The sequence below is a fragment of the Telopea speciosissima genome, chromosome 8 (genome assembly GCF_018873765.1).
Source record: "Telopea speciosissima isolate NSW1024214 ecotype Mountain lineage chromosome 8, Tspe_v1, whole genome shotgun sequence".
Classification (NCBI taxonomy): domain Eukaryota; kingdom Viridiplantae; phylum Streptophyta; class Magnoliopsida; order Proteales; family Proteaceae; genus Telopea; species Telopea speciosissima.
In genome coordinates, this window is record NC_057923.1 from 2,494,730 (window position 1) to 2,566,202 (window position 71,473).

At 39.0% G+C, this 71,473-nt stretch overlaps 5 protein-coding genes across 5 annotated transcripts; 3 read left to right on the plus strand and 2 right to left on the minus strand.

The window, feature by feature from the left end:
* The first annotated feature begins 6,120 nt into the window (after nucleotides 1–6,120).
* On the plus strand, nucleotides 6,121–12,875 carry LOC122672645. Its single transcript, XM_043870107.1, has 2 exons — nucleotides 6,121–7,130; nucleotides 12,156–12,875. Exons 1-2 carry the CDS (start codon nucleotides 6,585–6,587, stop codon nucleotides 12,870–12,872), a joined length of 1,263 nt encoding a protein of 420 aa, XP_043726042.1. The 5' UTR covers nucleotides 6,121–6,584; the 3' UTR covers nucleotides 12,873–12,875.
* A 434-nt stretch (nucleotides 12,876–13,309) lies between these two features.
* LOC122672647 (mitochondrial phosphate carrier protein 3, mitochondrial-like) lies at nucleotides 13,310–33,381 on the plus strand. Its single transcript, XM_043870108.1, has 8 exons — nucleotides 13,310–13,320; nucleotides 17,344–17,350; nucleotides 22,669–22,980; nucleotides 23,648–24,009; nucleotides 24,150–24,193; nucleotides 31,817–32,031; nucleotides 32,131–32,255; nucleotides 33,044–33,381. The coding sequence occupies exons 3-8, from the start codon at nucleotides 22,672–22,674 to the stop codon at nucleotides 33,108–33,110; spliced, it is 1,122 nt and encodes a 373-aa protein (XP_043726043.1). The 5' UTR covers nucleotides 13,310–13,320; nucleotides 17,344–17,350; nucleotides 22,669–22,671; the 3' UTR covers nucleotides 33,111–33,381.
* On the minus strand, nucleotides 13,988–15,758 carry LOC122672648 (acyl carrier protein 1, chloroplastic-like). Its single transcript, XM_043870109.1, has 4 exons — nucleotides 15,630–15,758; nucleotides 14,627–14,725; nucleotides 14,412–14,534; nucleotides 13,988–14,325 (listed from the first exon to the last, which is right to left on the minus strand). The coding sequence occupies exons 1-4, from the start codon at nucleotides 15,696–15,698 to the stop codon at nucleotides 14,200–14,202; spliced, it is 417 nt and encodes a 138-aa protein (XP_043726044.1). The 5' UTR covers nucleotides 15,699–15,758; the 3' UTR covers nucleotides 13,988–14,199.
* Nucleotides 33,210–47,747, minus strand: LOC122672644 (multifunctional CCA protein-like). Its single transcript, XM_043870106.1, has 15 exons — nucleotides 47,527–47,747; nucleotides 47,333–47,429; nucleotides 47,088–47,204; nucleotides 46,585–46,682; nucleotides 43,930–44,013; nucleotides 43,635–43,768; nucleotides 43,444–43,516; nucleotides 43,306–43,351; nucleotides 42,707–42,816; nucleotides 42,503–42,610; nucleotides 42,342–42,401; nucleotides 40,594–40,655; nucleotides 37,053–37,368; nucleotides 36,056–36,217; nucleotides 33,210–33,309 (listed from the first exon to the last, which is right to left on the minus strand). The coding sequence occupies exons 1-15, from the start codon at nucleotides 47,602–47,604 to the stop codon at nucleotides 33,268–33,270; spliced, it is 1,587 nt and encodes a 528-aa protein (XP_043726041.1). The 5' UTR covers nucleotides 47,605–47,747; the 3' UTR covers nucleotides 33,210–33,267.
* A 20,944-nt stretch (nucleotides 47,748–68,691) lies between these two features.
* LOC122671117 (transcription factor bHLH137-like) lies at nucleotides 68,692–69,642 on the plus strand. The gene is made up of 5 exons (XM_043868213.1): nucleotides 68,692–68,859; nucleotides 68,973–69,140; nucleotides 69,285–69,350; nucleotides 69,451–69,519; nucleotides 69,631–69,642. Exons 1-5 carry the CDS (start codon nucleotides 68,692–68,694, stop codon nucleotides 69,640–69,642), a joined length of 483 nt encoding a protein of 160 aa, XP_043724148.1.
* The last annotated feature ends 1,831 nt before the right edge of the window (nucleotides 69,643–71,473 follow it).

Genomic DNA, 71,473 nt, shown 5'->3' on the forward strand with positions numbered 1-71,473 from the left:
ATGAGCTTTGATGCTCAAATTCTTTGGAGAATACCGTTAATAGAACTCTGAAACTCTGGACCTTCAAAGAATTTGCAATTCTCATCTCAATTTTTCTTCCTCTTCAACATATCGAAATTTTGTTTTCCTAACAATCTAGAGAAAGTGGTAAAAATCGTACATCTGAATCAGATTTGGAGCCAATTTAAGTAGATTGATTCTGATTTAGTCCGTTCATGGTTTGTTTTTTTTTTTTTTAACTGGAGGTTACACACTCTGATTTTTTCTTCTCCATACCGAAATTTCTAACAAACTTTTGTGTGAACTAATTAATTTAGTCATTCAAATATATCAGAAAATTCATATTATTAACATCACAAGACTCTTGAATGTTTTTTTTTTTTTTTTGGGTGAATAAAGACTCTTGAATGTTACCATGCTCCTCCATGGAAGTTCTTGCGATGCAACCAAAACTTTCGTGCTCCTCTATCATCTCCTCTATTTTTTTTTTCTTTTTTTTTTCTTTTTTCCAATTGTCTTCCGGAAACATTTTCAGAACAGGTTTACCAAATGGGTTAAAAACGGTTTCTCAGCACAGAAAATGAAAAAACTCTTCCGCTGTTTCTCAACACATAACCAGAACAAAAACACCTGTAAGATTATCAAGCGGGCACTTAATTTAGTGGTTTAATAAAATATTCACTTATCACAATGGCATTAGCGACTCAATATTGAAGCTCCAATTCACACTTCATTATCTCATCAATGTCATTAGCCAAACTAAAATGATAAGTGTATTTGTTTGCACCCATGCAATTGAGATGGATAAAGGATAGAAGTAAATGGAGAAAAACTATATGATGACTTGGGAGAAGAAGATGACGGACTGGATGTTGTAGTTGAGGCAATGAAGGGCTGCATGATACCACTTATATTTTTCTATTTTTATGGGGTTTTTTTTTCTCTTCAAGGGAACAAAAGAAGAATACAAATCCGTTTGTTTACATTGGTTCTTTTTTTTTTGTTCGTGGGAATGAAATGGAACCAACAAAATGGCTAAGAAATAGAAAAAAACAAAATAAGCTTCAATTTGAAATTTCTCTATCTCAAAAATAAAAGGAAGAAATAAAGTGGTGGGGGGGGGGGGTAGTTGCTCTTTTATGAGCACATGGTTAGTTTGATGGGCAAAGTAGTAATTTCACGTTCAAAATAAAACACCACCTCCAATGCAACTTCAATTGCCACCACCACAATCGCCACGAAATAGGATCCTCTGTAGTACCGGCGCAGCGGCAGTGCACATCCGACGGCACAGTAGAGGCCAGGTGGCACACATGGCACACATGGCCTCTGCTGTGCAACCTAATGTGCACCACCGCCTCGCCGATACTGCAGAGGATTTTAATTCAATCGCCACCACCACAATCACCACGGACTAGGATCCTCTGGAGTATCGACAGGGCGGCGGTGCACATCCAACGGCACAGCAGAGGCCAAGTGGCACACATGGCACACATGGCCTCTTTTGTGCCGCCTAATGTGCACCACCGCTCCACCGGTATTGCAGAGAATTTTAATTCAATTGCCACCACCTCCATCAAAATTTTTGATCTTCAATAGCATTTTAAAAAATTTATAGAAGTTCTAGAAACTGAAATGATTGTGCATCACAAATGCGTTTCTGTTTCTTTTATACTAAAAAATAGAAATTCCTATGGATTACCAAACAAGTGCTTTCTGTCTAGAAATCTGGTTTAGTAACAATACAAAAAAATCATTTATGGAATAGAAACATGACCCAAAAAGAGAAATGTTATTATGCAGGCCTAAGTTCTAAAACTACTTGAATTATATAACAATGCTTATTTTGTTAATGGGTGCAGCTTGTTGTCACCAAAGTGGTGAATTAAGAAGTTGTAACCTTCTTTTAAGCGTCTCATCTCTTATTCCCATAAGTTATTTAATGTAATATTTAATGCATGAGTAAAAAATGATTTTAAAAAAATTGAAAGTTATTTAATGTAGTATTTAATGCATTATTTATGTGAAATGATATGATTTACTCAACATTCACATTAAAAGAAACAAAAAGGCAAAATTTTCCGTGCAAGGTTGTGTATGGTGCACGACTTTGCTTTCAACTGTTGGATGGAGATGAAGAACCGTATATTGTACACGATCATGTTCATCCAACGGTTGAAAGCACGACCGTGCACATGCGTATGAAAACTCTCCCAAAAAAAAATGTTAGCTAAAAAGACCAAAAATAATGTTACAACTTCACCATTTTGATTAGAGTAAATTACTCCCTCCTCCCCTCGATTATGCTCTAATGACAACCCCTCCCCTGGGTATTGAGTAATAACTCTCCCCTCCCCTGCATTAACAAGATTCTATCAGCCGTACCCAGTCCATTAAAATTGGCTGTTAAGTTATGGGAAAAGACTATATTACCCTTTCACAGTTTGTCTTAAAACATTATAACTTCTCTCTCCTTGCTCCATCGTCTCCAACCTTCAGACCAGAGAGAGTGAAGATGAGGAGCTGAAACAGCCCCTGTTCCTTCTTCTTGAATATCCCATGCCCTTCCTCCTTCCTCCTCCAAATCTTAAATATCATAAACCCACCAACCCCAATTAAGATCACAACCGAAGCAACCAACAGAGCTAGACCCCACCTTCCCCAAATCGTTTCCCAAAAACCTGCAAACCCAAAACGAAATACTTCCAAAATTAAATAAAAAAAGAAGAGATAAAGTGAACAAATTCTAATGGAATCAGCTACCTCTTAGAGAACTTGTGTCGTGAGGCTATTTCCATGTTCTTTGATGGATTCAAAGAAGAGTCATCCCACTCAACTTCAAGCATTTGAGCACCATAAACCGCTTCAAACGAATCAAACCCCATTGTTGAAATCGTCCATAATAGCTGAAAACCCAAGAAGGTTTTCATCAGATAGAGGCAAAGTGTCCAGAATGTAAAGGAAAATCTCTTGTAAGGGAAGCAGAGACATTAACCAAAAAATGAAACCACATTCATAAACACAAAGTACTGACCCAGTCTGGTTGTTGAAAACATGAAGAAGAGCACCCAAACCAGGCAGTCCACTAGACAGATGGGTTCTGAGACAATCTCAATTAGACTCAAAATCCCATCTATCCGATTGCACAACAGCAACTCAGGTCCCAGCGGAGATGAAGGAACCAGAGGGAGAAATGACAAAAAAATTTGCAATTTTTTGAGATTCAAAAGGAGGGAATCATGGCTTTAACCTCTATCAACATAGGAATCCCAAGTCAAAACATGCAAGAGGTTACTGAATCCAAATTCCTCTTCACCGAATTGGGTTTGAAACCCTAAGAAAGAAAGAAATTACCAAAAAATAGGAGGAATGAGCAGTGATTGTGGTTCTGAGAAGGGTTCAATGAGGATATGGGAGAAATCCTGAATCGCAAATCCCAAAGCCTTTGAGTTTTGAATCTCTTATGCTCTCACTGTTTCGTTCTCTTTCTTCTTCAAACGAAGAAGAAACCTACTGTCTGAAAACCCTTTTTGTTTTTTGGGCAAAGTCTGAAAACCTTTCTTGCTTTTGAAAACCAGAGAAACCGATCTCAAACCCCTTTGTATCCATCTTTCTTTCTCTCCCTCCCTCTCTCTGTGTTTTTTGGAAGAAAACTGAATGAAGAAGACAATGGAAGAAGAATCGAGAAACGGGGAAGAAGATGATGGTGCTGTGAGCCTGTCCTCTCGCTCAGGGGTATTATTGTAATATCACAAATATAAGGGTAGTTTGGAGTTTAAATAAATATATTTAGGATGATGTCATCACTTAACAGTCATTTTTAACGGAATGGGTACGATTGATAGAATCTTGTTAATGCAGGGGAGGGGAGAGTTATTACTCAATACCCAGGGGAGGGGTTTGTCATTAGAGCATAATTGAGGGGAGGGAGGAGTAATTTACTCTTTTGATTACAAAAAGATTTTTCAGTACAATATAAACTTTTGTTACTAATTCTTACCTACATAATTTCTTAAAGGGAAAATTTCCTGGATCTACTTAACAACAAAAAGATTTACAAAACTGGAATATATAAATTATGTTTTACAATTATAAATTACGACATTGAAAAGATTTACCTAACCCCATCAAATTAAAAAAACTAAAATCAACAACCTAAAATACCCCCGCAACCCACTTCTTCTTCTCCTTATGAATTTTTTATTCAACCACTTCACACTCCCTGCCTTCCATCTCTTTCATTTTTTATTTTAATCAGAGCTGCTTTTGAGTTAAGCATTGTGCTTCTCTCTCCCCCTCTCCTCTTCATGCTCGATCGCTCCCTGGGTTAAATCTGCCGGAATGATGTACTCGGCTTTCTTGAGTTGGCTTGGCTTGGGAGATGAAAGCTTCAAGTCGAGTTCTTCGGTGGCATGGAAGGTCTTGCGTGACGTTGGTTTGGAGTTGAACTGTGGGAAGAGAGATTGGTTTAGATGAGGGATGCTTTCGTGGTATTGGAGTTGGGACAACTTTGCTGTCAACAGTGGGTTTGAGGTCTTCCAAAGCTTTTCTACTCTAAACTAATTCTTCTTCTAATTTACGTATGGCCAAATATTTCAAAGACCCCAGAAATAAAAAGATGGGGCGGTGAACAAGAACGGTAAATCCGAATTGTAACTTCTCAAAGCAGTATTAAATAAGGCTGAGATTTCACCAACATAATCGCCTGGCTCTTGTTGATTTCACCAATATTTTAATAGAATTGAAAATTGTGCAATGTGTTGGTTGCAGGAAAAACTCAGAAACAGAGTATGGAAAATGGTTCTTCTGTATTTTTCAGATTTAAAAAACTAGAAATCGATTCTAAAATTTCAAAGAGATTAGTCTTTTAGTATCAAATTTGGAAAAAAACGTAACTAGTATGAAGAAGATAAACAATTCAAGCAAACTGAAACTTGACCAAAAAATAGAGGTTTCGACCAGCTTAAAAAGCAAGGGAGAACTAAGAGAAGAAGAAGAAGAGAATCAAAGAAAAGTAATAAGAGGAGATCTGACTTGAGATAGAGTACGAATAAAACTGAAACAAATTAGACTCAAAACATTGTTCGATAACTCTAGTAGTATAAGAATGCGGAAATGTTCCTTAGTCATCGAAAGAAAAAAAGAAGAAATTGTTAAGGATGATAGAATCCATCAGAAGTAGGAAGAGAGAGAGGGAGTGAGACTTAGTAAATTACAAAGATGTTGGGGGTATTTTAAGAAATTCACTCAATTTTTTCTAATGGGTTGGAGTTTTTGTAAATCTTTTCTACCTTAAAACTGATTGGTGTAAAATACATTTAAAGTATGTTAGACGGGTAAATCTTTTTTCTATCATGTAGATCTAAGCAATTGTCCCTTTCTTAAATAACATTTAATGCAATTGTTTTTTATGGTCAAGATCAGGGAAGCACTTCTCCTAAGTTTTTGTTTCCAATTGAGAGTGTGAAAATTAAAGTAAAACCTGAACCTTTGATCTTGATTTTTGCTTGTAATTTGTTTCCCCCCCACCCCCCCTCTTACATAGGAAAAAGATGGACATGTGATCATGGTATACGCGTCCATTTACAAATTTTGCTCTCTTCACATGTAATGATTTGAGTATATTGTTTTTAAGATGAAACAACAAACGAACTTTAAAGTCAAATTGAATTGAAAAAGTTTAGTTGGTGATTTTGAAAAGTAAAATTTATCTATTTCGATTTGATTTTAGATTGAAAATAATATATTTGAACTAATTCGAACCGAATAAAATGTTTTTCTTTTTTGGGGTAGAACAGAATAAAATGTAACCTGTATAAATTAAATCGAATCAAACCATATTAAATTATAAAATCATATATCCTTGTTGGGTTATGTGAAATTTCATACGATGAGTTTCTTTATTGAGTTGTATAAAAAGAATTTTTTTTTTGGGTAGAATTGTATAAAAAGAATTAAAAGATACTAAATTTGACATTGTGGATCTTCATGAGATTGTAATTTCTATACCGATTGACGTTTCTCCCTATACCTTCTGTTATTTACTGTCCTTTTTTGGTTGAACAAATTTTTATGTTCGCATTATAAAATAGATTTTTTGACGCTTGGAGAGTTCTTTCAAGGTCAAACGTAATACTCAAAAACTGTAATGGCCCCCACGACCTCTCACACCCAGCTGTGAAAAATCAAAACACATCCACATTGAATGAATGAAAGTTATCGGATTCCTGCCAGATCTGCTTCGTTAAACCCTAGATCTGATTACCGTTTGCGGCAGGAAGACTGAAAATTCCTTACCGTTAATCTCTGCTTCAGCTTTATCATTTTTATTTGAAATCTTCCACATAGTGTGGTAGAAGGATTTCTTATCACACACTCTAAAACTTCTAGCTTGAAAATGAAGAATTTTTTGTTGTTCGTGAAATTCTGATCAGATGTATTTGTAAGGAAATGTAGAACATATGGTCAAGCTACTTTTATGAGAAAATGAACTACACATCTGAACTCTCCCAAGTCTTAGAAATTGTAGAATCATATTTTTTTTGAAGGGTTCGTCTGCTTCTTTTGTACTATAATCCAGCTTGATGGGTTCTTCACAGTCCATTCAGGAAGAGGAAGAAGAAGAAGAAGAAGAAGAGGAGGAGGAGGAAGAAGGCGATAATGGCGAAACGAAACGAAGAGAAGTGGGGAATCCATGGATGAAGAAGGTACTAGAGCAAGAGCCGGAGATGCTACCATGCCACGCATCAGCGTCTCCTCTGTCCCCTCAGTTGTCTACTGTCGGCACGCCTCATCTTGGGCCGTCGATCAAGGTATGGGATCCGTGCAATGTTCTTGCTCCACCACAGCCGCTGCCACCGCGGCCGACGTTCTCTAGGAGCTTCTCCTCGGACGCCTTTGACGATGATCGGACGATTACGGAGGTTTTCCTGATCAGTCATGGTGAGTGCGGTGTGAATCTGAGGCCGGATTTGATTGCTGGGCGGTGGCCTGAGGCATCTCTGACACCCAACGGCAAACGTCAGGCAAGAGCACTGGCCGTCTTCCTGAAATCTTATGGGCTTCGGTTCAATGCTGTATATTCTTCGCCTCTGGATCGGGCCAGGACAACCGCAGTTTCTGTTTGTCAGGTACTCCAATTTCTTCCTTATCTCCATATTGTAGTTGATTCCGGCCTGTGGCCTTTCTTTTGCTTTTTGCCAACTAATTAGTGAATTTAAGTTATTTGAAATGTGAGCTCAGGATATAGTCTCTTGCTCGCTTGAATTGCACCATGGAATATTTCTTAAAATATAAATCCATAGGTTTCCTAAGTTTGCAACAAAACAAGGTGAATTAAGATTTAGAGAAGGCAGAAGCAATTTCATTCCAGTGGTTAACTAAATAGTCAAGGGTGCAATTGATCCCATAACCAAAATCCATGGACTAGAAACCAAGCTAATTTGGAGTTGGGTTTTAACTAGAAGCAAGTTTATTGCTTACTTTATATGGTGGTTTTGAGTTTACCTAGAGTAATAGACCTTTAAGATAGAATTAAGGAAGTCAAAATTTAAAGGTAATTGCATAGTAAACTTTCAGATTACTGTCAGACACTACTCTTAGGAAGCAAAATAATTTCTTCTTTGGGTAGGAAGGAAGCAGCAGTCTTGAGATCTAGAGTGTATTCATCGACTGTCTCAGTAACATGTATAAAAACTTTCACTAAATCTAGCAAGTGAAGGGAAGGCTTATTACTGGTTGCTGGATTCTACAAAAGTAGAAACTTCTTTAACATAAGATTAGATAGTGATGCTGGAGGCATTTACACCCTACTGAACCAAGTAATTAGAAACTTAGAGACTTATGATTCCTCCATGGTCAGTCCAGTTAAACACATGCAAAGTTCTCCAGAAAACCAATTTAGAAACCTGAGAACAACCAATTAATCCAGCCACACCGAATGGAAGACATTATTGTTCATGTGCACCCTAGAGAAACTTCCTTTAAATGTGCTAATCATAATGAGACCTCTTTGGGACTCTGTTTGAGGCATCATTAGCATGAATGGCACATTGATTCCAGATCTTTTTATGGAAGCTCAATACTTTGCATGTTCTTTGCAGACATTTGGTCTTTGGGCAGTAAAATGACCCGTTTGGACTTGTGTCCAATCCTCTTTTGATATTCTTTATAATTGTTATAGAAACCATTTAATTAAGACTATGAAAGAGTGCTGCAGTAGCAAATTCCATTGCTGCCGTAATACATAGATTTTAATCTCCATATCTATTAAGTGTGCTGGCATTCCTTTACTCTGTGGTAATGCTAGTTGCTAGTACAAGAAATCTCTCTAACATACAATCTTTATCTTAAAATGCAGTTGATGCTTGTTTGAGACTGCTTGTCACCAATATGAAGTCCTTCATATTCATAGCAAGTTGAGCTGCTTAGGACCACAACTTTGCATACCTTCAATAGTAGAAACCAATTATACATTAACTTATGATACATGTTTAATGGGTAGAAAAAGTCATCTCTCTGCACCTTAAAGTTGTTTGTCTTTTCCCAGTTCCAAATTTATGAGTTGTCACCGCCACTAGGTAGCCTAATATTTTATTCATATAAACGACAGCAGTGTAGCAAATGAGACTTTGCTTCCATGAAAGTTTTCTGGGGTGCACATTTAGATTTTGGATGTGTACTATCCATCGTTTTGAAGCTCAATGGGTGTAATTGGTACGGATCAGTCTAATTTCAGGTGGGCTTGGAGGCCAAATTGCTTTGTAATAAATTGGTAAAATCTGAAAACTCGACATAGACTCAACTTACTAAACCTACTACTAGAGCACTGCCCTCTTTTCTAGTTTGGAATAAACTCCAAAGCTTGGGGAGGAAAAAAAAAATGAACAAAGACAAACCACAAATTGTTCTTTGCAGAGAAAATGAGTATACCTATTATTTCACTACCAGAAGTGCCATTCTGTCAATTGTTATATTAGACTAATTCTTTTTTATCTTGAAATCATATAAAGCTAAGGTGGATGTGATGGTAGTCAATCATCCTTCCTTATTTAGGGTTGGACAGGGGGTTAGTATCATTTAAGGGAAGTGGAGACAACATCTATACTTAAGTGGAAGGTTACAAATGTTTGAGGGGTCCCTGTCTGGCTGTCTCTCTCCCTCTCTCCCCCCTCCTCTTTCTCATTTGCTCTCTGAGTATTTGGTACTGCATTTTATACCTCTCAGCATCTATATCTTAGTTACACTCATATTGTATCTCTTCATCATTGCTGCTGTTTTTACTGTGTTAGGTAATGAACTAATCTTTCACCCAATTGTTCTAACATCAATTCTAAAATCCTTAATGATACCAAACTTATCCCCCCCCCCCCCCAAAAAAAAAAAGAAGAAGCCAAACATCTACTTGAAATGCCTTCTTTCTCCAAGATCTACCAGCCAATAAAAAACTGTGAAGATCTTTATTCTTATCTTTAAACTTTCCTATCAATTACTTTAGTAATAAAGTAGTTATAGTTATTGATCTCCATAGCATAAATCCAAATCGATTTTCCAATGCTCTTATTTGTGCTCAGTCAGTCTCTCAGAAAATGTAGCAGTTCATAAGCTTCATATTTCAATAGTCAGTGCAGCTATGAATACCTCCCTTATCCCGTGGATAAGCAGCAATGATTTATTGATTTTTCTTCCAATCACTCTGCATTTATTAAGTTCTTTTGGTCTTGCCAAACAACTATGTTAACCAAGATAAACCGCCATCTCTCATTTACTTGTGTATACGATTCTGGTTTTAAATCTTTCCCTATCTTCATCTTTCTCTTAGCTACTTTAACTTTATACGATTTAGTTTGATGGAATCACCCATAGTTGTCAAAGCGCTAGGTGGCCCAAGTCGTTGGAGAAGGGGGGGGGGTTTCAAAAACTAAGGTGACACCAATAAGGGACCCATCCAAAAAAGGCCGGGCACCTGGATGCCTAGGCTACACTTTAACAACTATGGAAGCACCAATGCATCGCTGTTTCTTCATCACGATTGCCTCCTCCTAATCCAATTCCTTCCCTTCCATGTATTAATACAATCATTTCAGACTTCAAAATATTATGTGGTTAGGGTTTTTTTTTTTCAGATAACCTTGTATTGTTGTTAAGTTTACCTCCTTATGAGGGGGGTAAAAATCCAACTGCGTCCTATCTGATCATACTTTCTAGGGTTATGAAGATCTATTCGTTAATTTTGAAATTGTCCTTATATTGGTTGATTTTTTTTATTTTTTTTATTTTTGAGGGAGAGATGAAATGTCATGAAGCAGCCAAATCCCAAGTATAATTGTAGAAAAAATGAAAATATGTTAGCGTCAACACATTAAAATTTTCATTTATACCACTCAAACTGGCAAACCTTGTTTTCTGATTATAAATTTTCAGAATCCAAAGAACAGAAATTACTTGGTTGGATGAGTATATTCATAGCTTTTAATGCAATAATTACAATTCAATTGCATTAGCCTATATTGAGACAATTCAAAATGGAAGTTAAATTGGTAAATGTTCACTTGACCAGGTTGATCAAACGGCACTACTGCATGAAACCAATTTGCTTCTCTTTAAGGGGCGGGGGGAGAGGGGAAGGATTCAGTTGGAAGTACAAAACTCCAGTACCAACTTAGAGTTCCATAGCACGAAGTATGATAAATCATGGTCAATGCAACTACTCAATTCACCTATCATGGTCAATGCAACTTACTCAATTAACCTAAATCAGGTAGCTGCTATCCGTCACCACCTACACATACCGAGGCAGTGATAGGTTTCTTTGTTTGAATTTGCCTCTGCTAGACACCACCAACCCTCACCGTGATCCAATATTCTGAGTCATCCAGCATTGCCATTCAAGCCAGTCGAAGAATGTGAACCATTACTAATTCTCCGCGGCTTCAGATTTAGGAAATCATTTGTATTGTTTCACTGGTTAATGTAAGGCTGGATCACGAAGAACCTAGCCCCAGGCAGGATCTCAGCCAATTAATCACCAATCGATTGTGACCTCAGCAGCAGCAGCAGCAGATTACCTTGATCGATTATAGGTTGAAGCAGATCACCAAACACACAAATTTATTGGAAAATAAAAGAAGATAAAAGGTAGAAAAAGATGGATAGATAGAAGAAGGGTGATAGGGATGGGCCTCTCACCCACGGCCTCTCACCGTACCTGTCTCTCACAGCCATTGCACAAAGCAACATCCCATTTTTTTTTCCGATCTAAATCGTTGGCTGATCAGTACAGCCTCTCTAGCCTTTATTTATAACTAAAGCATGGTTACAAAATAGTAACTTCCCTTTTGACTATTGGGAAGGATTACAAAATAGAAACCAAACGAAAATAGAAACTAAATCTAACCAAAGGAAACAAAGGACTGAAATAGAAACTTCTAAATAAAAGCTAAGCCTACTCTCTAAGTCTAAAATTAGAAACTATATCTAGCTAGTACATGGAAATAGAAGGTCAGCTAAAATCGAAAGTAAATATTGTCCTCCACGCAAGTCCATATTCTGGACTGGGCTGCCTTATGAGATACTCCATCGAACCAACAAAAACCTGCCACATCATCAGACCAGGCTGCCTCCACAGCAGTTGAATCCTACAACTACACTAGGCTGGTTTTGTGGCCTTGTTCCTGCGGCTACACATGGACCTGTGATTTACATCACTGGTTGTGGGCCATGCTTCTATTGCTGCTGCTCCTGCTAGCTGCCCAAGTGTTCTGTTTGGTTTCTGTGTGGAAGGGGGGAGGGTGGAGAGGGGTGGTGGTACTCAAAAAGGAATGAGTGAGGTGGAATTGCCTTTTGAGTGTCCTCTTTTCTTCTCCAACTAAATTTCTGAACAAAATGGTTGTTAGTGTGACTATGAAGTTTAATTTTGACTTTTTCCATGCTAAGCTTTTGCATAGTTTTTTGCAGTAGCCCTCTTCCATAACTTAGTATAAAACAGGTCTTTTTTTTGGTGGTGATGGGGGGGGGGGGGGGAGCAGGGGGCAGAGAAAATATTACATCTCGTGTAAAATTTCATTATTCTATTAGTATGATCCTAGAGAAAATATTACTTCTCATATAAAATTCCACTATTGTATTTACTTCTCAGAGAAAATATTACTCTACAGGAACTGAATTTTGCGGAAGAACAAATACAATCCTCTGATGCACTAGTTGATATGAGTCAGGGCCAGTGGGAGGGATATGTCCGATCAGAAGTATACACCCCCGAAATGCTAAGTCTAATAGATAGATTACAGCCTGATTTCTCTGCACCATCTGGAGAATCACTTAGGGAAGTGGAGTTCAGGATGATCCAGTTCCTTAATAGCATGGTCTTAAGACTGCACGAAAGGCTGAGGACAGGAGATTTCTTGTCACTCCATCAGAATGAAAGCAAGGGGTTTTCCGTTCACAACTCATTGGGCCAGGTGAACTCAGTTCAAGACTGGGATGGGCCAGTGCTGCCACCACCACACTGGGACTTACTTCACAGGCACAAGCAAGGCCTTACAAGGAAAAAGTCTGGTAAGAGCAGGCTACAGTTTGTGACCAAAACTGGAGATCATGAAGCTGAGGATGATCTTTCTCCCCATGAAGCGACCAATCAAGACCAGCATCATGAAATTACAGTCAGAAGCTCCTCCTCTTCCTCCAATTGTATTGGTGTTTTCACTCATGCCGTGCCAATAAAGTGTCTCATTTCAGGCCTTCTTGGATGTAGCCCAGCAATGTCTGAGAGGATCTGTATAGATGATTCTTCAATGACGGTATTACAACATTCGATAAAGACAGGTTGGCAGATAAAGAGACTAAATGATACTGCACATCTCAGGCTTCTGTAAGCTGGAACAATGGGAAGGCTTGCAGATGGATGCATTAGGTTTATTGGGGGCAGAGGCCATCTGCTTTCCAAGTGAGAGCCAGGTCAGGTGTCACTGAATCTCCGAATTTGCCTTTAGACCGATTGGTCTTATGTTCAGAATTTGAGTATTTAATCACCAATGAAGCTTTATTTAATGCTCAATTGGTCAATGGTGGACATGAATGGATGATATCAGCACCACCAGATTCTTCTGCTCTATGTATTTTTACCGACTCCAAAGCAGCTGCAGGTGTCGGAGCTTTTACTTTTGGAGTGATTCTTTTGATTTGTACCACTTATACTTATTTTTAGAGTTGAAATTCCGATCTATTTTTCAATTTGAACAAATAAATTGTTAGAGAAATCAATAACCAGGACCTGAGAGTCTGCTTGTTATTCTTTTTATTAGCACGGTTCTTTCCCTTCCTGTTTATTCAGCATGAATGAACACTAGGATTTCTATTGTACCAAAGTTTTATTTATTAGAATAGAATTCCACAACTAATTTTTGTAACTTATTTCCTCCATCATGCCTCAAATTTCTTGAATCGAAATTGGGCCCTTGGAAGCATTCTTTTAGGTTTTAATGTTCTCACATAATAAGGTGATTGCAATGATCAATTAAATGTCAATGATTTCATGCTTTCATATGGTAGCTGAGAGAAGATGGCTAAGAAGTTTTGAAGTACCAATGCTATGGTTAGCTCACTTTTTTATATCAATTATCCATTCCACTGTGTGATGCACCCAAATCACCAGCGAAAATCCAATCACAGGTAAGAAGATGATCAATAAAGAGCAGAGTTCAACCAATAAGGTTTGATTCAGCATGTTTTATGTGCCATACATATTCTTTCAACGCAGAATTAACCGGTGGAGATAAGGCTGAGTACAGTTGAATTGAGAATAACTGCTGGGGTTTGGGAGCAAGAGAGCATGGGTTTCTCTGCTTTCTCCTGATAAGATCAGATCTGCACAGTATCTTTGTGACAGTATTTACTTAGATGATCATGAAAATAAGGAATTTTAAAATCTAATTTCATCTTTTACTACAGAAAATAGTTCGGGCATGACTGACTTAGAGGCGGGAAGAAATTCATAGAAGCTTTGTTCAAGGCATTAATAAGTCACTAGCAATCAGACTCGATTCACAGAAGGATCACACAAATTGTTCTTCATAAATATGAATGCTGACCTGATTACCAGGCAGTAACAAATGAAGGAAACAACAATTATGCACCACGCAATCTTGTTCCTCTAATGATAAAAAAAAACTTCTCTCTCTCTCTCTCTCTCTCTCTCTAAGCTTAGGCTTTCTTCTGGACCAATTTCTCTATCAAGTCAGCTGCTTCTTGGACCGTTGTGATGTTCTGAGAATTCTCTTCTTCCACACTTATCCCAAACTCTTCCTCCAGACCCATCACTATCTCAACCTGCAAGTCACACAGAAGAATAACGAATCAGAAGTATCGCACTGTGATGACGCATTAAGGATAATTTTAGTAGATAATGGGGATACCGTGTCCAGAGAATCAGCACCTAGTGCCGAGAACTTGGACTCAGGAGTGACCTCAGAGCCTTCAGGCAATGCCAATTGTTTTTTCACAATATCACATACCTTCTTTATTGTCTCGGGTTTAGCCTGTAAAAAAAGCATTTGAACAAATCATACTACTTCCACACAAAAGAAACAGAGTAAGAAGACCTATGGATAGAGGGTAGAGATGAAAGTACCGAGCAGCAGACACGGAAGCGCGTGGACCTTCTGGAAGGGAAGCCATTGCTGGCCCAACCAACTGAAAGAACTTTTACAGTAGAGTTCCTCCTAGTCACCTGCAAGGCGTTAGTGCGTTCTAAGCATCCAGCTTTATTCTATATGTATGTAAACCACATGCTCTGTATCCTGTATGGTTCTTCACTATTTCGTGTTCTAATTCTCAAGTCAAGAGTTACCTTTAACTATCATCCAGATTTTCATGCAAATCAACTATTTCTTGTTCTAATTCTCTAGTTAGTGTTAGCGCGTTCTAAGCATCCAGCTTTATTCTATATGTAGGTAAACCACATGCTCTGTATTCTGTATGGTTCTTAACTATTTCTTGTTCTAATTCTCAAGTTAAGAGTTACCTTTAACTGTCATCCAGATTTCCATGCACATCAATTATTTCTTGTTCTAATTCTCAAGTTAGAGTTACCTTTAACTATCATCCAGATTTCCATGCAAATCACAGAAATAAAACTTCAGGAAAGAACCACTAGTATCCCATACTTCCTCACTGATTATATAGAAAGCAGGAGAAGGGAATGGGAAAACTCTATACGCATATAATTCACAGAAACAAGCAAACTATGTTCGAACTTCCAAAAATTCCACAGAAATTTTATTGTTTTACTTCCATTTTTTCTTAAGCAACATCTCAACTCCACATCAGGAACTTGAACACAACGAAAATAGCGAAAGAAAAGTATATTCAGAGACATAACAGATCATCAAATGTACGAAGCAAAATTGCTGCATTCTCTCCCACCAAATTTAACGAGCTCCATGCACCGGCTTAGATCAAAATTACCCCAGATCTAACTAAGGCCAGTACAAATACACAATTACAGCAACCAGTAAACCATGCTCTAAACTCTACGTCATGAACCAGAAAATTTCAACCCTAAATCAACTGAAAACTCCACAACTAAAGACTGTGAAACCTTCACAAATAAAGAACATAGTAACCTATCTCACCCGATCACTCGTAATCGACTGCTTCAGCGAAGAACCGAACCGGACCGAGGCAGTAGAGATAGTAGCCATTGAAAGCGCGATAAGACCAACGGTATACAGAGGTGTGATTGGTAGAAAGGTGATGAGAAAGAGAAGAGCAGCGGCAAGGAGGGTGAGCGGTTAGCCGTAAAAACGCTATTTATAGGGAAATCTTGAGCCAACAGATAAGAAGATAGAGAGATATCCATACATATATATGAAGGTTTTCAAAATCTTTGAGAGAGGGCCACCTGCTTCTGCCCTCCGCCAATCCGGCTGTGGTGGTCCATCAATAAAAAAGCTTCTGCGGACTAACCAGCCATTAGATCTTTTTTATTCACTTAAATTGATAAAAGTTCTACCAAAAACAAAAATTTGATAAAAGTTATTTAAACATGTGGGGAAACAAATGGTGACTCTATGTATACTACCAATTAATCAAGAGATTCACTAATAACCCACTAATCAAAAGGGGTAAAATAGATTTATGTTTATAAAATAATGGAAAGGGTTTGCTGCCAGGCTGTACGGGGGACCATGGGATCACTCGCACATGCATCTAAGGGGAGGTGTTGCCTGTTGGGTGGTCATTGTACGCTGTGGGTTCTTTTGTAGCGCGACAGGGAGTGTAGTGCACATCCAACAGCCTGCAGTACTTGGACACACAGCCCAACATCCCCCTACGTTGGGTTGCGACGTTGCGTGCCTGAGCACTGCGAGCCGTCAGATGGTGTGCTACAAACCCTATCATGCTATAGAGGACCCAAATCCATCATTTTACTGCCCCATGTGAGAGGACGCAAGGGACATTGTCGGGCACCATTCTTTTTTTCCATAAAATTGAAGGGTTCAATTGTCCTAGTCAAATGGTTTGTAACCTCTGGGCCAGATCAATAAGAGATGTATTTTTCTTAATAATTTTAAGAGTCTTAAAAGACTTAATTATATAACTAATATCCAAAAGAAATGTCAAAAACCTCCCATGGCCATTGAGTAGGGTTTGGTTTGGACAAAATTTTGCTACTACCTGGATTGCAACAATGTTCATGCTAACCAGTTCACAATCAAAGAAACAAAATCTACAAAGTGTATTTTTGGAAAATACTAAAACTTAGGAGGGCATTTGTGAACCAAAGGGGAAATGAATTATTCCATTTCTTTGGCTGCAAACCCGAGTGGCAGCAACATTTTATCCCTTTGGTTCACACATCCTATTCCTACTAGGTCTTCGCAATTGGTACAAATGTCTAACTTGTGGAGACCTAATGACCGTGCTTTTGTACTCCCATGAGCATTCCTTGAGCTTTGGCCTCTTGTGCACTCCGTACATAACCATAGCCCTTACAAGCATCAATAATAGTTTTATTATAAATAATAACTGCAGCTAAGGGTGTCAATCGGTATGGTTTCGGTAATATGGTACGGTTTCAATATGATACAAAATATAAATATCGATACCGTACCATACCATTTAAGAATACCATTTTCAATACAATTATCGTACCATTTTGGTACGGTTTCAGTACGATATAAAAACAGTATGAAAAACGGTGCAGAAACGGTATAAAATCCAGTTTAACATTTAAACAGCTTAGAGCCTTAAATTGAAGTTTACCAAAAAATTTAATAAAAAAAGGCCTTAGATTGAAACTTGCCCTTGAACGATCTGACTGATTTCAAGTTTTCAACAAGCAAGTATACTAGAAAAAAAAAGTATACTAGAAACCTTTCTTCTGCTCACACTTCAAAGTTCTCTTTTTCTTTTCTGCTCCCCTCAGTTTTCAACCCTCCTCTCCCTTTTCACAACCGCTTCGTCACTTCTCAGAGTCATCTCTCTTCCCTTCTTTCTATACACTTCACATTCGACAATCTCAGTTCTCTCCCTTTGGATTGTTCTGTTTCAGTCTGATTCGCCGGAAAACACTAAGCAAAAGAAGAAGTGATTTAGTGACTTCGTTGGGAAGTCCATTAGATATGTGATGTGGAATAGAAAAAGATTATAAGAAAACAGAAGAAAATAATCACAGAAAAGTGATAAAAATTAAAAAGAACAGAGAGAGAGTAAAGTGGGCGCCCTCACCCTGACGCTAAGGAGTCTTGGAGAAACCAAAACTCAGCGTGTTGTGCTCTGCCGGAGTGCCGCTCTGGGCGCTGCGAGGAAGCCAAGAAGGGCGAAGCCGCGAAGGGGAAAGGGCGAAATTCGAAACGCTTGAAAGGAATTAGGGTTTTAGGAGTTATAGATTTAGTTACGCATTAGGTATTTTTTTAATTTTACAAGTATACCCCCAATATGGTACGATATGGTTTCGGTACATACCGATGGTATTGTATTTAATACCGATATTATACCGTACCATGGTCAATATCATTTTTGCAATGGTACGGTTTAATACGGTTTTATATGATCAATTTCGATTTCGATATACGGTTACGGTTCCAAATTGACACCCTTAACTGCAGCCCAACGAGCTACATGTATATCATGTAAAAAGCTACCATCGCAGATGATGAAAAGATGGTCAAGATAGTCAAGTTCTAGAATAGAATAATTCAGATTCTTTTTCTGTCATAGTTTTCCTTCAACCGTGGGATCTGATAACTTCCTGATGCCTAGTTTTCCTCCACCCATGGGATCTGATCCTCTTCCATGGTAAATGGGATTTCATTCACCGTGAGTGGAGGAAAACTTGGTCCAAAGATGGAACTCACTCTTTTAAGAGTTCTCTTCTTATCATGGAGAAATGGAGTTAACAATGAAACTCAATGTTCTGAGAGTTCAATAGTATTATATCACCATGGATGAGGAGATTCTCTCTTCACTTTGTGTGACGAAAAACTTTCACCATTTTATTTTTATTTGGAATAAGGGATTTAATGTCAAACAGAGTTTTCTTCATCCACTTCACCCACAAATGTCATAGCAGTTGGATGAAACTGTTCACACACTCTAAGGGTATTTTCTTACTTCGCATAATAGGAAGAGAAATTATGACCACCGATTCTCTTCGCCGTGGGTGAAGAAAAATTACAAGTTGGGAATTCTATTCAAGTAAACACTGAAAGATGGCCATAACAGTCTTGATGCAAACCGTCATTATGTCTTCCTGGACATCCTTGGTTCAATGACAGAACGGACCCAAAGTTATGCAAAGGGAAGGCGTGAGTTTAAAGATTGCATGACATACAATCTCCAACCCTTAACCCAGAAAAAAAAACAATACAATCTGGATCCTGAAATGGGTTTAGGTAAATGATAAGTAGGGATGTAAACGGATCGGATTTGGATCGGATACGGATCGGATGTGATCGGAGTCGGATATTCTCTGATCGAATACGGATACCTCTAAACGGATTCGGATGCGGATCGGATTCGGATTTTCGACCATCCGTTTACATCTCTGCTTTGTGTAACCCGGACCTTCCTCCCCCTAGCGGATACAATTCACTCTCAATCCATATCTCTTAGATCATGATTCTCTTTTCATCATATTCTAGAACTTATTTAATCTTCAAAAACCCTTGAAATCATTATTTACTTAATTTTTTATTATTAAGTATTCGGATTTTTTTTCGGACAGATTTTAATCGGAGTATTCGGATTATTTTCCGGATATCTCTAAACGAATACGGATGCCCCTAATTGAAGATGGATGCGAATTCGGATTCGGATTTCGGTTATCCATTTACATCCCTAATGATAAGGGAATAGCAATCTTTGCAAGCTTTATTATGATTATGACCTTCATAAAGGGTATTATTGGCATTATAGGTGGAATCACCTTTTCTTTATTAAATGGGACTATATAAATGACACCTCCATAGATAATGCCTTCATATAAACCCTGTTTGTTTTGTATTTTTAAGAACTTATCATATGGTTTATATTGTGATATATAGATATAAAATTTGATATTTTCTTTTGATTGTCCCTTATCTTATTCTTAAAAGTTCTTTACGTAAAAGGTAAAATAGGATTTTCAGGAATAAGATAAAAGTGATTTATCATTATGTCATAATCAAAAACACTCATTGACTTGCCCATTATTCTGAGTATACATGTGAAATAAGGGATTTGCCCTTATTGAAAGAAGCAAAAAATGCATGTTAATAAGAAAATCCTAAAAGGGTGTCAATTACCAAAAAATAAAAAAGCATCATACTAATAGGGCATAAAAGTAATTTTATTTTTAGGTAATAAATTAAAATTTATTTGACACCTAAAAGGGTGTCAAAAAAAAATCTCTTATTATATATACCATTTTCTTGTCCACTATTTGTACTGGCGTGTAAGATGTTAATATAAAGTCTTTATTTGAAAGTATCCATATATCCTCCTAGATCGTGATGTTAGAGTCATCACTTACTTGCCAAATGAGGTCTTTTAATAAAACCTTCCGACTCTCAAGAGTCAAGAATGTTGCGTTGTCGATCCAGGGCTTGCCCTAGTGATTCGCTACTCCCTTGGGAGAACTGCGTTAGGAGCTTGATCGATGATTCAAGTCTCCTTAGCACTAAGTCCATATTTACCTGCTTTCCAAGAAGTGCAGCTCATGTGGGTATCCTAGTGATCCCTTGTGGGTCTTCTCTTGCCTCCTTGTGGGGCCCTGATGGCCAATAGGCTCCTTGACAATTGCACAGAAAAAAAAACAAGAATGTTGCATTAATTTCAAGATGGAATTTTACCTAATTTTGCTTGTAAAATATCTACTCAGAAAAAATATATAGATTTAAGAAATTTAGCCCAAAAAGAATTCGAAGAAAATTATAAATGTCATGCAACTTTTGCTAGGAGTTCAAGGTTTTGAATATGAGAGTCTCTAAAGCCAAAACTACTTATAGGGATTTATTATGTTAAGATGCAAGAGCTAATTTCTTGTATGTGAGTCTATTTGGTTAGAATGGAGAAAAAATTTGTCACGATGCCAATATGCAAATTTCTGTACATCTCTCACATCCTATCCATAGATTTCACATATTTTCCTTATTAAAATCTTTTATTGGACGATTAGATTTTTATCATTAATGAAAAATTGCACTTTGACATCGTAACAATCCCTTCTACCCATGATTTTATCTACCCTAGAGGTGAAATTTGTTAACATTTCATCCATGCCCCATGGCCAAAGAGGGTGGTGGATCTAAGCGATTGAGGATGTTACATCCCTCTGATTGAACAAATTCAACCCCAACCGCAGTGCTTCAAGATTGAGTTCAAACTTCAAAGTGCGCAAATAAACTCTTATTCCCCCAAAAAAAAATACACTATATTTTGTTACCATGGTTAGGTTGGGCATATTACATATTGCGTGACATATATATGCAGCGTGTATTTGGTTGTAAACGGTTAGGCTAGCGGGTGTGAGACCGTGAGTGGACGACGGTAATGACCTGATTCCTGCCATTTGATAACAACATGACACACACGTGGCAGACCTTGATAACACAGCAGCCCGCCTCTGACTTCTTCATTTTTCCATGCCCTATCAAATGAGGGCAAACGTCACCACTAGCCCAAAAGTTGACCCAAACCAAAGTTGGGGGTTTCTCAATGGGTCCCATCTTCATCGGGATCCGATCATCAACTTCTTCAAACTTCAAGTCGTTCAAAGACTGCCCCCCCGGCCTCTTTCGTGGCCGTTTCTAACCAATGGAAGAACGAGAATCCATAGACCAAACCAATAAAGAAATCAAAAGCATGGAGATAGGCGCATAACGAAACAAAAATGTCATGGAATATACGGTTTTGCCTCTACAAGTGCCATTACTTGGCTCCATAATTACAATCCTATCATCACTCTCAACGTTTTCTTTTCAGAGTATAAAAATAAAAAAAAAAATAGATAAAGAAAGGTATTATGTATTAGGGACATATTTTCCATGCTCTCTTACACTTGTATACCATTTTCTTTTAATCAAAATAAATAATTGAAATTTGATTAACAGTTTAAGAATGAAAAAAAGAGGGTTGTTGCTAAAACAAGTGAAGACTCTAACACACTTAGTGGAGTGGACAATCAAAACAAATCACCTACATTTAATATGTCTAAAATCAAGAAGTTCCTCACCCATCCAAACTCTAGTAGCTATAACTTCCAAATCAATGTGAGAGAAATATCCAAATTGGATCAAGAAGCAATGCCAACTTTCTTATTACATCAAATATTAGAAAGGCTTTATCAAAAAAAATAATTATATATATATATATATATATATATATATATATATATATATATATATATATATATTAGAAAGGCCAAATGCATCTCCAATAGAATGTGTGTGTTGTTCTACCTATGTCAAATTTATTTTCCACATGAGAAAAAAAAAAAGCACTATAGTGGTGTTGTTTCAACCCCACTATACTTAAAGTAGGTTGAGGCATTGTGCAGATTGGGCTGCCTATCTCAGAGTGAAGAATGCCTAATTTATCTTATTTAACCTTCTCCCGAGTCGATCTCGATAAGTTCGAATTAAAAAAGAACACTTAATTTCGAAGGGAGATAGATCCTACTTTAACAATATCTTAGAGATCCTTATGAATTGAATATATGAAAAATTGAAAAACTTGCCCTAGTGATGACATGTGTTCTTTTATTTTCGTTAATGTCCTTTTATCATAATAATAAGGGTGATTGATAAATGGCAGATAATCTATAAAAACAAAAGAACATATGTCATCACCTTATAGTAAGTGAAGCATCAACACACCGGTAGGTGATCGGTTCTAGAAGTAAGGCACGGGGAGGGCTATCTCCCATAAAAAAGGGAGTGAATGGCAGAGTTTGTAAATTTATGAAGATTGCAGGTCATTTAGATATCGAGAACTCGTATAAATAAACGGAGCGAGGTTGCTATGTCAAGTGCGACGCGTTTCCTACCGGAGTCGGAAGGTGAGAGATCGGGGAAGACGTTGAACCCTCGGTTCTCTAGAGAGTTGAGACCGAGCTTTTCGCTTCTCTTTTCCTCTTTCTACGAGCAATAGAAGGAAGAAAGCTGCGGCGCGGATCATTTTATTGTTACCCTCATGGCGCTTTCCGATAACGCTCGTCAATCTCTCATGCCAAGCTTTCTCTATTCGATGTCTTCGTCGAATAAAACCCTAGGTTTTGAGAATCTTCTCAACCGAAACCAGAACTCCCCATCTCTATCAGCTCCATCCTTCCCAACGACCAATGGAGTTTCGAAAAACTTCATCATTCCTTCTCCGAGCGAACCCGGGATCGCGATGTATTCTCCGGCTTTCTACGCCGCTTGTACTGCCGGTGGAATCTTGGCTTGTGGCCTTACTCATATGGCCGTTACTCCTCTGGATCTGGTTAAATGTAATATGCAGGTATCATTTCGATCCATCGTTTATCGCTATCGATTCTGATCTTCTTTTTTGTTGGATTTGTCGGCGGTTCGTGAAGTGACACTTGCTTTCAACTTCTACTCCTGTTATATTCTCATCTCTTTTGTTTTGAGTTCCTTTAGACATTGAATTACGACGTCTTGGCTTCCGTTTTTATTTGGAACGTTTTAAATCGAATGGAGCGGCCTGGCCAAAATTAGAATCTCTTGTAATGGATTGCTCAATGACCGTTTTCTTTTTGAATTGATACCTAGTATGCCGATATGAGATTTTAATAGAATCTCATGTTTCTGTTAATGTGATTTTGGAGAATGATTTTATAAGCAGAGGGGGTTGAACAGGTTCTGATGGCACTGGTTTGTCACATTTATAATTTCGAATCTGTGCTTAACTAATTTGGTTTTGCTTTCATAGGCTTATCGTATCATAGTTTTGTATTGTTCATCCTATTTAAGCATCAGATCTGTAACCTTCGATTGGCAGGTGGAGGATTTAACTCCTTTGGGAGTTATTTTTTCATTTTCCCCCTATTTGTCTGTTTCATGAATTTTTGTGTGTGATTTACTACTTAGTGATCTTGGATTTTGATCGTGTTTGTGTTACACGAATTGGAGGATATTAATTAACGTTGATTATTGTCATTCCTCAGATTGACCCCGCAAAGTACAAGAGCATCAGATCTGGGTTTGGAGTTTTGCTTAAAGAGCAGGGGGTTAAAGGTTTCTTCAGGGGTTGGGTGCCAACCCTGCTTGGGTATAGTATGCAGGGTGCCTGCAAGTATGGATTCTATGAATTCTTTAAGAAGTACTACTCAGACATTGCTGGGCCTGAGTATGCAACCAAGTACAAAACCTTGATCTACCTTGCTGGTTCTGCATCTGCTGAGGTGATTGCCGATGTTGCCCTGTGCCCTATGGAGGCAGTGAAGGTCCGTGTCCAAACTCAGCCCGGGTTTGCTAAGGGGCTGTCTGATGGGCTCCCCAAGTTTGTCAAAGCACAAGGATATTTTGGGTAATGTCTTCATTCATTTACACATGCAGAATGCATATGCTTCTGTATGAATGTATATTCGTACATTGTACCAAGTAATGAATACATGGTGACTGGCTGAATGCTACATGTGGTTTTTTAACTCTATAAAATCTTTACAGGTTGTACAAAGGGCTTGTTCCACTATGGGGGCGTCAGATTCCATGTAAGTTGAAACATTTTCTCTTATTGTTCTTGTTATTCATTTTACTCATTAGAATATATGTTTTCCATGTCGATAGTCTTATCCATACATACAGTGCCAGTGATTATCATGCAAAATGTGCATAACCTAAAGAAATTATGGTGTGTTTTAGATTTTTGGGTTTGCAATATTTATTGTAAAAATGGTTGCACTGAGGTTAAAAGTGGCTTGCTTATAATTTCATGTGATATATTCCATGTAACCCATTCTGATCCATATGTCGTTACTAGCTTTCTGGATTGGATTTCCTGGGGATGGAATGTGTTGATCTAAACTAACAAATGTGAGAAAGTGGGTGCTTCTGTGCGGTTTGTTTTCTTAGGCTGTGTCTTGTTGGAAGTGAAGGAAAATGAAATTAAGACAATACTAGAATGGAGATTTTTATAATCATTACAGATATGATTCTGCAACTAACCCGGAAACAGTCCAAATCTAGTAATTAACTTTCAGTTTACTTTGCAACCAAATTCCTTGGATTTGAACAGGAATATAAAGATCCCATTTGAAAAGATTTTACGTTAGATTTTAGATTATGATTAGAATAGTTTTCATTCTATTTTTTAAACTGCTTTCACTTCCCTTCATTCCCCTTTACTTTGCAACCAGATCTAGTCTTAATGGTTTTTCTTAGCATGACATTTCTTTCTTCTCCAACCTGAGTGACCTGAGCTGGAAAGGTTTCTGTTTCTTAGTTTTGTTATTATGTTTATACCCTTCAGCTTTGTTCCTCTGCTTCATGTTTGTTGTTGTTAACAGCCTTAGGAATGAGTGCTTGAATGATCAAAACCGATCACCCAGGCCCTTTATTTATATTGAACTTACAACTGATCAAAGTACAAATAGGAATGCTGCCTCAGTCCTAATCCTATTAGGAATTCCTAATACAACTAGGAATACCAAAATAGGACTCGGCTGAGGGAAAAACAATAAAACAGAGAAAAATAAAAGAAAGAGAATCACAATCTGATTAGGACTAATCATAACCTGACTAGGACTAAACCTAATCTGCTAGGACTAATCCTAATCTGACTAAGACTAATTACCCCAATCTGGTAAGTAGCCTATTTCAACACTCCCCCTCAAGTTGGAGCAAAGATGTCAATCATGCCCAACTTGACTAGATTGAGATGAAACAATTTCCCAGACAATCCCTTGTTGAAGATATCAGCAAGTTGATCAGCAGATGTCACAAAGGGAATACAAATCAGCCCATCTTCTAACTTTTCTTTGATGAAATGCCTATCCACCTCAACATGCTTGGTACAATCATGCTGTACTGGGTTGTGTGCTATGCTGATCGCAGCCTTATTGTCGCAGTACAACATCATAGGAAGACGAATAGGAACACCAAGATCTTGTAGCAAACCTTTAAGCCAGGTTAACTCACAAATACCTTGTGCCATAGCCCGAAACTCAGCCTCAGCGCTAGAACGAGCAACCATATTTTGATTCTTGCTACGCCATGTAACAAGATTTCCACCTACAAAGGAGCAATACCTAGAAATAGACTTGCGATCTGCAGAACCAGCCCAATCAGCATCAGTGTATGCTTCTATTCGTAGGTAGGGGTGTCAATGGGTCGGGTTGGGCTGGGCCTGCCCTAAACCCTGACCCGACCCTAAAGGCCTTAACCTTGACCCTGACCCGACCCTGCCAGGGTCAAGAAACTCTCGACCCTGACCCTGACCCGACCCTGCCAGGGTCGGGCCGGGTCGGGTTGGTCCTGATTTATGGCACCATCCACGTGTCTCATTAGACCATGTTTTTGTAACATAGGATCTCAACCTGTGGGACAGCTAATAAATATGTTGAAAAAAACGGCGTGTATAGACTCTCTCTCTACAATTGTAATGGTGTCCCCTCAATAGGCCTGGAAGCTTATAGGAGCTACAACTAAATAACAATCATGTCAGTGACTCTTTTTATGGTCTTGATCAAAATAGTAGATGATCTACTCTTTTTATCGGTTCTCACTTCATGATGATGACAAAGCTAGTAGTTATCTCTCTACAATTCTCTTATGTTTTTTTTTTCCTGTTTTTTTTTTGTTAAGAAAATACTTAATATAAGTATATATATATATATATGTATATTATATATTTATAATTAATACAGGGTCGGGTCGGGCAGGGCCGGGCTAGGCCCAGGATATAAACCCTGACCCGACCCGACCCTGCCAGGGTCAGACTATAACTAAACCCAAACCCGCCCTCAGGGTTGAAAAATCAGGGTCGGGCCTGGGCCTGGGCCGGGCTCAGGGCAGGTTTGGGCCAGTCGGGCTTTATTGACACCCCTATCCGGAGGTGCAGACAGAAGAATTCCTTTTCCAGGAGCGGACTTCAAATAGTGCAAGATACGAAGGACAGCTCCCATATGAGAAGAGTAGGGATCATGCATAAACTGGCTCACAGTACTCACGACAACAGCAATGTTAGGACGAGTGTGTGAGAGATAAATCAGCTTCCCCACAAGTCTTTGGTACCGGCCTTTATCAACAGGCTCACCCTCTTTTTCCTTGAGTCGAATAGTAGGGTCCATAGGAGTATCTGAAGGATGGCAGCCTAACAACCCGGTTTCAGCCAATAAGTCTAGGACATACTTCCTTTGGGAGAGAAAAATGCCTTTAGCAGATCTGGCCACTATGTCATCAATGTAGACTATAAGAACAGTGAGTTTTTCACCAGTCCTCTTTATAAAGAGTGTGTGATCAGCATTACTCTGCTTATAGCCCACAGAAATCATGGCCTTGTGGAACCGGCCAAACCATGCTCGCGGTGACTGCTTCAACCCATATAGTGCACCCCTCAGCCTACACACTTTTCCTTGGTTTTTGTCGTAAGAGAACCCTGGTGGAATGTCCATATACACCTCCTCATCTAGTACTCCATTTAGGAAGACATTTTTTACATTTAGCTGCTGCAAATCCCATCCAAGGTTGACTGCACAAGATAATAACACACGAACAGTATTTAACTACGCAACAGGTGCAAAAGTTTCCTGGTAATCAATGCCGTATGTCTGAGTGAGCCCCTTGGCCACGAGTCGTGCCTTATACCTATCCACAGTGCCATCCACCTTCTGTTTCACCACAAACACCCATTTACATCCAACGGTTTTCTTCCCAGGTGGAAGAACCACAAGCTCCCATGTGTTATTTTTCTTCAAGGCTTCCATTTCTTCCATCATAGCTGCCTTCCACTTTCCATCTGATAAAGCTTCCTGCCAATTGTTAGAAATACGAACAGAGGAAAGGGAGGAAATAAACGCACGAAAGGATGGGGAAAGGGAATCATAAGAAACAACATGAGATATGGGATGTTGAGTGCAAGTTCTGACACCTTTGCGAAGAGCAATAGGTAATTTAGGAGAAGGAACATTACCAGGTGGAGAGGTAGGTTCTGGATCCGGGTTCGGTAATTGGATGGGTACTGGAGCAACAGTTGATTGAACCTGCTTATGTTTCCTTTCATAGGTCTTCACAGTACTGTCATCAATCCTCCTCTGAAATTCACTAATAGTCCTCTGGATAGGAGTCTGGACAGGGTTAGATTGCTCCCCCTGAATAAAAATAGCTTCCCCCTGTATAGGAACCTCTCCCCCTGACTCAGGGGGAGTACTAGGGGCAGGCCGAACAGGTTCAGACTCGTGGTAAACAGACTGAAGTGGAGGTGGAGAGTCAATAGTCAACACATCTTCACTAACACTCTCCCCCTGAAGAGGTGGGGACATATAATATGGAACATTTTCATGAAAGACATCATCCATGCTAACAAAAGTCATGCGGGATGGAGGGTAATAACATTTGTACCCCTTCTGTGTAGCAGAGTAACCCAAGAAAATGCAGCGGAGACTACGTGGGTCAAGTTTACCTGGGGACCTTGTATCCCTGGCATAACAAATGCAGTCAAACACCTTAGGTGGGACTATAAAGGAAGAAGAGCCAAGTAATAGCTCAATAGGGGCTTTGGAAAGAAGAACCCGACTGGGCAGCCTATTAATTAAATAGGCTGCAGTAAGGACAGCATCCCCCCAATAAAGGGAAGGGACATTGCGAGCAAACATAAGAGCCCTAGGAGGTGGTAGTTTTTTCTCTCAGCCACACCATTTTGGGCTGGAGTGTCGACACAGCTGGTCTGATGGAGGATTCCATGGGCAGCAAGGTATTTTTGGAACTGACCTTTCATATACTCTTTCCCATTGTCACTCAAAATTTTAAGAGTGACATTGAATTGGGTCTTAACCAATTGATGAAAGTGCTGAAAACATGAAAAAACTTCATTTTTTGTGTGCATAAGGTATACTCAAGTGAACCTAGAATAACAGTCAATGAAAGTGACATACCACCGATGGCCAGTCAGGGAAGCTTTCCTACTAGGCCCCCACACATCAGTATGAACCATATGAAATAAGGAAGATGATCTTTTATTAGAAATAGGATAAGTTGAACGTGTCTGTTTGGCCAAGACATAAGGCTCACAAAAAAAGTCTTATTACAGTCTTTAACTAATGCTGGAAATAAATTTGATAAAGTACCTAAGGGGGGATGGCCTAGTCTAGAGTGTCATTTATGTAATTCAGAAGAGAAAGATGCCGAAGGTAAAGCCTGAGTAGGTGTAGGATCGCCATCAAGAAGGTACAATCCGCCATGCACTTTACCCGATCCAATCGTCTTCCCCAAGTCCTGTTCTTGAAAAACACAGTGAGTGGGAAAAAAGGTCACTTTACAATTCAGGGATTTAGTGATACTGCTAATGGAAAGAAGGTTAGTTGTAAATTTGGGAATATGCAACACAGAGGACAGTGTAAGGGAAGGAGAACAACCAATGGATCCTTTCCCTGAGATGGAGGGGAGGGACCCATCAGCAATTTTGACTTTATCCTTACCAGAAGTAGGAGAATATGTATTAAAAAGGCTGGAAGAACCTGTCATGTGATCAGTAGCATCGGAGTCTATGATCCATGGAGTGGACACTACTGATGCACAAGGACCAACAAAGGAAATACCTGTACGGGCAAAGAAGGAACCTGAATTGGCAGCAGACGTAGTAGAGGCAGCAGATGTGTTCAACATACGACGTAGAGCCTGGAGTTCTTCCTGGGAGAAACCAATGTCAGCAGTGGGAGTTGGAGCTACACTTTCAGTGTGATTGGCTTTGTTTTTAGACTTAGCACAACCACGTTTGGCCTCAAAATCAGCTGGCTTCCCATGTAATTTCCAACACTGAGCCTTAGTGTGATATGGTTTGTGACAATGCTCACACTTAACAGGCTCTTTGGTAGTAATAGTAGAAGCAGCAACACTGTCGCAAGAAGCAACAGGAGTGGAGCCAGCAGTCTGTAAGGCTGATCTCTCAACTTTGGGAGTAATCATCATGGCAGCCCTTCGTGTCTCTTCACTGTTAACATAGGAAAAAGTCTTCTCTAGAGTGGGGAAAGGAACCCGACCAAGGACTTGCACCCGAATAGGGTCATAGTCATCATTGAGGCCAGCCAGGAAATCATAGACCCGGAACTGATCTACATAGGTGTGGTAGGCAGTAATATCAGCAGTAGTAGTAGGCTGAAACCGAGCATAGTGATCCAATTGCTGCCATAAACACTTGAGGGCAGCATAGTATTTGGTGACAGACATCTCCTTCTGAATAGTGTTTTGGAGTGTCTTCTTGATTTCATAAACCTGAGCACCACTACCTGAACGATCATAAGTGCCCTCGACAACTGTCCATATCTGTGTAGCAGTGTCAAGGAGAAGATACTGACTAGAGAGGTCAGTGGTCATAGAGTTCAAAACAAAGCACATCACCATTGCATCATTAGCAGCCCATTTAGTACGAGCAGCACCTTTTTCAGTAGGCTGTTTGGTGGTGCTAGTAAGATGGCCAGTGAGTCCCCTTCCAGCCACTGTTAGGGATAATGATCTGGCCCAAATTAAGTAGTTTGTACCATCAAGCTTAATGGCAGCAGCATAGGGAAGAAAATCAGACCTAGTTTGATCTCCTCCAGAAGTACCAGTAGTCATCTCTGAGTCACCCATGATTCGGCCAGACAGAAAAAATCAGATCTTCAAAAAACCTGAATCGAGTGTGAATGATGGGTTTTGAAATTGCAGAATTTTCAACCGTCAGAATGGGCTGAAACTTGAGTCGAGTTTCCCTCTAATAGTAGGGAAGATATCTTCCAAAAATTAGATCCTTTTGATGAGCCAATAAAAAGCCCTAAATTTTGACAAATTAAGGAAGAAAACTTGATTGCAGAAAAATTGCAGAACTGGATCTAAACCAATTCTGCAGTCTTCAAACAAGGACTGGTGTAGACCAATAGGAGCAGGAACCAATCTCCATAAAAGCAGAAATCAAACTTCAGTTGAAAGAATAGCTCGATCTCCAAGGATGGAAAAAATCCTACCGGCAGATTTAGGTCACACCACTGTTCTTTGATCTTCAATGAGGTGACATTGAGGGCAGCAGCTAAATTTGCATTAGATCACCTCATAGTTGCTGCCCTGATGGAGAGAAAGAGGCCGAGAGTGGTGGAGAGAAAAGGAAAAAAGAAAAAAACAGAAACCGAGAGGGGGAAGAACCAAAAAACCAGAAAAACTGAGAAAGGAAAGAGGGAAAGAACCAGAAACTGAGAAAAGCTGCTCTTAGATCAGAGTTGGCTCTGATACCATGTTAACAGCCTTAGGAATGAGTGCTTGAATGATCAAAACCGATCACCCAGGCCCTTTATTTATATTGAACTGAATTACAACTGATCAAAGTACAAATAGGAATGCTGCCTCAGTCCTAATCCTATTTGGAATTCCTAATACAACTAGGAATACCAAAATAGGACTCGGCTGAGGGAAAAACAATAAAAAAGAGAAAAATAAAAGAAAGAGAATCACAATCTGACTAGGACTAATCATAACCTGACTAGGACTAAACCTAATCTGCTAGGACTAATCCTAATCTGACTAGGACTAATTACCCCAATCGGGTAAGTAGCCTATTTCAACAGTTGTGTTAAATGCAATTCATCTTGAGGTGATCCATGTTTATCATAGTTGCGCGCATGCATACATAAAATCAACCTCGCTACCTAGAGTGTCCTCGAATTTATGTTAAATGGAGCCGCACTCCAACGGTGTGCTTCATAAAGCTATTGATGTAAGTCAGTATGGCCATAGTTACATTTGTTGTCAGGGTGGATGTGTGGACATGTAGTGGCTGAAAATTGCTGTCAATTTAAATAGCATTGATGGCTGCAGTAATTGTCTGGTTGGACGGTTAAAACCTCCTCCCTATTTATATGAACTGTCTGATTGGACTGCTGTAGTCCATCTACTTAATGGAATTCCCATGCTTCATCAGAATTCAAACTTCAATTTTAGGTGTAGTTTTGAATCCTTTTCATTCGTGAAAATTAAATAGTGGGATAACAGAACTAGTTCCCAGTTTGCACCAGTTCATGGTAGCTTGGATTCTGGAAGGTCCGAACAGCCACTAATTGGATTGCTGATGTCATGGTGTTGAAGCTTTATGTTTTCTACATATGTTTTTGTTGTAATATCAAGGAGTTTGCTTATAATCATAATTTTTGCAGATACCATGATGAAGTTTGCTTCCTTTGAGACCATTGTGGAGATGCTGTACAAGTACGCCATCCCCACCCCAAAGGACCAGTGCAGCAAATCTCTACAGCTGGGTATTAGCTTTGCTGGTGGATATGTTGCTGGTGTTTTCTGTGCTATTGTCTCTCACCCAGCTGACAATCTTGTCTCCTTCCTCAACAACGCCCAGGGCGCCACTGTGGGTGATGTGAGTATTGGCAGTAGCCTGGATTCTATTGGGTTCTATATTTCTTCCATCAACTTCCCCAGTTTTTCCTTTCCCTAAATAAAATTTCCTTTGTTCCAGGCTGTGAAGAAGCTAGGGTTGTGGGGTCTCTTCACTCGTGGTCTTCCTCTTCGTATTGTGATGATCGGTACCCTTACTGGAGCTCAATGGGGCATCTACGATGCTTTCAAAATTTTTGTTGGGCTGTAAGTTTTTCCTCCATTAAATGCCAATCTTTTTGGCTCATTTTTTTTTTGGTAATGTCTTTTTGGCTCATTGAATTACTATTGTTTGATTTTTGACTTGGAGTGCCATCATGTTGGGTCCTTCCTGTACATGGACCCCTGTAGTTTCATGTCTCAAAGTGGGCATTTGGCAGGTTAAATGTCGCCCCTGCCATTCATTGCCCCTGGGGTTTGGTATGTGGAAAACCCTAGGGTCTGCCTTAGTTTCCATGTGAAGTGTTAAGTTCTAGTTATTGTCCCAACTTCTCCAGGTGTACAAGTAAAGTTCAGCCGTTTTTTCTTTTATGTTGGAGCTACTCATTCTTTAAGCTGCAACAGATCCAATCATGTACCCTTGTACTATCAGCCCTCAAACTGTTATTATTTATCAAAATTTAGGCTTGAATACCATGAATTGGGAGGAAAGCCTACCTGTGCACCAAATTTTGGTATTTGCCGTAGGAAGTTTTGCTACGTGGCAGTTGTGGCTGTCCATCCTGCCAGCAGTGGATGGGACTGGCAGACCTGCTAACCTTTGCCATATTTGTTTCACTGCTTATTTGTTCTATGCCTGCAAAAGAGGTCCATTCCTGCATGGACCCAAGCAGGATCTCGTTTAGTGTTTGTTCCCATGGGTAATTCGTTATCCAAACTACTACCTGGTGCCTTCCAGGTTACTGAAATTCCTTTGCATGTCTTTGAATTTTTTTTATTAATTTTATTTTCGTTTTGAAGTAGCAATTGATATTGGATTTGATTGTGGTTTCCAGGCCAACAACTGGTGGTGCTGTCGCTAAAGCTCCTGCCCCCGATGCATCTGAGCTTGCAAAGGTGTAACTTGGGAATATTGAATGCTTTCCTTTTTCCCAGATTGCAGACTGGGGTTTTTGTTGCTGAAAAAGGTGACCAGTGGCAAAGTGGAGGTGTATTCTTTTCCTATTCAGAAGATTTTTTAGCTACATTTATTTTGTGAGGATGGTTTTGAATTCATCCTCTAAATCTTGAGGACATAGGTGCAGTAGATCCTATACGGTGACTGGTAATAATGATTAGAAAGGTGGGGATGTTGATTTTATCAGGCCCATCTGTACTTCACAAACGTTTTGTATGTTTGCTTCCAAATGTCCCTCCCCCCTACAAAAGGCTTTTCCATGGCACAGATAAATCGGGGTGCTTTATTCTTATTATTATCTTTTTAATATTTTAACTTCATGGTATAATTTTGTGCAAAATGTTTCCATAAAGCCTTTTCCAGGAAGTCTCTCTATAATGTGGTCTTGCACTCGTCCTAAAGCCTGATGATTTGGCAAGTTGGGAATCCCTGATATGTCAAATTTTGTTTCCTTTCTCAACCATATAGTTACCATATATTGGTCTCCCCCCCGCCCCTCTCGAATATTCCATGTTGAGTTCCTCTCTTATTTTTCCTAGGATTTTTCTATTTTTATTTCAAGTGAACCTCTATAATGATCATCTGTATTCTGTAAGAATTTAACTATGGATAAATGCTTAAAAAAAACTGTTATTACGATCATGATAGTAGGAATTCTGGATTAGGATAGGGTAAGGGGAAACCTGCTTTCGATTCTTATGTTTCTTAAAGGTATCTGCTTGAAACATTAAACATGGATCATTATGTGGCGTGGTGGCCCTATAGAACTTAGCTTCCTTGTTTAGAAGCAATCTGAAGGTAGTATTATAGTGCCCAAAAGTCTTGTATCAATGTCTCACACTTTTTTTGAGAAAAAATGGAGCATTCTGGAGGTTCTCTGGGAGGCTTGAGGGAAGAACAAATAGGAACTTAATTTACTCGTAAAAAGGAAAAAAAAAAAAAAAACAAGGAACCTAATGCTAGGAAGAACAATGGAAATTTTGACCTAATGAGAAAGTAAAGTGGATGGTTTTCCCTCAGCCACAGCAAAGGGAGTGGGACTCGGATCCTCTCCAGCATGCATTGGACGGCTGGATGCACCAGACATGCACCCCAGCATGCTGCACAGCCATCGGATGCACGCTGGTGAGGTTCTGGTTCCAAGGGAGAGGCCTTCGGAGTATCCATAGTTTCATTTAGGCTCCCTTCAACGCCTTGGAGTGTCTATTACCTGTGACAAATATGATATTATCAACTTAGTATTGTAAGGGTGAAGACAGTAATTACCCATGATACCAACGGGCATGCTCTTGTTGGCCAGGGGCCACGTTCATTGAGAATACCAACCCAAATTCAAATGATAAGTGTCAGACTGATTTACGCAATTACGTTAATTGGGCTGATGACCCCCTTCATCTGACACACAAACCTTGACAGGAAATTTAACTAATGGACCCTTCTCTATTTTTTTTTTCCGTTTTGATGTGAAAATTTCCTCCAAATAATTTTTTGGGAAATGTTTTCATACACGACTGTGCAAGCTATGTATGTGTGAGGGTGCAAGTTATGTATGTGTGAGGGTCTCTCACACAGAGTTGGAAAAGTCAAAAATCCCCACCCATTAATTAATGCCTTGAAACTCCCACCCTCTCATATACACGGCTTCCACGACCTAGTACAAAAACTTTCCCCTAAATTTTTTTACATAGAACCTTTTTTTACCACATAAAATGTAATATATTTATCAACATAATTATGAGATAAAGAATTGTGGGATGGATAGCACCTGCCCCTAGATGGGTGAAATGATTGCCCCACCCCATGCTGTCCATGTTGATGCCTCTACCCACTCTCATTGGTCCACATGCATGAATGCACAGTTCATTCCCCCAACAGGAAACACTTTCCCTATAATTATATTGGGAAAAAGAATGCTACCTAGACATGCAATATGCTACCAGGTGCCCTTACAGAGGCCAAATAACTGCAACCCCCTCAAAAAATTCCACCTTTCCATGACCAACTAGAAATGTATCTGGACGCAGGGGCAGCACACCAAGGTAGCATTCATTCTCCCACTTATATGTCAAGTCAAAACAGGGTGGAAAATCCTACTTCGTAAAAGCTTCTTCTTCCTACATGAATTCCAATTTGTGTTCTCCATCTACCCATCCCATCCTCTCCAACATAGAAGTTCCAAAAACGTTAGTTCGTCTCATTCGTCCATGCAACCCCCTCTGACCTCATCTACTTGGACAGCTGAGGCACTTCAAATCATCGGAAATGGACATCTATCTCCCCTTTACCCCATCGCAACCCGTTGTGCAGCTAAGCACTACTGTTATATGCAGTAGCTTCTACAGAAACCTGGGTCTTCAGTGATTTCCACTGGTATCATTAACCGCCAGTCTTCATAGCTCGGATTCCCATCCGCTCTAGATGCTTCAAATGTTGGAATGATAGGTGGGTTGAATATTAGGGGGAAAAAAATGTATGAATTGGTGTTAGTTCAAAGATCATTCTATCAATTGCTATGCATGAGCAGGGATGGATACCGATGGTATAGGATAATTAACAATCTTTCCATTGCATTGATTCTGCTAATCCCTTTTGCTGGGTCAGTACATGTGCAATTGTGCTTGTGCTGCCCCCCTTTGTTGGGTTTTGCAAAAAAAATTGTTGTTATTCATCATAAAAACCGTTATCAGACATGGCCCTTTTCCCTTCTATAACACGAGCAGCTCGACTGTCAAAACAAAGATCCATTGCGATGCTGCATATAGATTTAAGAGTTGTGAGAAAAAAAATATATAATTCCCATTGAATTTTCTTGATGTGGCATTAACTATTTCTTCTGCTTCTCCAAGTCAAGCTCTTGGTTTAGGTTTGGAGGGTAAACAGTGTCAAAAACAACCCTTGCAAACACATGTCGGGTTTCATGCATGCTTCCCGAGGCTAAACACTCATAGTCAATCTTCCTCCCTCGTTTTGGTACAAACCCTTTCTCTTTACCGCCTCTGACACACTCAAAAATCCTGGATACTCTTAAATACAATGTGAGTGGGATAAATACCTGCAAATCAAGACACAAAAATTAACCCTACTCTTTAGAACCATGCATCACACCCAAATAAATGTAAACACAAAAATGATACAGAATTCCAATGGGGCCAAACATGATAACAACTACAGGTTACAGAGAGGAAACCACAGAAGAAATCCAATGGTGTAACAAACGTAGAATTGTTATTACAGGTATGGGACACTCATCTTGGGCGCTGCAAAAGCTACAGAATGCAAATTAAGCGAGATTGGCACCACATGATCAGAGATTTTATTCATTTCGCTTTAGACCTGAGAACTGGTTCCGAAGAATTTCTTTTTCCCAACAATAATCTGTGCTTTCATACCAGTAATGATATATGGAGCCAAATGCTGGACAGTGAAGAAACAACATATAAACAATTTTAGTGTAGCTGAAATGGGAATGTCGAGATGGATGAGCAGTAAAACTAGGAAAGAAAAATAAGGAATGAACAAATTAGGGCTAATCTAGGAGCTTCGATAAATGACAAGTTGAGAGAATTTCATTTGAAGTGGCATAGACATGTAAAACAGAGGCCTTTTACTGCTCCAGTAAGGAGCAGTGATATGATTCGAATTGAAGGAATTAAAAAAGCTAGGGGTAGGCCTAAAATGACCCAAGAAATGGTGAGGAAAGACATGCCTAGCTTAGAACTAGTAACAAGTAGGTTTTTGAACAGAGTTGATTGGAGATGGAAGAAAATATAGCTGATCCCTTTGACTTGAGATACGGCTGATTGAGTTGAGTATTACAAGAAAAGTGCAACCATGGGGGAGGGGTGTGAAGAAAATAAAATTGTCTAAATGTGGAGTTAGGGGATTACCAGATCAGAGTACGGTGCCTGAGGATACCTTGCCATTGCTTGGGAGACAAACAACTCATCAGTCATCATACTCAATGCTGCCTTTATTGATTTTGCAAGATCCATAACTTCACCCCTCAATGCTTCATCAGTGAGCAGATGCTGACATTCTAATATTTCAATGAACCTTAGATCATGGGGTTGAGAGATCCTCCTTGCTATGTTTATAGCTTCTAAAAGGTCTCCACCATTGTGGACAGCAAGGGCAAAGGTTGCAACCACTAAAGGATCCCTTGTTTGGTCCATCAGTGCTTTATGGAATGCTAAGATACCAACCCTGCATGTGAAAACCTAGTAATTAGTCCCATCCATATTCCCATGTATCACTAATGACTAAAAAACGATTTTGTAAAGAGTATAGGATCATAACACTTATTACTGTTTTACTTATTCCTATCAGAGGAAACAAATCAACAATATACAAACCCAGCTTTGCTGGTCCAGTCCTCCGGTCAGCAGGACTTAAAATCTTACTCATATCAGACAACTGCTGGAGGGCAAAATGAAAAAATATATTGAAATTAGAAGGGCAATAGCATACGGTGTAACCGCATAAACGATACCAATCAATTAACCAGCAAATGCTAGGAAGTTTTGCACAGAATATTTTGTTATTCTGGACCAAGGACTGACGTATTGTGATCAGATCATGGATGTCCCTCTAACTTCAGTTGAACCTAGCTGGATAGTCCAATGACTCCATTCTACTATTCAGACTTCATTCATACCAACCTGGATGGTCCAGTAAGAACATCAGATGTGTGACCCAATCTGATCCGATTAATTATAAGCTTGTTTACCAGCAGATTGTTGCTAATGATTTTACTTCATTTTAGGAGTACATCAGTATACAATTTTGGCAAATAAAGAGAGATGCAATTTAAGGGTCTACATATGTATATAAGCATATCAAATCAGATCATAAGATTAGGGTAAATCCGAATTTGATCTGTTTAGTTACGAGATCACCCCTAATTGGACCTGCAATGGTAAGCTCTTTGTTGTAATATGTTGATAAACATTGTTGTGGCCCTTACTTAACAGCTTCAGGTTTTGGGATAAACTGTTGTAACATGGTATCAGAGCCGGGAGGTCAGGTGTCTGATCCCTGGTAAGCTGGTACGAGCGAAGGGGTTTGTGTTATATGTTGTAGTGTCCCTACATGTTGATAGTGCTCCACTTGGTGCCATGTGATGGTGTAATGAAATCCCGAGTGTGTGTGGGCCTGCACGTGCCGGGGGTGTAATGTGTTGATATACATTGTTGTGACCCTTCCTTAATAACTCGAGCTTTTGAGATAAGCCGTTGTAACACTCTTATGGGATCAAATCCGGGTTGAAATCTGTAATGTTGATAGCATTATTCCATTACCTAGTCATTACCTTTTTCCTTTTTCTTTTCTTTTTTTAAATCAATTCGTTACTATTATAAAAGAAATTTAGGCTGACCCTCTATGCTATATTGCCCCCATTCATTAAAATTATTTATTATATTATTTATCTACAATAAAAGAGAATGATGCCCCAATTGATGTCATACATGTTCTATCACTTCAGATTCTTTATTCCAAAAATGCTACTCAACAACAATCTTATACCTAAACTACCCACATATTCTCCTTTGCCTCTCCCCCCCCCCCCAAAAAAAAACCCTTCTCAGTCTTATCTCATTCCTAAACTACCCCCACATTCTATCACTCTTATTCCTAAACCATCCCAAATCATTTACCTACCTTACAATAGTTTGGTTTCTTTTCCTTATACCCACAGATATTCCATATCCCTTATTCCTAATTTGCCCCTCTTTCTATATCTAAAAAACATTATATTATTCCTACAAGAATTTATTTAGATGGCCCAATCACAATTCTATATTTCTCTTGGTTTAAAAGGTAATGATGGTCTGTCCCTTCTACTAGACGTTATAACGCTGTACTCTTCTTTCTAATTTTTGTTTGCCTAATCTACTATTCATCCCAAATTCATTACCACTTTCTCCCTCTAGTAACCTGATATAGTATTTTCCATTACCTAATACCAATAACACCATCTACTTTTCCACTATTCTATTATCCTTTACTTTGAATGAGCTATCTATCATCTTATAATACTTAAAATTTGTAATCTATTATCTTATAATACTAGGATTAACCTCTTATATATTTATATAACAAACCCTCCTCTTCCACATGCGGTACACATGTCCTAAACTAGTTTTTTTTTTTAAATAAAGCTGTCACCATCACCCTCCCCCTACTCAACTAAGCCTTATCCCAATTCAAATGGGGTCTATACAGATCCTATTCAGAGCAATACTTTCTGTCAAATGTCAACCCTAATCCATGCATGTCTTTTTCTCTCAACTTCTCCCAACTCCTCCAATGATTGTAGAACTCCTTACTGAAGCATTCAAAGATTTCCGTTGCGCCCGTCCACCTCAAATGACTTTCTTCAACTTATCATGTATCAGATCTACTGCTAACTTACCTCTAACAGCAATACTTTTTGTCAACATCTCTTTCTCACAACTTTTCCCAACTCCTCCAATCTGATTGTAGCACTCCTTACTAAAGCAATCAAAGATTTTTGTTGCACCCAATTGCGGCTAAAGTGCTCTGTTCTATACAACTACTAGATGCAAAACTGAAATGGTCTTATCAAACAGGATGTACTAAACAGGGAAGCAGTACGAACAGAAAAATGACAACAAAGAATGAAATGGTGTGGTGACAGAATCAATAGTTCAAAATGAAGGCAAACTGACTTTCTGAATGCATCCAACTCTATAGACAGTCAAGAACAGTAACATAAGCCATCAAGTATGATAGTATATGAATTGCAGATTTGAGCCATTTACCACTAATAACATAATCTTAAATTTGAGGGCAGGCCTTTGTGCAGCGGTAAGGTTGATCCATTGTGACCATGTGATCATGGGTTCGAGTCTGGAAACAGCCTCTCTATGAAAGCAAGGGTAGGTTGCATACATTATGACCCTCTCCAGACCCCGCAGAGGTGGGAGCCTCGTGCACTGAGTATGCCCTTTAACATATCTTAAATTTCTAAAACATAAAGGCAAAGGTTTTATGGACAGGCACACCTATGTGGAAGGATGATGTGGCAATTCTCACGGTTGGATATCTAGGGAGTGGTCTGGATTAGATACATCAAATTTCATACTCAAATTCAATCATATACCCACACCCATGTATTGGCATGCACCCTCTCAGCAGTCGTGTATTTTTCAATGCTTTATTTTACTACATCGCTTCCCAATAGTCATGTATTGTTACACGCTTTGTTATTACTACATCAACAACTCTGCTCGGCTGAAACTTGACATGCAAGCCAGGGGGACTTGGGGTCTACCTGTCCATAAAATTTCATCCCAATCCAACTTGCCACATGGCAGAACTAGGTGGCTATCCATAAGGGGTAGTTATAATGTAAATACAAAAAGGAAAGCAGGCATAACTACATAAGACCATTGACAAAGTTCTTACCATAAGCTACTATGGCATGGTCTGTCAGGTGCCAGAAGTCTATCCAGGTTAGATAACAAAGACTGCACACAAATAAATAAATGAGTAAAACAACAACTGAGCTAATTAAGAATATGCTTCATCTTGCTGCATTTTATAAGAAGCTCACTACTAGAGAAGCATGAACACAATCCATAATGCAAAGAAAATATGAAACCTTTCCCTCATGTGATAGGACAATAGAACATTACAGAGGATCAAAGAATTTTATGAAATAACGGTGATTGGTCATCCAGGAGGCAGCATTAGCAATGACAGATGAAAGTAAAGAACCTTCTCGAGCAAAATGAGTCAAAAGAATATCTGTGAATATCACAATGTTTTTTACAGCACTGGCAATTGGATTCAACTACAAATTGCAGAATACGAATGCTTGAGCAAGTACAAATAGCTATTATCTAAGAAATCTCCCTCTTCTATTTTATTTTTTTTATAGTATTAAACAGTTTTACCCTAATCTCTTTTCTAGTGTGCGTATTTGCACGCACATATATACACTCGACCTTTCTCCGGCACAGCTCTGATAATGTTTCCATTTTTATGCCATCAGCCGCGTGACTGCACAGTGCAGTCATGTATAAATTACTCTGATGGCCATACGCACAGCCCTGAAGTACCAACTGGTTAATTAACAAATCTTATCACACCCATGACCCAACTCAAAAGATTGAACCACCAAAAAAAAAAAAAAAAAAAAACATAGGCTCACTAACAAGGAGACTCAAGTCACACCAAAACGAGATATCTGAAACAGCAACATTGGAAAAACCCACAAAAAAAAATAAAATCCATAGCATGGATTTCATAGTTAATGACGTGATTTTTTTCTAACATAGTTTACTTCACAAAAATGTGCAATACAAAATGGTGCACATACACGAGGATCATCAGTAACATTCAATATCATAGTTATCAAGGTGACGCCTTGATCGCCTTGCCGCCATGGCGATGTCGCCTTGCCTTTTGACCCTCTAAAACGCCATGGTTGCCTTCTCGCCTTGATAACTATGTTCAATATACAAAACCAAAGTGGCCTAAAGAACTCGAACCAAGAATTTATCAAATGGTGGGGGGGGGGGGGGATGACCAAGGTTAGTTGCACCAGTAAAAAGTAAAAAAATAAGATAATAGCCTCACCCATTTATTAGTCAAAGAATTTCGTTTGCAATATTCTAAGTGCAAATATCACATTCAATACAAAAACTTCATCTCTAATTATTTATTCAGTTAATCTTCTGGTGGGGAAAAAAGCAACATATTCAGCCATCCTTCTATAAAACTGAAACCTAACTGAACCATGACAAAAGAGCCTGCTTTGCATTTAATGGCCCTGTAGTAGAGTGCATGTTTCAACCATTCAGGCCAGTTTGGGTGTGATAACCATGGTCAAAGGTGAGTAACTAATCCAACAAAGAAATGAGTATCAGAAAAACAAAACATTGTTGGTATTAGCAGTACCAGATCACATGAAACTTATTGGATGATGGACCCATCTGCCCAGCACATATTCCAAATATAAGGTATCAACTTATGGCAATTAAAAATTTCCAAAAAGAACAGATTCACACAGCTCATACATTCTAACAGTTTAACTAACAATTTTTGACAGTGTAAGTTATATAAAATAGTGCAGGAAAAGAGCAGACAGTGTACACATAAATAACAATAAGAAAATGAAAGCAATCAAAACAGTAGGTAATTGCACCTACCAGAAGCATGTTGGTTCTCTTATCACGTCTCCGAAAACCTTGAGAAACAAAATATGATGCCTGTGGTTCAGCTACATCACATGATCCGCTGAAAACGTTGTAGTGTGGATTCTAATTGCTCCAAAATAGAAATCACACCGATAGAACAAAAGAGGTCTTACTTGAATTGGTAGAAGTATCTCTAGGAGCCCAAATTTCCATAATAACCTCAAAGAAGCTTCTGCAGACCCAAAGGCCATCATATAATTCATTTCCATGAGAAGCCTTCCCTATAGCATTTGAAGCCAAGAAACATGATTAGCCATGGATTTAAGATTAGGGTGCAACATTAAACTGTAAAAGGTAAATTAAAAAATTTCCAACACCTTGTCAAGTTTTAACACCAAGCACGATAAATTCTTTACAGAATGAGCTGTCTCCCTTGAAAAACAGAACCCTAGACGAGCTGCAATTCTGACCGCACGTAGAATTCGAGCTGTGAAATTAGTATATATATTGAGATCAGATGCTTCTCTTGGAATATGTGGGTAAATGATGGCAAGCAGTTTTTAAATATTCATTGAGCTCAAGGCCAAAGACAAGGAAACCGCTTAAGGTACAACCTTAAGAGGATTGAGTCCCATTCTGAGGCCTGTGCCTCAAATCTTAATGAAAAGCATGGTTCTTTGTCATCCATTTGAGACTTCAAAGATTTTCCTATGGAAAGCAACATGCGTGGAAATAAAAAGAATAACACTTCTTAAAGTAAACTTATAAAGAAAAGACATCCCTAAACGAGGGCTTCATCTGTTGTTTTTATTTATTATGTTCAATACATTGCACGTTAAAAACCCTTTCTAGGTCTTATTCCATGTTAATGCTTTCACCTATTAGAACACCGATTGGAATATTATGAAGGTATCAACCATTGTATTGCAGAAACTAGTGAGGAAGCAACCACGCTAAATGGCAAACATGCACTCACCACAGTCCTCCTGGAAAGAAGTACTAGCTGGTATTACAGTCCGAACCTGTGAAGCAAAGAGAAACTTAGCACAAACTATACGCAACATGCTTTTAGCATTTCAATGGAAGTCAAAACTGCCAAGAAATACATGCACACTTTAGCCTTTTTAATGTCTTCCATGCCTCCCATGTAATCATACACTAGATTTGCATATGGATCAAACATCATTCTGAAGAGAGAAAAGATATAGAAGTAAATCATAAATGTAAATAACCAATAAAGACGATAGAAGCAAAACTATGTTAATAAGATCTCTGACATCCACGCAACAAAAGCTAAATAATAACCCGTTAATTGTGAAATCCCTTTGCAAACAATTCCTCCAGCGAACATAGTCATGCTCATCGCAGCCAGGAGGTCTTCTGGAAAAATTCCCCAAGCTCCGCCAAGACTTTCTTTCAGATGTGCTAAAACTTGACACCTATTTCATAAAGAATTCAACTCCTTAGAAATTGACATAAATAATGGCAAGAAGATTGGATTTGTTGCGGATAGATTCCTATAAAGGAAAATGAACCATGTTTTATTTCTTCTCCAAAACAAATAAATAAAATGCTCGTAAATTGATCAAAGAAGACAAACCTCCACAATAATATCATTAATATGCACATGACAGATGGGAAAACGTTTTCCAACTATTTGACATTGAGAAAATATTCTCATAACCTGCAAGCACCATTAAAAGTCTAGCCTGTTACTAAATTTCACGCACAGGTAGTACCTGGATAAGACTAGACAAAAATTGGTTAGAATTAACAAGAGAACAATGTGGAATAAATCATCATATAATAATCGAGAAATTGCAATAGAAAAGACCCCAAAAAAGAAGCCCATAATGTGCCCAGTTTTAATGCCAAATTGATTTCAGAAACCATTTCACTGGGCCATAATTAGTGAATTTTGATTCAGGAAAGATACAATATGATAGAATTCGGATATAACTAAGTAAGAATATTGAAAGATAATATGATACACAATAGAAACGAAAAAATAGGCAACAATCAAAATAATGATAAAGGTTTGCAAATAAATTCCCTAGATACAAAACACAAATTCTGTACATCTTTAAAAAATATGGTACTTGGTACATTTTTCTCAAAAGTCAGGTAGGGATGCAAATAAGACACAAATTTACTTACCATAGACCTGGTATAGCTGTTCCAATAGCCCATAATGTGCCCAGTTTTAATGCCTTAGGTCGTGTCATTTCTACCCAATCCACAGTCCTCACAGTGGAAGGCAATTCTTAATTGTCAGATCACAATATAAAAGAGTACGATTCTTTCCTCAGTGCTCAATCAAGAAGATAAAATATTTTTTTTGCAACTTCTCAGAACCCACCATCCAGTGCTTAAATATGAGAGAAATTGTTTCATTTCTTTTTCTCTTTATTGCTTTTCATAGAGTTCAGAATCCTCTTCCTTCTTTTCTCTGGTGGTTTTACTGAAACAGCAAAGAAGCTAGCTCATCCAACACTTAAAAACAGCAAAAGTGGGAATCGTATGGCTTCACTAACAATATTTGGAATCAATTTTTGTCTTTACATTTTAACATTATCTCAAAATTCTTGACGATGATAATTTCCTAAATAGATGAATCTGATTGTCCAGAAAAATTTTCATATTTTTTAAAGAGTAGCACCTCACTTGGGCAAACACCTTGCGTTGTACCCCTCACCTGAAGAGAAATTAGGACTTAATGCCTCAATTGCACCTATTGCTTCAGATATGAGCCAAAGATCACAGCTTTAAGCCCTTCAATTTCATAAAATGTAAAAGTTTCTGCCTATGTCTATATAAAAATGCTTACCTCCCTAATTCTTTCTGAACATATATTGGGTTTTCTCTTCTAGTGAAAATTCACTACATCTATAAGAAAGGGGGACTTGGGAGGAATATACCCACCACAAAAGCCCTCATAAAAATGTCACATTTTGCTCCGGTTTAACTTCAATTCCACAGCATCAGTGGAGATAAGTGAATTAAGCAGAAATAAGGTTTGCAAGGTATGATTTTAAGGAAAACCCCCCAAATAAGACAAATTAGAGGCTGCTTCTCTGAATTCCAACAAGTTTATATCTAAACATCAAATTATGTGATTCTATATTTCAAGGTTAAATGAAACATTTTAATGTGAGCAGGAGTAAAGATGCCGGTGTTCATTCAAGATCTCTTGCAACAAGAGCTATGCCTCAGCAATGCTCCAGACCTGGCATAAATCAGAAGAAACTGTTTTGATATTGAGACCTTAAAGTCGATTTATTTTGCCTTACCTTGAGATATTTTGTCGTTAAAACATTAAAACAATTGGCTGATTCAGAGCGGGGATGCCGTATGAACATATCAGGATGGTGGTTCCCCTGGGAATCTCCCATCAGCTGGAAAATTGAGGTTGATGGGTCTGGTATGTCATGGAATGGAACCAGCCCCCGCTTTAAAATCCCACTTTTGATGAGCAGATGCCACACTCAATTACGATTCATACTCAACTAGGGCATATGGCAAAAAGCCGAAAGGAACATCATACAGTTAATTTCCTTTTGGAAACCCGTTATTAAAGCTGTACATTGACACATTCCTGGAATGCTTCTAGCAGCTATCATCCCAGAACCGAGAGAAAGGCAAGAAGATTAATGCGCAACTCTCCTTACCTCAGCTCATCAGTCATACGCCTGTGTGAAGTCAAGAATCAAGATCTCTTGCAACAAGGGCTATGCCTCAACCATCCTCCAGAACTAGCATAAATCTGAAGGATCTGTTTTGAGATTGAGGCCTTAAAGTTGATATATTTTGCCTTACCTAGAGAGATTCTCTCTTTAAAACATTAAAACACACTTCATATAGAAATTGAGGGGGCCCTCAAGTGTGAGGGCGTTATGCAAGTGTCAAGTCGGAGCCAGATAGTATTCAAGCCAACACATGGTGGCTATTTGATAATGAATCAATGAGGGGCCTCTCCTCTTGGGGAAGGAGGTGAATTACTATGCCGAATTAGTCTCAACTCTCGAGTGGTATCCAATCCAATATAGTGAAGCAACCCCCCCCCCCCCCCCACCCCCCCACCCCCCACCACACAAGACACAAGGACCCTCACTGGATCAAAATTCAATAAATGAATGTGGGCTAGATATCTCAACAAAATCAGTGGCTCACCTATAGAAACAACTTAAGCATAACACCACACAGAGCAACCAACAGTAGTCAAAAAAGAAAAAAACTGATAAAGTACGAATAATACCTCTTTAAGTTCAGCTGAAGTTATAACATCAAAATCTTTAGGTGTTCGCTTCAGAATGAGATCCCGCACACAACCTCCAACAAGATAGACCTCATATCCTACAGAAAAGAAACGGATTCTGTTAGAACACGTGAAAACAAATGCACATGATACAATGAGTGGATCGAAAGGGGAAAGAAAACTATCCAAAACACGTGCTATCAAACACAATTAGATCTCCGAGTGCTCTCCACTCAAATACAGAGGCCACCAATGATCAAAGTTCTGTCTTTTTTGTGATGCAAAGTCAAGACACATATGCTCAATTTGAAGTTATAGTTCTCACTGGTTCATTTAAGACTGTCTCATTAGCAAGAGCACAAGACATAGATAGTTTTTTAAATTGATTTCCCCAGGTTCTTCTGGTAGCAAGTAACGGTTCTTGCAAAACATATAACTCGAGTACAGGTACGGATTGTCAAGAACCACATACCTGCTTAACCATGTAGATTTGCATTGAATACCTTTTTTTCTCAGTCCATTTAGAACAACTCTAATCGGCTTTGCAATCATGGACGTTGTGATTCCGAGATCCTTAGAACTCAATTTTTTCCATTCCGCTGCCTTAGTATCACCATTCACTATCCATCCGAAAAATTCAAAGGCGTCAAACTATTTGTAAGATGGAAAACATTATAAAGCTCAAGTTCCAAATAAGCATTCCAGCTTAAAAATCATACATTCACATTCCTGTAGAAGACTCACTCACCTCTTCCAAGAGGAGAAACAAGGCCGTGACCTTCATCCTTATGGAGACCTTCTGGTACGACGAGGGTTTCGACAGCTGCAGCCGAGCTTCGCCGAACCTGCAAAGAAGAGGGTGTGACGGTCGAGAAAGAGAGCTCAAATAGCGGAATTCACAATGAACGAATAGGCTAAGGTTCTTTGGCACTAAATAGAAACCTTGGCAACGCAGCAAAAGAGAGGACGATGGAGAGGCAAATGGTTTCTGCACGCGAAACCCAACCCTGCGATAGCCATTTACAGTTAGGAGCTTCACCATGCCAAGATGGACGTTTCAGAAGTGAAGAACCGAAAAGATAAAACCATCGAGAGCTCCTTGGGCATGATATATTTTCAAATTTGCCCTAAGTCGGCGGCCATGGTTTGATGGTAGACAGTTCGATCAATTGGGTCTTTTCTCTCCAGCAAGGGGTGTCAATGGGTCATTTCGGTCCGGTTTTGGTTCGGGTTTTTCGATTTCGGTGTGGCTTTTAGAGAAATCGAGATCAATCCAATAAGAACTTTTTGTTTCGGTTTCGATTTTGATGCGGTTTGGTTTCGTGTCAATTTTGGTTTATGATAACGGGTTGATATCGATTTGGATTCGATTTGGTACCGGATTTTTTTAAACAAGTTGGGTTTGGTTTGTGCTTATTTTCTTCTCTTTCTTTTTTCAACTACATCTAAAATATTTCATTAGCCCCACACTTAAAAAGGAGATCAATGGAACAAGCATTGTTACAAATCAATTTTCCCATTTTCATAACCTCATACTCATTGATTTGTAACAATTTATCTTACAACCATAAATTTGCTCACTAATTTTATTGAAATCAATTCAATGATTCATAACCTTATACTCATTATTTTCTTATCGGTTTCATTCGGTACGGTTTTCAGTTTGTTATCGGTCGGTCCGGTATGGTCCGGTTTTCAAACCGGTCCCGTCATACCCCAGTCCAAAACCAATCCAATAAGGATCGATTCGGTTCTTGTCTCGGGTTTTTTTGATCGGTTTCGATCGGTCTTAACGGTTCAGGCTAGTTTTTGACGCCCATATCTGTACCCCTCAATTTTGGTGGATCATTTTTTATTTCTCGGATTGTATACGAGTCATTCAAGGGGTGCAAGTTTGGCCCTGAGGAGCCCGAAGGGGGCCTAGGTTGAGATACCTTGACCCTTAGGGCAGGTCAGGGTTGGGTCAGGGTTGAGGTCTCGGGTTGAGTCTGGCCCGGTCCAACCCGATCCTATCTTCTTCTTCTTTTTCTTTTATTTTTTTTTGTTCTTCTTCTTCTTCCTTGGTTCTTCCTAGATTGGCCAGCCCATGCATCTCCTTTTTCGCAGCTTGGCCAGCTCATACATCTCCCTTCCCCCCCCCCATGGTCAAGGTCAATCAAGGTCAATCCGACCCTGTGGGTAGGTCAGGGTTGGATTTTTCTAGCCCTGAGTCAGGGTCGGGTCAGGTCTGGGTCCAGCTAAGGGGGCTTAGGGCTCAGGGTTGGGCTAGGGTTTTAAAAGGCCTGGTCCAACCCGATCCTGTTGTAGCCCTAAGTCATTGTTTGAGGAATCAATGTCAGATCGTTTGGATTGGCCAATTTGTATTGGTATCAACAGAGGCCGATAGGTACGGACCAAGGGTAAAAAGGTTTTAAAAAAAGCAATTTTTGAAGAAAAACAGAGGTAGATCCATCCGAACCTGGACCAATACGGGCTGATCTGGATCAGTATTAGTATCAATCAAGACTGATATTGATATTGTATCCGATATCGATTCCTAGATCCTGATGGGAGTGGGACTCTAGTTAGGGTGTCAAATGGTTGAGTTGGCGCGTTCCCTACCCCCAATTTAACATATATTGGTTCAGTTTGATTTCAGACAGATCATTGGTAGTCGTTAAAAGAAAATTTGCAACCGATAGCTATCTGAGCTAAATCGATTTCGATCTAATATTAGACCAAGCCAAAGCCAAACTGCTAAGGTAAAGTTCGTTTCATTTTCTGATTCCACTTGATTCCATTTTCGTATCAGTCCGATTTAATTTCAGTCTGATTTGGTTTTAATTTTCCATATATAAATAATAGAAACAACAATTTTATCACTATATCATTTTTTTATCATGTGGTTTCGTGTTTTGTTTAGTTTTCGATTTTAAGTCAGTCTATTAATTTGGTCAATTCACTTTTTAGCAGTTTCAAAAAAATCCCAAACTGGAACCATCGATTTGGTTTACTAAGAAATCGGTTCAACCAATTTGTCAAATTACAATATAAGAAGGAATTTGCACGCTACACCAATGAGGAGTTTGAAAATTTTGTATCATCCATATGGGGTCCATATAGGCTTACATAATCAGAATAAGAGAGAGAATATCAATGTAGACCCCTTTTTTTTTTTTTGTAGAAGGACCCCATTGTTTATTATGTGGGAATGGTATAAAAGAATCTATGCACTGGCAGTGTAATAACATTTTTGCCCATAATTATTATGCCACCAAAAAAATTTTGTGAAGCACCTATAAATGATTGAAAAATTTTAAAATAATTTTGTTAAAAAAGAAAAAACTTGAAAACTTATAACATAAGGGTGGAATCTGACATCTAGCTCAAGTTTATAATGCTTTCCTCCTAGTCTCTTTAATGTTGGGTTTTGACTCGCATTTATTGCGTTGGGACTTACATGAGTTGTTAGTTTTTGACTTGTATTGGGACTCTCTTTATCACATGGGTAGCTTGAAGGTCAAACTAGGAGGAGTGGAATGCAAGAAAAGAAATCTTGTACTTCAAGTGCTCTTTGTTCTCTATATATCTTGAGGGGGCTCAAGTGGGTAGAGTGAGTGAAAAGAGTGACTTGTAAGTGGGTCAAGAACTATACATGCAAGTGGCAGGGTGGAGTTGAAGAGAGTGGATTGTTCTTGGGTTTTCTGAGAGAGGATGTACAAGGGATTTGGGTTTGGGTTTTGGGGATTAAACTTAGACCATTTTTGTATTGTTTTCTTTCTCTTAATGAAGGACAAGGTATTTCTTTGTGGATGTAGGCAGGTTTTTGTCAAACCACGTAAATCTTGCGTGTTGTTTTTTCCTTCATGTCATTTTCTATCATTTTTCTTTTCATTAGATTGTGGAGGTATGCGTCGTTGTAATCGAATCAATATATCCATACGCTTCTGTTCGTGTGTTAACTCCAACAAGTGGTATCAGAGCTCGGGGTTTGTGGTGGATATTGTTTTTTTTTATATTTTATGTTTTTCCGCATCATGGCAAGTTCATCCACCTCTCAGTTCAAGGTGGAGCAATTTGATGGAAAGGGAAGTTTCACTCTTCGTCAGAGAAGGGTGAAGGACATCCTTGTTCAACAAAGCTTGGCTAAATCAGAGAAGGGAAAGGATGGAAAGCCAGAGAAGATGGAGGATGACCAGTGGGAGAGTTGGAATCGAGGTGTGTGAGCACGATTCGACTCTGTATCTCTGATAACATTATTAACAATGTTATGGAAAAAGATTCGAGGCCTGAAATTTGGGAAAATTTGAAAAAGGTTTATTTGGCTAAAAGCTTGACCAATAAATTGCATCTGAAGTGACAATTCTATCAGCTCAAGATGGAGGAAGGCGGGAATCTGATGGAACACATGAATGTGTTGAATTGGATCTTGGATCAACTACGCAAAGTTGATGTCAAAATTGAGAAAGAAGACAAAGCCCTGTTGCTTCTTACCTCGCTTCCTGATTCGTATGATAGTCTGGTAACTACTCTACTGTATGATAAGGATATAGTGAATATTGAGCAAGTGCAGGCAACCCTTTTGTCCCATGATACTCAGAAAAAGAAAACTTAAAATAATGGATGGACATGATTATGCTTTGGTTACTCGGGTTGAGAATCGAAAAGGAAGGTCGTCTGATCATGAATCAGAGAGAAGCATATCAAAATTCAGGATAGGGAATCAGGGTGTCAAGTGCTATGGTTGCAAGGAAATTGGCCATATCAAGCAGAATTGTCCTAATCGAAATAAGAAAGATGACGCTGGTGCTTCTGATAATTCCATTGTTTTATTGGGTGATGGAGATGTTCTCACAGTCTCCAAATGTATGGATGTTTTTCACAATGATTGGATTTTAGATTCCGGTTCTGTTGTTCATGTTTGTTTTAAGAAACATTTTTTTGATACGTTCTATGAAAAGAAGGCTGGTGTATTGTCGTTGGGTGACAAAACTACTTGTGAAGTCATGGGATTTGAAACGGTGAAAATCAAAATGTTTGATGGAGTGGTGCGTACTTTGGGTGGTGTGGCATATGTTCCAAATATGCACAGGAATCTAATATCTCTTAGCCAGTTAGACTCTGAGAGCTACATGTATTTTGCTGTAGGGGGAGTTTTGAAAATCACACATGGTTGTATGATCCTGATGAAAAGTGAAAAGCATCAAGGGTTGGATCGTTTGCTAGGAAGCACTATTGTTAAGACCTCGATGAATGACTGGAAATGGCACGCATGAAATGATAGTTGTGTCTCATTTATAATTAATGGAAAGACACAAGCTACAAATTTTCAGGTTGCAAACAAATGTGAGAGAAAAGGTCCTGGTGAGGAGAAGAATGGATCGAGTTCCTTCTCCGGAGTTAAGTAACAAGATGACTCGGTCAACTATACATGTTCATTGGCCATTGTTATCGAATCAGGTGATATCAGAAAAGTGTTGATTCGGGTTGGTTGTGTAGCTGGTAGTTTTTTTTTTTTTAAGGCCAATGGTTTTTTTTCTCTTTATGGTAATTACAAGCAGGTGGAGTTGCAACATTTTTCCAAAGTGACAGAATGCTCGTCAGGTGGAGAATTGTTGGGTTTTGACTCGCATTTATTAGGTTGGAACTCACATGAGTTGTTAGTTTTTGACTTGTATTGGGACTCTCTTTGTCACATTGGTAGTTTGAAGGTCAAGCTAGGAGGAGTGGAGTGCAAGAAAAGAAATCTTATACTTCAAGTGCTCTTTGTTCTCTATATATCTTGAGGGGGCTCAAGTGAGTAGAGTGAGTGAAAAGAGTGACTTGTAAGTGGGTCAAGAACTATACATGCAAGTGGTGGAGTTGTAAGAGAGTGAATTGTTCTTGAGTTTTCTGAGAGAGGATATACAAGGGATTTGGGTTTGGGTTTTGGGGATTAAACTTAGACCATTCTTGTATTGTTTTCTTTTTCTTAGTGAAGAACAAGGTATCTCTTCGTGGATGTAGGCAGGTTTTTCCCGAACCACGTAAATCTTGCTTGTTGTTTTTCTTTTATGTCATTTTCTATCATTTTTCTTTTCATTAGATTGTGGAGGTGTGCATCGTTGTAATCGAATCAATATATCCATACGCTTCTGTTCGTGTGTTAACCCCAACATTTGTGAGGTATGCATACATTCTCTGATTGACAAATTCAGATTCAGGAATAAAGCAGTAGGAGATTAATTTGTTTCGCCAATTTAAAAAACTTTGAAAAAGAATACTATATGAAAAATTCAGATTGAAATTAATTTGGAAATGATGTTTAAAAAACTTTGAATGAAAATTCGGTCAAGATTTCAAAGTTTTCATCAATTTTTTAGTAAAGATTTTAAAATTTGCATACTGAATCATTTGCCTCCCAAGTTACTTGCGAACTATTTTCAATGAGTACTATTTTTTTTATTTAACTTGAATTTTCGGATTTGAATTATGAGTGAGTGGTAGCACCGCTACAGGTATTTTTGTTAAACGCAACACTAAACGCAACAACTTAATCTAAACCGTTTATTTTTTTGACCTTTTACTCGTAGTCGTTGAATAAAAAAAGCCATAAACGTGCTCACCGTGAGAGCAGGTTTCTTCTTTTTCCTGTTCTTCTTCGTTGCAGGGGAGTGCTTCAGGTGATTTGGAGGAGAAACCACCGTCGTCATCTTTGGTTTGGTATCTCCGATTGAACCAGAAGCTTCAGTAGAGAAACCCGGAGAAGTTCTCTTAGATTTCATTGCAGGACAACCAACACAGGTGGAAGAGATCTGTGAAACTCAGCCCTTTTGTCCGAGATCTCAAACCGCCCTAGGGCTGAGTTTAGACGCTCCCAAAAATATCTAATTGAACACTTCCGTTGCAACTCAGCTCTTTTGTTCGAGTTTTCCCCAACTGCCTCCCGTTTGTTCAAGATCTCACAGTTCTTCGTCCGAGATCTCTTTGGGAGCGTCTCTTTTGGATTTTTATTTTTTATTTTTGTTGTGTAAATTGGCTCTCTCTGGGTTTGCAGAGAATGGGTTTACAGGGGAGTGCTTCAGGTGGGGCTCATGGAGGTGGGTTTTGGGTTGCAGGAGGTTTTCGTTAAAAGAAGTAATATAGTTAAAAGAATTGTTCTGGATTTGGCCCGTACCTTACAATAGTTAAAACAATCGTTCACCCCGTACATGAATGAGAAGAAGAAGAAGAGCAGGAATGAAGATTTGTTCAATAAGTTCTTCAGTGAAAGAAGAGCAATGGGTTTAACAAAACCCAAAATGTTTTTGAAGAAAGCAAGAGAAAAGTTTCCAGTTGCCCAGATCCTCTCCATAACTAGCAGGACAGGTTCCTTAATTCCTCTATTTTAATTTTGTTTAGTTCTTCATTTTTGGGTTCATTTCACTCAAATTTTCTTTTGCATCTGAAATTCTGGATACATTAATTCCATCCAAAATGGAATATGCATTTGGCTGAATAGGGTTGAGATTTTAAACTTCTATGCAAGTCGCAAATGCATTTGGCCGAATAGGGTTTCACTCAGTTTTTCATCCTTCTGGAATTAACGGGGCCATTGGCACGGGACAAGTTCTCTAATAGAATTGAAAATTTGGGTTTTGGGGATTGAACGTCTCTATTGTTGTTGTTGATTCTGCTGTTGCTCGTTAAAAAGGTTTTTAATTGCTTCACATGGAAGAACCCTGAGAGATTTGGAAGAATAATTGGAATTGAAGTTTCTGGGAGGATTTCGGCACTGGGTGTTGGAAGAGTGGAGATAGTAATTTTAGTAACAGTTGATGATAAACTCGGATTTGAGCAATTAAAGAAATGGGGCGTGTGGGAAGCAGAGAGAAAAATGGCAGTGGACATTGAAGCTTTGAAGATTTTGCAGAACAGAGAGAGAGCTGCTCAGTCTGTTGACACTTCTCTGTCTTCTTCCTTATGTTTTCTTTCAAAATCTGAATTTTCACGGTGTGGGGTATTGAGAGGAAGGTGCGAGGTTGAACACAAACCAAACGAAGGAGTGGTTTCATATTTGTTTTCAAGTTCGCCGGAGATGGGAAACGTTCAACGATCTTTTGCAGGTCGGTAGCTGAAGAAGAAGACGTGGGAGAGCGGGTTGCAGGTTGAAAACTCAACGGTTAAGATCGACTGGTTAAATCTCAACGGTTGAGATTTAACTGTTGCGTTTATCAACTTTTATCGATCGCGCTTCGACTTTTTTCCCTTGAATTACTTCACAAACTATTTACGAACTCTCAAAATATTGCAGAATTTTCCAAAATTTTTAAATCAGTTTGAATTTGTTCCATTTTTGCCGAATCAAAATTTTCCCAATTTATACTTGAAAATTGTTCCAGAAAATTCCAACAGGGATATATGTGGAACCTTGCGATCCAGGAGTAGGCAAGGTTATAAAACATGGAATCAAAAACCGCTTCGGTTACTCCCGCTATGGATCGGTTGTATCGGGCCTAGGGGAGCAACCCGGCCAGACTCGGTTGGATTTTATAAAACTCCAACCTGACCCTAGGTCTCTTTAGCACAAGCCTGGCCCAGTGGGCTGGGCTAGGATATCGCAAACCGAGCCCAATCCAACTTTGCCTGGCCTTGATTGACTCTGATTGGGGTGGGCTGGGCAGGCCTGACAGCCCCTATTTTTGTCATTTCAGGGGCTAGGCATGGTCGAGTTAGCCCTATTTTTTTGACTGAGTGTATGATAATATTATCTATAATTAAATGAGGATGATGTTTTCTGTCCAGAAGCATGGCCAACGCCAGCTCCCCATGTCTATTTCTCTCCTCCACCCAATGGTGGGAAGAGATGTCAATTCATAGGAAGAGGAGAAAGATAGACACAGGGGCAATGGTGTAAGCCACACTCCAACAAAAAACATTTTTCAATTATATAATACATATATTTATATATACGGGGCCAGGCCAGACTTTGTCAGGTTTAAGGCGGGTTTGGGCCTGTTGGGTCAAACTTGCACCCTTAATCAGGCCAATTCAAGACAAAAAAAAAAAAATCCCACTTTTTGATAAAAAAAAATTATTTTTTGCCGATACAATCTATCTATATCAGTACCCATATTGATATATATTGATCCCCAACGATATTAATACGTATAGACCAATACTGCGGTTACAGTACTAATACTTAGAACCCTAGGAATAAGTGGAATAGTGGTCCATTTAGTCACAGGTTTATTTTTTATTTTTAAAACAAAAAGAGGATAAAGAGTTGGGATGGCTTCTTGGTGTTCTAAGGAAAGGAGATGAAAGGTGGGTGAGATATATGTGAAAACTTTTTTTTTTTTTTGGGAAATTTACACATACCATCCCTGAGGTTTGACGAAAGGATATTTTCAACCCCCAGTTTTGGAAAATTCTGCGTATCCCCCTGAGGTTTGCAAACGGTAACAAATAAGCCCATTCCGTCAGTTCATGACTAACACTGTTAAAAATTAAATTTGAACTGACGAAATTGCCCTTATAAGAATAACTCAAAAAAAATAAAAAATCCCGGGAATGGCAACATTGCAGAAATTCAAGCTTCTGGCAACACAGTGTGCAATCGTCGGAAGTCCAACACGAAGCCCAAGTAATAGCCCCGTCATCCATCTCCGCCGCCGTAAAACCCTACGAATGCTGCTTAGTCGCAGCAGCGGTATTGGACGCCGATTGTTTCATTGGGGGGGGGGGGGGGAATCGCCGGATCGGCAAGGAGTCGTCCCCGATTCGAATCCGCCGGAGAAGAGCAAGGATTGCTGAGTCACACACTTAAGGATTTGTTCATCTCTTCCCCTCTGCCAAAAGGAATACAAGAAGACAATCTCAGCAAAGTCACGGAGAAGATCAGAGGCGGCGACTTGGAAGCGTTTCCCTCATCGATCATCAATCGTGAGGATAGTTCCGCGGCTCGGCGCTTCACTTTTGGATCGTATCGGTTCCGGTTATTGAGGAGAGCTTGGCGACCTGTACTGATTGCTATTCCGGAGTCAAAAGAAATAGCCTAGCCGCCACAGTCACTCTCAGAGCCTCAAAAGGAAGAGAAATTGTTATTGCAGGGGGGTAATACGAGCTAACTTACGTTATTTTTATTTCTCGCTCCTTCAGTGCTCTGCTCTACTCTACTCTGTGCTTTGTGCTCTGTGAAGTGTAATTTGGTTGGATTGAGGGATGGAGAAGTTAGTTCAGAAGCGAAAACGCGGAGAAATTGAAGATCTAGCATCGAATTTTCTATCTCAATACCTTCTCCTTTTTTTTTCCTTTATTTTTTAGGAAGAATTTGTGGGATTTTGGAGGCAAAGCCCAATTACAAATTGGGGCCAAATTGGCTGGGAAGTTGGTAACTGTGGAAGGAGCACTGGTAGTCTGGTGTGATGCTTTCAAAATCATGTACACAGTGATTTGATGCATTTTGGAATTATTTTGAACTTTCCGTGAGAGAGAGAGAGAGAGAGAGAGGGATTTTTGGTGTTTGGAAGTGGGCAAGATCCCATATATAATCATCAAAAGCAGAGAAGACCAAGCGAGGGAGAGCGACTGAGAGTGGGAGACAGTGGCCCTTTGTTTTGAGAAAAGAAAACAAATAAAATAAGAAGAAGGACAATTCCGTCAGTTCAAGTCTAATTTTTAATAGTGTTAGTCATGAACTGACGGAATGGGCTTATTTGTTATCGTTTGCAAACCTCAGGGGGGTACGCAGAATTTTCCAAAACTAGGGGGTGAAAATATCCTTTCGTCAAACCTCAGGGGTGGTATGTGTAAATTTCCCTCTTTTTTTTTTGGGTAAACAGATATAAGTGAAAACTTGAAATCTAGAAATAGATGGAACCATCCATGGTCCTGGAGACGAGGAAGAAATGAATGAGGGAAATTGTGTGAGAAGCCAAAACGTGGCAGTATCAAATTTTAAATCTATCTATCTGACTTAAGATTTTGTTAGGTCAAGTAATGTCAATATCCTTTATAAGTACTAGGAGAGGAATCATTGTTGTTTGTTTTCATCCCATGATATGATACGATCCATTAAAGTTATTAGGGAGTGTTTTTTGCGTGGGACGCAGTCACGCAGGGGTGATGCCCATGCACAACAGGGACCGGAATGACTGTCATGCCCCTTATGTATGAAGAAAATTCTGCTCCCTTTTGTGTCACCGCATGCGTTCTCATTGGCTGGTATGTACAGCGTGGCCCATGCGTCCCACCCAAAAACAATGCCCCAAGTTATTAATAAAGGAAAAGAGTAAAAAGATGAGATTGGTCAACCATCTAACATCAGAGGCTTTAATGCTTTATGCTCTCTACACATGTTCTTCGATGTGCCTGGTCGATCGATCGATTTTTCATTGGACATGTTTAACATGTGCAATTATGCATGTACCAAGTAAAAGCTACTCTCGCCTTCAAATGTGCATTCAAAGCCCAAATTGTTTTTATAAATGTCACTCTAAACACTATTGATTTTTGGTAAAGAACACTATTGCTTCAATGTCCTTTTGCTCAAGCTGTGTGGTTTGGGAGCCCTATGTCCTACATAATTCCCCAATCTACAAATGCAAGTTTCCATCTTTGGATTCAAAGTTGGGACATCCTCAATGATGGGAACAAGGCCAACCTCAGATTTGCATCAAGTCTTGCCTCCTTTATAGCTTGGCATATTTGGCTGGCCAAAAACGATTTTGTTTTCAATCGCAAGAGTTGGAATCTGATTGAAGTTATGGAGGCTGCTCAGCGTGCTCACTCTGAATTCTTACAAGCTACTTCAAATACCCCAACGCAACTTGAGGATGCATCCCACCGAGTTGGTAGACAGATTGAAGGCTGGACCCCTCTCCCACAGGGTACGACCAAGATTAACTGTGATGTTTCACTTGCTTCAGATTCATCGACTAGTGGCCTCGGTTTCATCTTCGGAGATTACATGGGCCAGGTTCATCTGCGCTATCCCAACTTGCTCATTTCCAGTCAATTCTTATTGGTGAAGCCCTAGCTATGAGAACAGATCTCCTTCATGCAGTGGAAGATTGCATAGACAACATTATGGTGGAAACTGATAACCTGCAATTGTGTCGCCTTGCCTCTGACCCTTTCTTACCCTGCCCCTTAGAGGTGTGCCCAATTGTTCAAGATATTAGACATCTGGCTTCTTACTTTGTGACATATTCTTTTAGTCACATCTTTCGGGAGACTAACAACATTGCTGACTCCCTCGCTCGGAGGGCCTTGTCTTGTACATGTGAGACAATTTGGCTTCTTTCCACTCCTTGGCTTCAAACCCTTTGTGATTTGGAAACCTTGGCTATAACATGTCCTTTTCAATAAATTTTTATTCTACCAAAAAGAACACTATTGATGATAGTATGGACTATGGAGAGACATCTTGTTGGTGGTGAAGATGTCCAACACTCTCACAAGATGGCGTGGGCCAGAATGGGTGCAGGGCGTGCTAGAACCTTTGACGCAGGCTCAAACGGACTGGGGTTGTTGCCTATCTGACTGTCAACTAGGGAATGCAGGGTTCCCTCATGCCTGAGTTAACTCTAAGGACCTTTGGGTTAGACGTTGAAGGTGACGGTCTCAATGGGATTCACCAGAAAGCATGCAACAAATGAATAAGAAAGAGACAAAGACAAACACAGAATTAAATAACTAACTGAACGATGGGAGAGTACACCAACCTATTACAAATCAGACCAAACAGTTGCAGATGATTGAACTCCCTGGTCCTTCCTCACACTGGCTAATCTGCCGATAGCAAGCACATCTCCCCAAGTACAAACAAGAAAAACTAAAATAGAAAGCTACAAATGGAAAGCTAGTAAATGCTAAGAAGTAAATGCCAAGAGTTGTAGTTGTAGTCTGTGTCCTCTTTGTGCGACAGTCCCTGGCTTTTATAGTAACTCTATTCTTCCAGTTAGCGGCGGCTGCCCTCTCCATAGTGGCTTCCATGCCCTACCTTCCTGTCCTCCACGTGGTCCATTATCACGGCGTCTCCTGATTCTCCCTTGGCCCACACTGATGTGGGGTAGTGGCCTTTATCTCCTCTTCCTTGGAAGTAGGAGACGTACCTTGTGGGAGAGATTCTCTCAACCACCTTTGACGAGGTCAATCCACGCCCCCCCTGACTATTGACGTGGCGTCCATTGTGAAACGGCTCCCAACACATCTATAGAAGCAAAATTAATGACATGTGTCATCCTAAATTCAACTTGAACAATTTACATTCGAGTAGATTCAACTTTGTTTGCTTGAGTTTTGCTCGCTCTAAGGTTTAGGACTGCAACATAAAGCGTCTCGTGCGTTGCAAGTCCCATTCAATTGGTCGGTAGGAAGAAAAAAAAAACTAATTAATTTTCCTTGGTTCAAAGGAGGGACGGGGGCGTCGGGGGGATCCAGCTCCTCTCCAAGGAGCGTAGCACCCAAGGAGTGCCCAGGGGGCATCCAAGGGTTGGGCAATGTCGCACACATCTTGGCACACGCCTAGGGATGTGTGCGACACAGCCCAATGGTTGGATACCCCCTGGGCGTGTCGGGCTCCTTGGAGAGGAGCTCAATCCGGCATCGGGGTCCTCTATTTCCGCCTTGCTTATATTGCTTTGTGTGCCCCACACACAACAAGGCGTGAAAAGACCGCCTTGCTGCATGGCAGTAGGGGCAGGGTGGAAGTAGAGGATCCGGATCTGGGACTAGGCTGGTAGGGGAAGAGCTCGTGAAGGCATTATTGTCATTGACAGCCATGGTTCAAGGAATCGGTATCGGATCAGTCGTATGGGCTTATTCATTTCGATTATGGATATTAGTAGAGACTGGTACCGATTCTTGACCAATACAATACTAATTCAGGGGTATTGGCCAAAGGTAAAATTATAAATAAAATCGACTTTTCTTGAAATTTAGAGGTAAAACAGTCCAATCCAGATCGATATCATATTGATAACAGTTGAGACTGATTACTAAAACCCTATTGACAATAGAAAGCCTGATTTTTCAATTATATTATATGGAAGAAATTTCTATGTGAGAGAGTGTATCATCCACGCCCAGACATAGAGAGAGACAAAATTACCACCCTGCCTCTCATGAAAGGTAGAAATCCCAACGCCCATGATGCCAACTTACACGCTCTCATTAGCCCCCAAGTACATGCAAGGGCCACATTCCCGGCCCCACTGAGAACACTGGCCCATGTTTTATTTTAGATGAATTAACATAAATCTTCACCATGTTTTATCATTCTTCAACTCGACTCGAGGGACGACTCTGATCAAAACCTGATTTTCCGATTATAATCATAACAAAAAAACGACTCATATCCATTCACCAACGAGTATGGAAGTTTAATAGTAAAGACGGGAGGGATGAACAGAACAATGGCTATGACAAGCCCCAGAGTCTACTAACTGAGCCAGCTCGCTCTGTTAAAAATCTTTACGTCTTAAATGTATACTTTAAAGAAAGCAATGATTTTTCTTTTATTGAGTTCTATGATTTGTGATTATGATGCTGTGGAGCTTTGACTGAATTGTGTAGAGATGCTAACGTAACACTGCTGATTTCAAACAATTGACCACTTATTAATTTAGTCTGAGTGCTGTTGCTATCTCAATAATTATTTTCTTCCATGTTATATGGCTGTACTCTGTACGCATAATTGCATATGCTTCACGAGGTATATTATGAATCAATGGTATAGACCTAAAAAATGTGATCTTTTTTTTATATATATGATTTCAAATATTAGAGGATTATACATTTTCTTAGTAGACACCTAAATAATCAATGAATGTGTCTATTGGAAGACATTTCTGAATTGAATGACATGTCAACAAATATTTCTTGTGGGAAAAGATTGTGTTTTGGGCATGTCTTTTGGATTGGGCTCCTCTATGGTGCAGGAATGTGTCGTATATTTTGCGGCGTGACACCACAGCTCGTCACATGGGCGAACTCCCCTTTGAACGGCCTGGATCAAGCTAGAAATCCAGACGTGGGTGGGGCACATGATGTACAGGAGGATTTTTGGATTTTGAAATCCGGATTTCCAATTCGATTCAGGCCATCTAAAGGGGAGCTCGTATACATGGCGAGATGTGGTGCCACACCACAAGATGTGTGACGCACCCCTGCGCCGTAAAAGAGCCTAATCCATGTGTTTTGGAGACACCCTTTATTGGTGTCTCTTCTTCTCCTATCGATGAAGAGGAGGTTTAGCTAATTTCTCCAATAATTTTGTAGACAATCTTTTTCTATTGTTTATATTCAATTGAGCTTAATCTTTGGTGCTTTTAGTGGCCTAACAAGTGAAATGCATCATAACTAGATAGCCTCATATTTAAAAAAAAAAAAAACCTTGGAGGCTGATTCGCAAGAATCTGGTTTACACTATAGGGGGCATTAATAGTCTTAAGAAGACTGACCATTTGGCATGACTTAGCTCCATCGATTCCTCAAGTTTCTTCATGATTTTCAGATTCGTGATGATTGAGATTCCGTCATCAACCTCACTTTGTCTACAATTAAGATAAGTATTCTATCTCCCTATTTACATTCGTTGATATTCATAGTTTGGATAAATTATTTCCAACAACAATACAACCATTGATACTGGTACCTGTAACCTAGACTGCACACCATTTACATTTAAAAAAACAAAGACCAATGGAACATTGGATTCTCAGGGAAACTTTGCAACATGCTCCCATTGGTTGCTAAAACATGGGTGATGGATTTATCAAAATAATAACTAAAATAAAAATAAAAAACAACCAATCAGAAGACCTCCAATCTGTTTTTGTGACATGATTCTAACCATGTAAAATGGGTAGAAACAAAATAAAGACCCTACGATTTTTAACACTTCTAGTCTAGCAGTTCTGGAGAGCTTCTTTAGATTAGCACACATAGCTTCACGTTGCAGATTGGATGGACCTAAAATTTTGCGGATAGATAAACCTGCAGTTCTCATACTCCAAGTAGCAAAATAAAGTTTTGAAATATTTTTAAAGAGAGTTTTAAAATATACTAAAAAAATAAAACTTCTATGAAAGAAATGAATGATGAAGATACAAGAGATAAAATGGTGGAATCTAAGTTTGAAATTTGACATGTGGTATATTTTGACCATTTTTTAATTTTAGATATATGGTCAAGATAAAACATGGTGTTAGTCTAAAGATATTCTCTAGCCTTACTGAATTAGAAAAGCCTTTGCCAATTTTTAATTGTGGAGATTATTTCATAAAAATAATATAAAAAAACATAAAATTTCACAACTGGGCTCACTATTTTATGCAAAAAAGTTGTAATACATATAAATATAATTTTTGTCTTTCTTACAAACATTTTATATCAAAACAAACAGAGCCATAAATATAAATATGAGAAATATATGATTCTCGATCTAAACCTATTCCATTTCTTAAGCCATCTCTCAAAGAAGTTTTTCTTTATATTTTTTTATACGAGAGAAGAATAGTAAAAAAATCAAATGTGAGAGAGCATAGGGAATGCCTGACTCAGAGAACCTACAAATATACTTCCATGTTGCTATTATTTCATACCAATGTTTCTAAAAGTAAACCAAGGGTTGGAACATTTGGGCAAAATGGTCGACCTATAGTTTAAATTAAATAGAGAAAAACTCATTTGAACGGTCCAGTTTTGCTAAACAAAATTACAAGGCCGCCCATCTCATTGTAATTGTAATTTTACATGTGAACAAAAGACCTTAGGATCTACCTTTTGACTAAATTTGTGTCATTAATTTACCACATGGTAAATATTTGAAAGTCCTTCGTAAGCTTAATAAGACTTGGACCGTTCTAATAAGTCTTGCCAATATAAATAATAAGGTATTGGCACATGTTTCAATGTTCACATCAATGATTATAAAGTTACCCAAACTTAAAGCATAACAAAAGAGGGATGTACCCAACGCATGAGGTCCCACCACCATGGTGTCAGACGGGAGGGTCATAACTCATAACAAAGGGCAAGGGTTTTCTCCTGCGGATCTTTTTCCCCAAAATAAAATACATAAGAAATATCCTCGTGAGTCATGCATGATGATAGTTGAGGAAACGAGTACATTTTGACAATATGCAATTAAGGATCTAATTTGATGAATTAAAGCTTCTTTATCGATCTGCTTTCCACTATTCCATGCTGCCTTGAATGCCAAAGGCATGTTATATGTACCTTCTACCACTAATTAATGGCCAAGGGCCAACCCATGTGAGATAGAACCGTGCTTCGACCTTCTTACCACAGTAACACTAAACAGCTAAGGGCCAACCCATAGGGATAGAGCTGTGCTTCTACCTTTCACCTTTATTGATGTAGGTGGACGATAAATTTGTTTTCTCAGGGCATCATCTTGAAGGAGCTAAGAGGCTCCAAAAAGTTTGTCTGTACAAACAATGACGGACTGTATTCAGAGTTTTCTTAGGGTTGGTAAAGCGAAATGGGGGCCACCCTAACCCATCGAGTGCTCTATCTCGGGCCATTGACATCATACGCTCTACAGAAATATATTTTGTTAAATATCAGCTACATGTGAACTTTTGCAAGATTTAAATTCCACAATTGTGGCTTCTCTAGGATTTCTTATAATTTAGATATACTATTTTGGGGTCAATCTATTAGAAATAGGGTTTATATAATTATGGTTCATTCACATTAACATCTAATTGAAGAAATTAAGGATCTGACGAATCCAATACACAGGAAGAACATCTTAAGGAAGCCAAGAGGCCCACTAGCAGAGCTATACCAGAACATCTCTCATAAACCATGATTCACTAGAACCCTAAACATGACTTTGGTCAAAGTCTCATATCATATATGCATTGCATTGATATGCCAGGCTTGCAACACCTCGGGACTTGCCTCTCAAGGTAATGCCGGAAGCTAAGCTACCCGAGCAAGGGGCCATTGGCATGTGGCTAGCCTAATTTTTAGGTAAGACCGATGTGGGAAAGGACGAAAAAGATCCTGTGCATCCGGGCAGCCGGGCTGCATGTGCAGCTCTAGACTCAAGGTGCTGTGCTTTGACCGCCTTACCCTTGCTCTGGCAAGGCGCTTGGGCAGGGGTAAGGTGGCCAAAGCGCAGCACATGTAGCCCGGCTGCCCTGATGCACAGGAGCCAAAGGAAAGGATCAGCTGAACATCGAGTGCTAGTTGATCCTATATGTCAGCAATGTGGGAAACGTGGGGAAAATCCATCCTCATACACTGTACACACACTCTCTCTCTCTCTCTCTCTTTCCTTCTCATATGATGACTCTGGTTTCTATTTTTGAGTTCTCTAAGCAAGAGGCACACAGAAACGCATCAATGCAATGCAATAAAATAGTATCATATATATAGGAAGGGCAAAGAGGTCATTTTATGTTTGGAGGAGAGAGATAGACACAGATTTGCTAGTGTATCCTACTCCAAAGTTCAGAGAACCTTTTTCCTAGTAATTTTAACAATATTCGGCAATCCATTCGATTGAATTTAGGGCGTAAAACATGTTAAGGGATTTAGAAACTAGGTCTAATCATTTTCTTCACCTGATTCCTTCACCATGGCATCAACACCATCAGTTTGCCAAGTAGCAGGATAGTTTCGACTATGTCAATAGGGTTGGGAGCATAATAATGAACCTAAAGATTCCAATCATGGGGTCATATCTTTAGTGGAGAAGGAATTCTTCTTTCTTTATGGGTGAAGAAAAACTTTACAATTAACAAAGATAAAATTAGGAGATACTACCAAGATCAGATCTGAGAAATTGATTTGCCTAACCCGAATTCCATGTGATCATTAAATCGGAGGTAGCATTATGATCCAAATTGGGGTTAAAATTTTTTGAATTAATGTGGATCTTCTTCAGTATCATTTGCTCCATTTTGTGCCTTTAATGACTAGCTATTAAGTGATTGGTTTTTCCTTTTTAATTTAAAGTTTTCAAACCATAAATGTGTAAAATTGTAGCCTAATATTGTTATTTGCATTTTTTAAGTGTTATAAATGGAAGAATTTTACTAAAATTAAATAAATAGAAAAAATTGAAAAGCTCATTACAGAATAAAACTAAAATGAAAAATTAAAAGATCAAAGAATCCTAAATATCAGAAGACCTAATTATAATGTAAACCTCAGGAAACGATAATTTTCTATTAAACTGTTGAATGACATCTCTCACTACCCACGTTTTTTTGTCTTGAAAAAAACAAAGGGATAAGAGGGATGGCGATTTTAGTTAAGGGAGAATGATTTTTGAGTTGACGGTGTGGGGCTACACGCTCTTACATCTCAATATTGAATATTTTATTAATTTTTTAAAGAAAAGAAAACATGTGAGTCAACTAGCATACCCTACATTGCCAGGTGCAATGTTCTTTGCCTGGGAGCACACGGGGCGCTGCGCCTAGGGACATAGATCCTCTACGGCGCAACTGCCCAAGCGGCACAGACACAGGGCCGTATGCAATGACCGCCTTACTCCCGTTCGGGTAAGGCGCTCGGGCAGTGGTAAGGCGGTCATTGTGCGGGGCCCAGTGTCTGCGCTGCTCAGGCCGGACGGGCAGTTGCGCTGTAGAAGATCTGGATCCCTACGCCTAGACACATGGGGCAGGATTGGGCGGCCATTCTGATCATTCAGGGAGGCAGACCTGTCATTTTGCCCACCCCCATGTCTGGCGCATTTTGCACCCTCAGTGCAGAGAACATTTTCCCATTCTTGTATTATTCAAAGATGTTGATTGCACAAGAGTCTTGGATGAGTTCAGTATCTTTGCACATACACATAGTGAACGTACATCTGAGAGGCAAACACATGTCTCTTTTGTTTCCATACATACCCTTTCTTCCTATGTAAATGGCGAAAATGGAAGATGTGGAGGCCTCTCACATGTACGTGTAAATGATCCATTGGTATCTTGGATTGTTGTGGCCAGTTTCACCCATCTTTAAATCACAATCACATTCTCTTAAATTTTTTTGGAGGGGGTTTTACTCGGCTGCTCATGGTTTTAGAAAAGTGGTGTTGGATTGGGGTACCGATACTTGCTAGGGCTGGAGGAGAGCCGATTTGCAGTTCATATCGCTATCAACCATGTGTTGCTTGTGTGAGGCAAAGTACCAGAAAGAGAGAGCAACCATTGTGGAACTCTATCTTTACACGTTTCTAGGGAGCAAACTACCCACCTTTCATTCTTGACCTCATTGACCTTCCTTATTTCACCACTTCTAAAAATGAAAACTGATTAAACAAAATAAAGTTCTAATGTACAAAGCTTGACTGAGAGTAAGGAAGGAAGGAAAGGAGGAGAGACTTGACGAGTCCGGATCCTCTCCAACGACATTGAAGAGGATTTCTCTCCAATGACCTTCTTTTAATGCCACGTTTGATGTTAATTAACGGAGAGTTAACTTTCAATCCCCTATTTTTTTTTTTTTTTGGCTCTCTCCCTTTATTTTAGGAATTCATAAATCGTGATTGAGTTGAAATAGATAATTAAGATATGTCCCAACCGTGTTAAAACATTAGCTACAAATCATTAAAGTTATTTTTTTTTTTTGGTAGAAGTTAAAGTTAAATTTAAAAGCTTTGACTAGAGTGTTTAACTTGGTATTAGCTATTATCGCATCGTCCACGATATGTATCGATATCATATCGCTCGTATCGGGGCGAGATGTAACGGTTTCAATTGTGGCCGATCCAGATATTGTGTCAATATTGTATCGGTGGCACGGTACAAACAAGGGGTAAAACAACCAAATAACTTTTTTTAAAGAGAAATCAAGGGCAATTTTGTCAGATATGGTCGATCCTTGTCGATACCGTAGCGGTATCATATTGGTTTGCAAGTGACCGATACCTGATCCAATACCATGCGCTAAAACCATGGGTTTGGTAATTGATATCGGTCTCTACCGATCCAGATCGGTTAGGTTTACCCCTGCTTCCTTTAAAAAAATTAGATTTTTAATTTAAATTTTTACCCTTGTCTGTACTAGTCCACCGAGACAGGATCGGTCAGGAATCAGTATTGGTCTCAATCGATGCTGATACGAATTGGCCAATCCGATACCAATACTGATACGAATTGGCCGATCCGATTCCGACTTTGGCTTCAATTCACACGGCAGTTGATGTAGGTTCCAGATCCTCTACGATGTGCTGCCAGTCCTGCGCAGACACAGGGCCGTGGGTAGGGGTAAGGCAGTCATTGCATGCAGCCCTATGTCTGCGCAACATGACGTAGGACTGGTAGCATTAGAGGATCCAAATTGATTGATGCAGCACTTGTAGCGTATTTTGCAGAACACAGAAACAGTCAAGAGATGTAAACAGATAATGAAGAGAAACCAATGTGAGTTGCAGGATTCTTTGGCATAAGGTGTATGGGAGAGAGAGAGAGAGATTTGAGATTAGATTCTTGACTCAGATTCCTGGACTCCATCTTAATTACGTATTTCATCTCAATCATGATTTATGAATTCCTAAAAAAAAAGAAAAAAATAAAAAATAAAAAATAAGGGAATAGTAGCTAACTCTCCATTAATTGACATCACGTGACATTTGGAGAAGGTCATTGGAGAAGAATCCTCTACAATATCGTCGGAGAAAATCCAGACTCAGACTTGACTTATGAGCCCAGTCGAATTTCTGCATCTCTCTCTCTCTCTCTCTCTCTCTCTCCTTTTACGATCTTTATATAAACCTGACGGCCTCTCTTATTTGTCCCACCCCAAATCTTCCTTGACTGCTACTTCTCCATTTCTCTGTCTTACTAGTCTTTATCTTTCTTTCTCAAGAACAATTAGTTCTTCACTACAAAATACAAATTTATTTCAAAGATTAAAATGGCAGAGTACTTTTCAGACCAATGCTTATCCCCTTATTCCCTTCTCCATTCGGATTGGCTTCCTAACCCTCCCATTTGGATCCCACCAAGCTTATCAGGTTTTGGAGACATCGAAGACAGTTTTTTCACAACTTATTACTCGTCTGATCCTCCTCCTCCTCCTCCTCCTCCTCATCATCAAAATGTTGATGATGCCTTGGATGTAACAGTTAATGGATCAGAAAGTTGCGGCCTGGAAAACAAAGACGACAGATTATTAATGATGTGTAGTAGTAGTAGTAGTAGTAATATTAATGGTGATGATGATAAAGAAGAAGCTTCAGTGATTGAGCCTCCTCCTCCTCCTCCTCCTCCTCCTCCTCCTCAAACTCAAACTGCTGATGATCAAGTCCTCACTCTCACCAAGAAAACCCAAATGGATAACTTCAGGGTACGTACGTATTTAATTAGCTTGAAACTTTCTGGGTAGTCTTGCATTGTTTTTTTTATAGCTTGAATAGAATTGTTTCATTTCTATGATATATGATTCCTTTGCGTGATTAGGACGTGACAAAAGGTAAAGCCAAGAAACAACGAAAGAATAATAAATGGAATTCTACGAATAAGAAGAAATATATTATTATTGAAGCAGCTGGGAGGACCCCAACAGACTACATTCATGTAAGAGCAAGGAGAGGCCAAGCAACAGACAGTCATAGCCTTGCAGAAAGGGTATAATAAAATTAACAACATAATATTACACGTCACAACTTCCTTAATTACATTCATACCCCCACCCCCATTTATCATATCATGATTCATGACAGCTTAATTAATTAATGATTTTTCTTTAATTACTGGGTTTTCACTTTTCAGGTAAGAAGAGAGAAAATTAGTATGAAGATGAAGCAGTTGCAAGCTCTTGTTCCTGGTTCTGACCAGGTGGAAATTTCAGTTTTAATTCTTCCATCTCTTTGATGAGCTTTAATTGATGAGGATCGTGAATAGTTCATTAATTAATGTCCTTGATTAATGGTAATAGATAAACGGCAAGGCTCTTGTGTTGGATGCAATAATCGACTACGTCCAATCCCTACAGAATCAGGTTCAGGTAATAATTAATTCCATTATTAAAGAGAGACATGATCGATTAATTAACAAAGCTTCCTTCAACTATTTTTAATTTAATTACTTAATTTTGTTTAAATTAATTAATGAGAAGGAGAATCATTAATGGTTGTTAAATTTCCTTGTTTCAGTATCTTTCTATGAAGCTTGCTTCTGTGAATCACTACATGCAATATTACGGCTTTGGGGAGGACTTGGATGATTTCATGGTAAAATATTCATTCGGTACAAAAAATCCATATATATATATATATTCTTTACTTTACTTTAATTTGGTCGGTCCAGTATATATGACAATTAACTTCCATAATGTTAATGCAATTCCAGAAACTGGGTAGTTTGGCAGAAGATGCAACTACCTTCAACACCACATTAAATAATGACTACCCTATTTTAGACAGTAGTACTTCTGTTTGCTTGTCAATGCAACAAGGGCATGCAGAGCCCCCCTAATATTGTCTTCTGTGATGAGGAGGTATATATATGAAAGATAATACTTTCCAGTAATTACACCAGATTTAACAAAATTAAACTGCAGCAATATCTTAAGTAAGTACTTATTAATACAGCATATCAAACATGGTTCATCTTCATTTTTCAGGAAAATGCAGATCTATTATTCATTGGGGATGTCGTAGAGGACGTACTGGACCAGAAACAAATCCGATCCTTATAAATCAATCATCATCATCTGGGTTCAACAACTTCTCTGTTATTTCTGAGTACTAATTCATTAATTAATGAACAAGTTTATGTAATAATAAAACATAATATTAATTGGAGATCGAGATAATTAGCAGCATATATATCATCTTCATTTATGTGCTTTAATAAATAAATATATATATATGGAAGTTTGGATATATGCATGCATACATGTGCGTGTATTTCTAATCACTTGGACTTCTTTTCTGCTCTGGATTGTGACCCTCGATCTGTCGTTAAAGGTCCAATTGGGGCTGCGTCCTTTACCTCAGATCGAGCCTATATTTAAGCTAGTTCTTCAATGATTGTCATCTGCTCATTTTTATCTTATTATGTTTTTCTTTTTTTTTTTATTTTCTTATCACTCAAACATAACGATGGATATTGTTTATGTATGTATGTAATTACAATTAATGATCGGTGGTTATCACCATGCATATGAAAAACATGTCGCTTCTGTCTTCTTACATTAATTGGTCGGTGGGTGGTTATCACCATTCCATACACGACAACTACATCTGATTTGTCCTTTTTGGTTGAATAAATTGGAGAATGTTGATTGGACAATTGACATGTAGTTGTCGTGTATACATATTGATTGAACACGTTGTTCATATGCATACAAAATCTTCCATTCTTCTCTTTCTTTATTTGTTTAAATTCTTTCATTTGGTGTACATAATATTTAGTTGTCTTGTATATATATTAGGATAACAATGAGTTTTCGTCTTGGAGAAATCTCTCCAGCCATCTCTCTTGTATCTAAATTTATATTGACGATAGAATATTTGATTCGGCTACCCTCATAAAGTAAGGTTTCTTATATGGGAAAATAAGGATTTGGATCCTCTATTTTCGAGCTGCCCCTACTTTCGTGTGCCCCTCATACACACAGCTGAAAAGATCGCCTTATTGGTGAGGATTATTTTCTACGTCGGGTTCCTCTACTGTCGAGCTGCCCTTATTACCGTACATGTGCATCCCAGACACAACAAAGCGGTGAAAAGATCGCCTTATTCCTGCTCGAGCAGGGGTAAAGCGGTATTTTCACCGCTTTGTTGTGTCTGGGATGCACATGTACGGTAGTAAGGGCAGCTCGACAGTAGAGGAACCCGACGTGGAAAATAATCCTCCAATTCCTTAAAACTGTGCAGTTTGGGGTGGAAATGTTGACCCTTGACAGTTCGGACATCCAATGATGTCAAGTTCGAGAAGAAAGAAAAAAACGAAAA

Coding starts and splice junctions, on each gene's coding strand:
- LOC122672647 (XM_043870108.1), top strand. CDS start 22,672: ATGGCGCTTTCCGATAACGCTCGTCAATCTCTCATGCCAAGCTTTCTC. Junction 22,981..23,647: donor TGGTTAAATGTAATATGCAG/GTATCATTTCGA, acceptor GTCATTCCTCAG/ATTGACCCCGCAAAGTACAA. Junction 32,032..32,130: donor AGGGCGCCACTGTGGGTGAT/GTGAGTATTGGC, acceptor CCTTTGTTCCAG/GCTGTGAAGAAGCTAGGGTT.
- LOC122672648 (XM_043870109.1), bottom strand. CDS start 15,698: ATGGCTACTATCTCTACTGCCTCGGTCCGGTTCGGTTCTTCGCTGAAG. Junction 14,535..14,626: donor GCTTCCGTGTCTGCTGCTCG/GTACTTTCATCT, acceptor CTTTTTTTACAG/GCTAAACCCGAGACAATAAA. Junction 14,326..14,411: donor GTGCTGATTCTCTGGACACG/GTATCCCCATTA, acceptor TGTGACTTGCAG/GTTGAGATAGTGATGGGTCT.
- LOC122672644 (XM_043870106.1), bottom strand. CDS start 47,604: ATGGCTATCGCAGGGTTGGGTTTCGCGTGCAGAAACCATTTGCCTCTC. Junction 42,611..42,706: donor TGGTGTTAAAACTTGACAAG/GTGTTGGAAATT, acceptor CAAATGCTATAG/GGAAGGCTTCTCATGGAAAT. Junction 42,402..42,502: donor AGATACTTCTACCAATTCAA/GTAAGACCTCTT, acceptor GCTGAACCACAG/GCATCATATTTTGTTTCTCA.
- LOC122671117 (XM_043868213.1), top strand. CDS start 68,692: ATGTGTAGTAGTAGTAGTAGTAGTAATATTAATGGTGATGATGATAAA. Junction 69,141..69,284: donor GTCATAGCCTTGCAGAAAGG/GTATAATAAAAT, acceptor TTCACTTTTCAG/GTAAGAAGAGAGAAAATTAG. Junction 69,351..69,450: donor TTGTTCCTGGTTCTGACCAG/GTGGAAATTTCA, acceptor TAATGGTAATAG/ATAAACGGCAAGGCTCTTGT.
- LOC122672645 (XM_043870107.1), top strand. CDS start 6,585: ATGGGTTCTTCACAGTCCATTCAGGAAGAGGAAGAAGAAGAAGAAGAA. Junction 7,131..12,155: donor CCGCAGTTTCTGTTTGTCAG/GTACTCCAATTT, acceptor ATTACTCTACAG/GAACTGAATTTTGCGGAAGA.